A 72,089-nucleotide genomic window follows, 5' to 3' on the forward strand; every position below is an offset into this window, starting at 1 on the left:
GCTTGATTGCTCATAATTACTCCTCTCAATCAATAAGCAGTCCAATACTTGAGTTAACTTGAAAGACTAATTTAGCAATTTCTTCTTAAGACTGAATTAAATCTCTAACTCATTCTCTCAAGTGAAATGGCTTGAATTATACCCGTTACAAAAGGGTACAGAGGAAACATTAACTACATATTAAACTGGAAAATTAACTGGACAAAGCCTCACATTTAATACAATTATGAAAGACAGATAATGGAAAAAATCTTAACCTAAGATTTTTCCAGTTGTGGCAAAGGGCACAATAAATCAATTTTAAGACGTTGTAGCTTTAAATATTTTTTCATAAAAATATATATAGGAGAAATCAAACTATTTCCTAACAGAGGTGAAACAAAGCAAAACAGTTAAAGGAATGTTTCTCATAACTTGATCCACTTATCTAACAAATTCCCTCTTCATGGAGCATTAATGCCTCCTAAAACAATCACAACAACACATTGTAAGAACCTCCACCCTCTAAAATCAGACAGATAAATTTTCAAAGGTCCAACACACACTAATTCGCCAAGAAACATACACTTTAAAAGCACAGACAGGAGTTAACAGTGCTACTCAAATCAACTCTTCCTATAACCATACACGCTCCCTTCTAATTTTCAAGTGCTAAAGCTACATCTCAAGAAGGTTTTTTGTTCCTTGTAAGAGATTTCTAACCAACAAACAATAAGACTCTGCAACATTTCCAATTAGTTCAGTTTTGTTTTAATGATATGGGGCAATTCTTAGAGCAGACATTGTGTAGCTAATAACTACAAAATAAAGAGGTTTATTGGTGTGGCCTCACAATCCCAATTTGAACTGTAAATTTGAATCAAGGTAATTAACTGAAAAGCCAGAGTATCTGAAAATGCATACTAAGTTTTTACTTCAATTTTGCAAGACTTCTTGAAGAACTTGGAAAAAGTAAAGTTGGTAGAACAGTATATATCACCAAGATTACAAAAACTGGAAAGAAATAATACATTGCAACAGTGATCCTCAGTAAGTGAGGTTATTTCATCACAATAAATGTTTAAAAAAGTGTCAATGTTATTTAAAAAGTGTTGTATCTCCCCCCCGCCCAAGTATTTGAAGACAGATAAACCTTTTTCCTAGTCAAAATGGCTTTTAAAAAAAGTTTGTCAAAACAACAGCAATAATCAAAAACCATTAATTGTATTTTCTTTAATCGACAACATCTCTAGTGCTGAAGGGCCATCCATGTAAAAAGCAGATTCTTTGGGGACATTAGTCAATTAACTTAATAAAACCCAGTTTTACGAGGATTTATCCTTCCTGCTACGAGGCGAGTCTGCTCCATTTGAGGTCACTGTTCCATTTATTCCATTTTCTAGAAAAAAAAGAAGAAAACATTTTTCAAACACATTGAGATGCTTTATATTTTATTACATTTTTGTAGGTCCTATACAGTCTTTTAACTTCTTTTCTGATGTATCTTCTTTGTTAAACCTCATAATTATCATTCATAATGCAACAGTATAATGAAGCTTTTACAAAGTGCAAAATTTAAAGTTTGCTATGATAAAGTCCAGTTTCCTGACATGGCCAGACACTGAAATGTCTGCATTATATACATCTACACTGAAAATCAGACCAGCTATCATATTTAGAAGATACTCTCTTAAAAAGTAAATACTCAACCTGTAGATGAGACTGCTCTATGAAATTTTGGAGATACACAGTACTTACACAATTCCCTGGTACAGGTCTTTATTGTTTATCCCACCTATTTCATATTTTAATTCTTGCTAAAATTAGACTCCTTCACTTACCTTTACAAGCTTTTCATATATATATAGGAAACCTTTATATACACATACATTTTTAAGTATATACTTTAAGATACAGAGTTCACTTATGTTCTGATGAAGATATTTACATAGATAAAATGGACAGAAGTAAAACACTAGTTAGATTTGAGATGAGTATGTGTAGATGGAAAGAGTTCAAGCACAAGACCAGGCTCCAATCTAAGAATACAAAGCAAGAACGTATTACCAGCTGCAATTCTCTACTTCTATCCCACTTCTGGGCCAACTTAAAGGTCTCAAGAGTTTTAATCTGTACAGGTTCCACAGTAACTATTTGATAGCAAAAGTTTGCCCTAGAACAATGACCCACAATCTATGGATTTATAATGCACAAAACTTACAGTAAAATGGAGCAGCATGATACCACTGTGAATTAGAAGTATCTCCTTTATTCAGTGTCACCACAACACAAGGAAGCAGAGATGCTGTCTGACAATAACCATATTTATAAAACAGATTGAAGAGCAGAGCGTACAGCCAGCTATAATGCTTGCTGCTTAACATCTCTGCTCTGACGTACAGTATCATTCTGACTTCAAGCAATCATTGTGGTTGTTTTTTTTTTTTTTTTTACAAATAACTGGTTAAATTAAGGTTTTCTATCTGCAGATCACCAGTGTGGCTGATCCACAAAAACAACTGTTGATCTCCTTCTCTCTACCATTACACCCAAATATGCTCCCATTTATGCAAACGAGCAACTAAAAGAAAAGAAAAATCAGAAACACACATGAGGATGAGACCAGACACGGGCCCAATTAGTCACACAAGAACAGTCAAAGTCTATCCAACACATCTGGTTGTAAATGACACCACCATTTTAAGCCTACATAAGGTGGTCTTTGGATACTTTTCAAAAAGTTTGTATTATTCTTAAATCAAGAAGCTTACAAACAATGAGCGTGATCCAAGCCAGCTAACTGCAATTGTATTTTCTTAAACAGTTAAGTCAAAACAAATATAAGTCAAACAAAGAACAAGAATCAGCATGTGCCTGGGCACCCCACCTACATCACCGGTACGATTTTTCTACTGCCATTTCTTGCTTTTGGCATAATCTAAAAGTAACACATTTTATTGTACCCTCACTCCCCCAGATCCATCCAACCACAAAAAAAGAAATGAAAGAAAAGAAAAAAGACTATTTTCAACAGTTTAATTGAATATATTACTCTTTCAAATACACTATCTTGCTGCATCCTGTGCAAGTGTTCTGAGCAGATAACATTACAGGAATCTTCAAAACAGAAGAATCTGAAATTACACTAACCTTTCAATTTCACAGTTCTTTTCTTTCCATTTAAAATAAGGTGTAAAATTCTCCAGTCTAAGACAGGCATAGCTCAATTATTTTGTGAATTAAACCACAATTCCAATTAACTGACTTTTTCACCATTCGTTTACTACTTGCAAGTCTCCATTGAAGTTGGGTAAAAACCAGCAAATTCACTAAATTACATGAATGAAATAGTTAAAGTTAAAAAGCTACATTTTTGACTCAGAGATTAAAATGCCATTTAAGTTTATGCTTAAAAAAATATCTGCAAAAGATTTAAATTAATTCCACAAAAACCATAGTAAGACACAATGAACACGAAGCTCTGATTAAGTAGGACACCTACATAGGAAACTACCTTCACTCAATTTTAAAAAGTCCAACTGGATTTTCTGACAAAAACAAAAAACCCAAACACCACACAAAAGCCAAGTTGTGACAATTACAAATCATCAAAAGGGAGTACAGAAATACTCCTAACCCCATGATTTTAATAAAAAGAGAAACTTGGAAAAAAACCCAAACCCACTGAATTGATCTCTGACCACAAATCTCAGTTCTCGGTACAAATGGTCTTCACACATGTTATGTTCAATATATCAAGAAGTGGAACAGGTTGGCAATACATGACTGATAGCAAAGGATCAGGCTGAAATAAGGTTTTGAAAGGAAATAAGCAGTTTCAAAAAAGTGCAGAAGTTACTCAAGCTAGCAACTGAATTGACAGAAGTTTAACTGTTGGTACAACAGAAATACTGAAGTGTGGGGATTGATTTTTTTTATTTTAATGGAGGACATGATTTTCCTTGGAGGAAAAAACATTCAGTACATGCCCTTTCCATAAAAAGAGTGTGACATAATCAGTAAGTCAAACCTGGAGTCATTAGTTCATTTCCAAGTGCTACACGGGTTTAGAGTAGTAAGTAGTTATTATCTCCCCTTAAAAGAGGTATCAAAATTCTATTTTTAGTAACAACAGTCCAACATAAGGCTATTTACTGGATGGATCATCAAACCGTCTCCTTGCCCTAAAACCTCAGAATTTAGTGCCAATGAAAAACAACCTTGAAATTCATTGCAAGGAGAATTTAGAAGTAATTGATTATAACAGATCTAAAAATGTGTCTGTTCCCTATATACAAGGGAACAAAACATAAGCATGACACATTTTGCTCAAGCAATAAAATTAAACATAATAAAAGCCTCATGTTGCATTAACTAAAGAAATGGTACTTCCTTCATTCAGTCAATCAGAAGAGAAAAACCAAACAACTAATATATAGTAATTTTTAAACATTAACCCCCTCCCCCAACAGCATTCACCAATACTGTCTTCTGTAACTGAGTCATCTCACTTGCAAATTAAACAAAATGTTTCTTTACCAATTATATTAAAAAAAAGGCTCTCCATTACCTGGAGTAGTTTTTGAGAAGTCAAGGTAACAGAAAAGCTGAAAATACAAACCTCTTTCTTTTCTGGAGGTCTTTCCTTTAGCTGTTACAAACTTCTTTTTCACTGACTGAGGCTGAGAAGAAGAATGCTCTCTCCACCTCCGAAGCTGGAAATTAATGAACTTCCACATCATAAATGCTTGAGCCATGCAGATGGAAGCCAGCACACTGATTCTATAAACAAAACACAGGAAAAGGTTTATCAATAAGTTTATCTCGTTATTCAAATAGAAAAAGAAAGCAGAACATCACCTCAGATAGTTCTTTGTATGTCATAAACTGCCTTTTTATTCAGGTTCCTCAAACAGAGAGTGATTCCTTCTAGAGAACATGAATTTATAAAAGTTCAGTTCTGTTTGGTGGGGGTTTTTGTGTGTGTGAGACTTCCCCCCCGACCCCCACTGCCGCCTCCTAGTAACATCCATTTTCTAAGCCATGCAGAAGTTAGCTCACACAGGGCAACTGGGCTTAGCACAGCTGAACAAAACTAGATATACAGCGAGAGTGAAGTCTTTGCCTGTCCATCAAAACTGGGAAGTACTAGATTTCTTTCCTGCTTTCTCCTTTCTTGGTATTACTCTCAATGTATCACATATTAACAGCTGAAAATGGTTTAAGAGAGTCTTGCAGTTCCGAGTTACAATTCTGCAGGGTAATGCTGATATTGTCCATGTTTTAATAACTTCCTTTTCTGGATTTAATTCATAAAAAGGCCAGGTGGTTGGCTGAACATTCTGCATCACATAGCAGGAACTGGAGCCATAATAAAGGCAGAGAAAGAGGTAGGAATCTTCAACCAGGACTAAAGATGCTGTGGGCATAACGCTTTGACCTCTATAGATAACCTCACTGCAATTATATCTAGAATTCAGTTCACTTACTCTAACATTTTAAAGTAATCTCTATAATTGGATATCCCTTTTAATTCTGTTTTTTTTCTGACAAAAGCCCCCAAGTAACCAGTTACAGATTTCTCAGCCATAGACTGTAAATTCCTCAATTAATTTCACTGTGCCTTACAAGCTTGTTATAGAAGCTATTCTTACTGATCCCATTGGTTGCATGAAAACACCTAACCATTCAGAATTACTAGCATTAACACCACATCACTTATACAGTGTATTTAACACAGGTTTACAGCTCATGCTTAATAACCGTTTCAAGTTTACTATACCTAACAGCCAGGATATTAAAGTTTCCAGTACTGAAATTCAGCTGCTGATCTTCTGCTCTTGCCAGTCCAAAGCCAAAAGTGAGGACTGAGAGAATCAAGGTGAGAAGCCTTCCCAAAACAAAAAGAACTGCCCACAGTGAAAATCTACAAAGAAAAACGCCACAAACACTAAGTAAATTTTCTGTTCACAACGTAGTACTAACAATGCAAATGGTTACTCTTCATCATGTGAATTAGTATGAAATTTAAGAACTTACCTAAACTCATTATTTTGTACCTATCCTAAACTAGTCTTGTATTTCTAGGACTCAGAGAAGACAAAAAGCAAAAAAAAATATCCCCGCCTCACAATCTTATTTTACAAACCAAAAGTATGTTCTGAAAACTAATTTCAGGTCAAAGGAAAATGCTTTCCATTACTATTAGAACATAAGCATGTTATTAGTTTCTATAGAACTGGCTATATTAGCAACCTATGCTGCTCCTTTCTCTACAAAATTTTTTAAAATATTAATATATAGTGTAATATTTTATTTCATTTTACACTACTACTAACATTTACTTAAATAGGCGAATAAGGTAAAAAAAATAGTTGTTTTAGAAATATAAATACTAAAACTAGCCTGGAGAACTGTGGCTTCTAAGGAAACACTGTTTGAACTTGTAATTTTGGTTTCCGGTTAGTTAAATGCACAAGGCTTTGAGACAGAAATCACATGAATTTAAAAGATAAAGACTACTTACCCTTTCTGGTATCTTTCATCACTGAAGTAGAAAAGACGAGATATGTGGAAAAGAAATTCAACGAAGTAATGCAATACCAGAAGAACAAGTCCAAGATGGGTCAGACTATCAAAACAAATAAAACAAATATTCAGACATTTTGTTAGATGTTTAAGACAGAGAATGAAGCCAGCAAAAGTTTACCATTTACTTACTTCAGGAGATAGGCTCCAGCAATATGAAAAAGATAAAGTCCAATATAGACGATCTGGCGAAAGATATCTTCCTATTAGGAAGAAAAAAGTAATTATGCATTATACACAGTGTTATACATTATTGCAAACTATTCCGTAGTCTTGGAAATTCTTCTTGGTTTATCAGCTACCTTAACACGGCACTGAATTACTCAGCCTAGATCATCTAATCCCTCACATAACTTAGTGCTTACTTACCACTAATACTCGGTATCTTACACATATGCTGTTGTGAGAAAATGCATCAATCGTCAAAAAGATGCTTTTAAAAAGGGCCTGGTTTTGTTTGATATGACTACTGTGAATTTGTAATAGCTATTACAATACTTCTTTGGTATGTATTACTGTATCATCGGCTAACTTCCTACAGTTCCATGGTGTTTGCTGCCCATCAGATTGTCAGATTGCTACAGAAATAAAATAACAGTCTATAAACCAAAATGAAAAGGTTTCCAAGTGTTGACATCTATGTTAAAAATTCAAGATCATCCAAGATTCTGGCACACCGTTGCTGCCAAATAGGGAGAATAATGTTATTAACCAGTCATGCTAAGCCACATGGTCACCCTTCCAGCTTAGGTTTTAGCCAGCCCCATTAAATTGAACACTTCATAGAGACAAAATAATAAAGAGGAAGAGACATGAATTGAAGTATAGACACACAGCACATGGAAAGCAGAAGGTGCCATCTGTGATCAGAAGAATCACTAAAGTATGCTAGATCACAATAAAAATCTGTCTTGAAGTGGTATGCAGAGTGCATTCAGTTATGCTTAAGAAACTCCTACTTTTTGGAAAGATTCCCTAAACTTCAAGCAAGGTGATTCAGCTTTATCTTGTATACATGTAATTAAAAAAAAGGCCTAAAAAATTAATCTTGTAAGATCTATGCTATGTTATGCAATACTCCACCTCAAAGCCAACAAAAACACAGAATCAAACACTTGTTGCAACAGCAAACACCACACACATACACAAAGAGCAAGAGAACAGATAGAGAGAGACCTACTCTAAATGATCTGAAAGAAAACAAAAATGAGTTCTTTCAGACAAATTAGAGAATAGTCAGTACAAGTGCTCAGTTTCTCCAAGTACTATCACGATGAGCCTTTTGCACTTTATCTTCAGAACCGAGGTAATTAAAGTCCATACTACCTGCTTACACAAAACTGTGAGGAGACTGAAGGCCTACTGGAATAATGCAGGTGGAGGTATACACTACTACACAGAAAGCCGAGTTAAGAACTTCTTTTCTTGTTTACATTAGCAGTACAGGCAACTAGACCTGAGTAAAAGAAGCCAGTTCCTTCTCAAGAGAAGGAATAAGGCAGAGAAGGCAAGATGGCAGAGGTTAAACTGTGGTGAAAGAAATATCAAACTATGAACTTGCTAAAACAAATGAACTATCATTCTTAAAAAATGCAAAAGTCAGAGGCCAAAATTCCAAGCAGTGACTGATCCAGTGTAACACTGCTATTCAATATACAGCAATTCTGCCACTTGTGACAGCTTTCTTGAAGTTATGTTAAAAAAACCTCTACACTTGGATATGAAATGAAATTCAAGAAATATCAATATGAGAACATCAGCTGCAGCGTAGCTGCAAAACATGAGTCTTTATACTGTGTCTCATCAGCATGAAAACAAAGCATCTCAACTATTTTCCCAAGCCTCTTCTAGGCTCTTGAACAAAGACCTACAGTTACATAACACGTACGTTTCATTTTCTTGAATAAAGCAGAACTTTGGCAGCAGAGACCAGTCTACTCACAGAGTAACATCAGAATCACAGAATGGGTTGGAAGGGACCTTTTATAGATCACCTAGTCCAATCCCGCTGCCATGGGCAGGGACATCTTTCACTAGATCAGGCTACTCAAAGCCCCATCCAACCTGGCCTTGAACACTCCCAATGATGGGGCATCCATGGCTTCCCTGGGCAACCTGTTCCAGTGCCTTACCACGCTCATCATAAAGAATTTCTTCCCATCTAATCTAAATCTACCCTCTTTCAGATTAGAATCACTGCCCCTTGTCCTGCCACTACAGGCCCTGATAAAAAGCCTTTCTCCATCTTTCTTATAAGCTACCTTCAAATACTGAGAAGCGGCAATAAGGTCTTCCCAAAACCTTCTTTTCTGCAAGCTGAAAAACCCCAACTCTTTCAGCCTGTCTTCATAGGAGGGGTGTTCCAGCCCTCTGATCATTTTTGTGGCCCTCCTCTGGACCCACTCCAACAGATCCATACCTGTCTTGTGCTGGGGACCCCAGAGCTGGATTCAGTACTCCAGGTGGGGTCTCACCAGAGCAGAGTAGAGGGGCAAAATCACCTCCCTCAACCTGCTGGCCACACTTCTTTTGATGCAGCCCAGGATACGATTGGCTTTCTGAGCTGTGAGCCCACATTGCTGGCTTATGTCCAATTTTTCATCCTCCAGTACCCACAAGTACTTCTCTGCAGGGTTGCTCTCAACCCTTTCAATCCCCAGCCTGTACTGATGTTGGGGATGCCCATGACCCAGGTGCAGGACCTTGCACGTGGCCTTGTAGAACTTCATGAGGTTCACAAAGGTCCAGCCCTCAAGCCTGTCAGGATCCCTCTGGATTGCATCCCTTTCCTCAAGCAAATCAATTGCACCACTCAGCTTGGTGTCATCTGCAAACTTGCTGAGGGTGTACTCAATTCCACTGTGTATGTCATTGATGAAGCTATTAAATAGAATTGGTCCCAGTACAGACCCTTGAAGAACACCACTCGCTACTGGTTTCCACTTGGATGTTGGGGCACTGACTGTAACTCTTTGGAAGCAGCCATCCAGCCAGTTCCTTATCCATCTAACAGCCCATCCATCAAATTAATCTCTCAAAGTTACAGGTAAGAATGCTGTGGGGGACCATATCAAAAGCCTTAACAGAAGTTCAGGTAGATGACATTAGTAGCTCTTCCCTCATCCACTGATGCAGTCAATCCACTGTAGAAGGCCACTAAATTAGTCAAGCATGATTTGCCCTTGGTGAAGCCATGAAGACTTTAAAACAGAAAAGTTTAAGAAGGAAACTGCATATGCAAGATGAGCCTGAGCAAAAACATGCGAAGAGACTACTTAAATTGGTCCAGGAAGGCAAAAAGTGTGCTACAAAACTCTACAGTAAACTCAGTGTTTTGAGAACCCCAACAGAGGGTTAGGGGGAAAAGGATGCTGCTAAAAATTGAGCACTGAAAAAAAAAATCTCAATACACAACTAACCAGAACTTTTGCTGAGGACAGTAGCATTTAAATCAAATCCCAGAGTTTAATATTCCTTGGATTTATGAAATTATTCATTGCTTATATTCTACACCTGTATCATGATTCATGAAGCAATTGTGATTTCAGTGAGACTATTCAGACTACTAATTACAAGAAACAAAAAAAAGTTTGAAAAGTAAAATCTCACATTCATTTGTTCAAGGGAAACTTCTTTTAGTAGATGAGAAACACAGATATATAGCAATTTTACTGCAATTAGAAATACAGGATTTAACTGAAAAGGAAAAAAATTAATCTATCTTCTCACACGGACATTTGAGCACCCAACATTCCATCAGGAAAAGTGGGTAACACAAGTAAGAACAGGATAGGAAATCTAGCGTAACACATTACTCTGGAAGTCCAAAAGAAATTCACTATTCCACTGTTCAAGTTGCTTGCTTTAGAGTTCTTTCAATTTACATTTTGAACTTACTTTTTTAGTTTTCTGAAAGTACAATTCTGGAAAAGCATGAAACCAGTATGCCAACTGTAAGATGTAGAAAAACTTCATTTGAAACCTGTACAATACAACAAGAATTGAAGCATATTAGTTTTCATTAATGAACTTAAAACATTTCAGAAGCTTTCTAGTGAACACATTTAATCATTGCCTCTAAAGAAAGAAAAATATGGATCCTTCCTGCCAGCCAACTCAAAAGTAAGATTTTTTTAAAAACCAAAATCATTAAGATAAAGAATTATGTTTTTGCAAGCTTTAAATAACAGACTACAGAGAGAGAAGTATGTATGCTACAAATGGATAGAGAATCAAGTTCCTCCATAAATATGAGCAAAAATACAGTAATGATCAATATAGTTTTACAGACTACATATTCTACAGATTGTACGTGACACAACCCAAGTTTAAAACACTCCCTCATCTTCCCAACAATCCTCTAAGCAAGAGGCCTTACGGAATCAGAGTGTGCGGATAGTCCCTCCACAGAGAGGTTGGATCTGATATATAGTTCTCCTAAAAAAAACCAAACAAAAAACCCAATAAACTCTCAGAGATGCTACTTCCTAGTCAGACGTAATGAATGAAGATATATACATACACATATTTAAGTATATGCACATGGGTACATACAAACATCCACACACCTATACACACAAGTAAAAGCTACAGATCAATATATTTCCTTTAAAAAACCCAAACAAACTGCAAAACCAAAAGACAGCTGTATTGGCTTAGAAAAATAAAAAGCAACCAAACAAACCAAGTGCTTATTCAAAATAGAGTGTCCTTATGAGATGGAGGTTATTTCAGCACCACTACAGCCACAAGTCTTCCCGTGTAAACTGCTGATAAGCTTTGAGCTTAACTAAGAGAAGGGAAGTTTTTTCAGGAGTCATTATGTTAAGGAAAAAACCCCAAACAAACAAACAAAAAAATCATACTCTTCCCCTTTTTTGAAACTAAGCTCATACACATACAGCCACTAGCAAAGAGTATGTCACCTGAAAGCACACTTACTTGACCCTACAGCAATCTGTCCATACACCCCATTCTCTAAGCTGCCAAAACGCTATGTATGGTGCTATTAAAACATTTATTTCATGCTAATAAGCCAACACAGAAAACTACAGGAAATGAAGTACCATAATAGAGTTAAAAAGTTTTACCTTATTCGGTTGACAATAAATCAACTCAGACTGAGCAACAGTAACACTATTGGACTTTATACTCAGTTATGACTACAATCTACACAGAATCCATAAACTTGCCCCCATTTTAATATTAAAACCATCTAAAACCAGAAAAATAAGCCAAAAACTTATTTAACATCATCATAAATAAGTTTTTGAAATCTCACAACATAAACAGAAAACATACTTACAGAGACAAGAATACTTGTTCCCCAAACACAGGAGAAAAGGTAGAATGCACTAAGTTGCCCAGACTCATTGAACTTGCTATGCTTTGTTTTTGAAAAGTGCATTTTCCTGTTAATTTTCTGAAATGAAAGTCCATTGTTATTTATATGGTGTAGTACTTAACATTTACCTGTTAACTGCATTAGAAAATCTAAAAGTTTCAATGCATGTTTTAACAGTTAAAAGTAAACTTTTGCATTAAAGCTTTTAAGTTAACAGTCATAAAGTCTAGTTAAAACTTGACAATTTTCTTGATGAAAGGAATGTTTTGTACTTACATCCAGTACGTATTCCTGAATTATAGCATGTATGATTATTGCTACAAGCATGTAAAAGAAAATTGTAGCCAAATCTTTGATGCCATAGTGATAGAGAGAGACTGTTTCTGCAGATTGTTCTTCTAAAAGACAAAGAGAATTAACTGTTAGGCACCAATACAGTTTAATGGCTAATAAGTTTGTTTTTCAAAGTGAAACCTTTCAGACAGAAGTAGTTTGTAGTCAGCTGAACAAATAGAATTCAAATGAAGCTGCTATCATGAGTGAGGTCACTAGATTGTTTACAGTCATCTTCTCAATCACATCACAAATTAAATTTGATTCTGGAAAGATGTACTATAAAAATGAAAACTTAAGTGCACTTAAGAAGCTTACCCAAATGCACTAAAAAGGGAAAATAAAATTATGTTAAACTATCATGTTTAAATTATATTAAATTATGCTTTGACTAGTAAAGACTGTCACTTGCAAAACCAGAGTAAGAATTAATGTGAACTTATCTACCAGTCAGATGGTGTTTTAGCACTAATGATGAATCCAGTAGAACAGAATCATAGTCCCTAACCTAATTAATTAAAACGGAGTTTTACCTAAAATGAAGTCCTTGAAATTTTCTTATTATCTATTCAAATTGACAAATTCATTTACTGTCAGCCTAGAAAGTACAGCATACTAATAATGTCTGAATACATTGTCTCATAACTAACCTCCTGCAAGATACATACCTGTGGCAGGAATGGTAACATTATACTGAAGTGTAACGAAAATGACAGCTGCTTTTGCTGTAATCTGAAAGACAAAAAACAGAAGTGCTATAAATTCTCACCAAAATAAACTATATTAAACTGAAAACATTTGTCCATAGTTTTAGCATGCTTCCCCAGCATGTTTGTCCCCTCCCATTTAACTGATCAACTCGCCTTATCACACCACTTCATTTGACTTTTCAAAGGCAGAAAACATTGCACGACCTCTATAGGTTTGTTTACAGAATACCCAATCTCCTGAAATCTCCTTGAAAATGCTACTTACAAATAGTCTTTTCTACAATATTAAAATGAAAACACATGCTGCAATTCTTTCTCTGTTCATACTATATTATTACATAAAGAGAATGTAAAATACCACGTAATCCCTAGACCAGGATGCATGCAGCAACGGATGAGAATAAACTTCATTTAAAACTACTTTTTAATTTGACAAAATTTGAAGGTCAATATCATATTCATAAATCTGTGGGTGATTTGGAAAATGTGGACAGGAAAGGAGAAAAGGCTTAAAGAATGGAGAACCATTTCAGGCCAGCTGCATACCAACTCAATACAATTAGCATTCTTTTGACCCCGGGGATCCTTTGGCAAGAAGTGCAAAACAGAAGAAATGAAATTTAGCAGTAGTGGTACTACCGCTTTATGATGGACAGTAAGAAAATGCATAAGGGTGGGGGGGAAGTTTATTCTAAAGGCTTATTTTTTGGGGGTGGGGGGTGTGGGGGGGGTGGTGGTGGTGGTGGTGATGATGCTATAAAACCCCCAATAAATAAGCAAATAAAAGGAGCACAAGTTCTTATCTGTCAATAAGCATACATTAATTTTCAACTTTAACCCATCTCTGTTGAATACCAATGCAAATCAACGTGTCTTAACAGAGAGAGAAAAATAACCATGCTTTGCAGTATTTATGATCCAATTGTTTCCCATTACTGTAAAAAACTAGCACCCCGGTTGCATTTATAGGACTGACGAGAAAAAAAACAAAACACAAACACCTCCCCCCCCCCCCCCCCCCCCAAACTCCTGTTTGAATCTTGGAAGGATATTTTGAGTATCTGAAGATAATGATTAGGTTACTACCAGCATTTATTATCACACACAAGAAATAAGATTTATTTATTTTTTAAAACTAGCGCTTTGTAAACAAGCCCTAGATTTTCTAGGGGTCCCTGAATACACAGTGGACTATTCGCTCCATGTAACTCCAGAGAATCCAACTAGTTTGCCTGAATTAGTGAAGTTGCCTAGGGCTCCCTATTCATCAAGGGAGCCTTCAGAGGACAATTCAAAACTAATGAATTCTGAACTGCCCTTTGAAGGCTCTGTCAGCTACTCACAGTCCTAATTCAGTTGCAGAAGTCAGGCAGTATAAACACCTTACCACACCAACATTAACCACAGCAGGTGATTTCCAAGACCAATCAAAGCATTTAAAAAAGCACAACAATCTTCTCAGCCATACCACATCTGTACCAAAGGCGTTCAGACCTTCTACGCTGGGGTAGAAAACACCCTGGATTAAAAAAACTGGAAACAAAAGAGTTCAGCACATCCAATCCCTCCAAAATTTCTGACCCTACCAGTAATACTGTAAATACAGCAAGCCAGAAGTAGACATAAAAGGTAATGGTTTAAGCCCATCTATTTAACCTCAATCCCCAGAAAACCACCATATAAGGACTGTCGTGGTGATTTTTGATAGTAAACCCAAACATAACAGCTTTCTTGGTCTGCCCCGTTTTTCCCTTTTCTTCTATATATATTTTTTTTCTCCTAACTCCACTGGCCTTTAGTGCTGAGCAGTGCCAACAGCTGGATAAAGTTATTCTGAAAGCCATCCATATAATAAAAAACCCCACAACTCTGAACAAACGGCTAAAATACCGAAAGCCAGGAACGTTTAGCCAACAAAAATGGAAGCGTCTTACTTTGACGGGACACCACTAAGCACATTTTGGAAGTCACACAGGTAAACGACCTTTTCGGTTCTCTCAGAAGGTAACCGAGAAAAGCCAAAAAGGCACATTTTAGATCATCTGCCTCCAACGTGGGGGTCTAACGAGAGCGCCTGGCCTACAAGCGCGGCCGAGCAGCAGGGCTTTGCCCTCGGCCAGGCCCGAGAGGCCGAAGGGAGAAGCTCCCTCCGGCCGCTGTCAAACCCGGCCCCATCTCCGACCGGGAGAGGAGGCGGCGGCGGCGGCGGGGGGTAACCTCGGCGCCAGCCGAGACACCCGGATCGACTCCCTGTGGGCTAACGGCTCCTCACGCCGCCGTAGCGCCGGGAGGCGACGCGCGGCCTCGGGCCCCGCAGACGGCGGCGGCGGGGTCCGGGGGGTGGGAAGGGGAACCCGCCGTGCGCCCCCGCCGCCCCGAGCGGGGGCTGCAAGTACACGTCACCGCTTGTTTCCCTTCCCCGCCGCGCCGCCTGACGGGAGCCGTAGTGCCGGCGGGGCCCAGCTGGGCCGCGCACACAAAGAGCGGGGGATCGTCTGTCGCGGCTGGGCCTCGCCCGCCCCTCCCCGCCTCCCCCGGCCGCCGCGCTCCGACTGCCACGTAACCCCGCCGCCAGCAGGAACTCCCCCCCGCCGCCGCCGCGGCGGGAGGAGGCGCGCCGCCCCGCTCCCCGTCCCTTCACGGCGGCGCGGCGGGGGGGGGGGCTGCGGGGCACAGCCTCCCCTCCCGGGCGGCGAGTGGAGCCGGGAGCCGGGCCCTGGCGGCAACCGCGGGCTGCGCCTCCCCGGGCCGAGAGGGCGTTCCCCGAGGGGCCGGGCCCGGCGCCGCGAGGGTGAGCCGCGGGGAGGGCCGCCGCCTCGGCTCCTCCGGCCGTGTGGCGGGGCGGCCGGCTCCTCTCCCCGCGCACAGCGGGGGCGGGAGGGCCGGGGGCCGCGCGGCCCGGCGAGGGCGTGGGCTGGCGGGCAGGTGCGCCGGGAGCGACCCACGCTGGCCCAGGGGCAGCCGCAACCACCCGCCGACCAGCCTCCCCCGGCGCATCGGGACCCCTCCCCGCCCAGCAGCACCGAGAGCCCCCGGCGGGGGAGGGGGGAGAAGCGGGACGAAGCCCTCCCCCCCCCCCTCCCCGGGGTGGGGGCGCCGGTGCCGCCTCACCTCGAACATGAGCCCCAGCAGGAAGATCATGGCCATGCAGGACACGATGTCCGCATGGTTCTGCACGATGAACTCGTGGCTCAGCACCGGCGGATTCTTGTTGCTCTTCTTGCGGATGGCCATGGCGGGCAGGGAGTTGGGCGACGCCGCCGCCGCCTACCCCGCTGCCAGCACAGCTCCTCTCGCCGCGGCCAGGAAGAGGCGGAGGGGGAGGAGGCGGCCGCGCAGCCGAGGAATGGCAGCCGCCGCTTCGCTTCACCCCGCCCCGGCCGGAGGGAGCAGCCCCGGCCGCCGCCAGCAGCGCCCCTGCCGGCCGGCGGGCCCCCACCTCACCCGCCCGCGGGGGCGGCGAGGGGCAGCGCCCGGCAGTTCAAACCGACCAACGGCGGCGGGCCCGCCGCCTCCCCGCCCCCGGGAGGCCGCCCCGGCTGGCGGTGTGGGCCGGGGCCTGTCAGCCGCGCCGAGCCGAGCCGAGCCGCCGTGGGCGGCGCTGGCCGGGTACTCGCTGGCTGTAGCCCGGAGCCCGCGTTGGGCACCGGCTCAGCTTCCCTCTGCCGAAGCGCCGACAGAAGACGGCCGTGGGTCCCGCCGCGGTCGCGGAGGAGGCGGCCGCGCTCTGGGGCAAGCGGGGCCCGCGCCCTCCCGGGCAGCGGCCGGTCAGAGCGGGCTGGCCCCGCTGCGGTCTGTGCCCGCAGGCCCGGGCCAGGCTTCGCTCCCGCCCGGCACCCCCCGCCATCCAGGTGCAGCCTTGATGTCCTTCTGCCCCCCCCCCCCCCCCCCCCAGGTTTTGTGGTCGCCAGACCTCGGCCGACGGGACGCTGGGCACCCGCAGGACGGAGTGAGGAAGCCGCGCTCCCTGGGCTCGGTGCAGTTACGGCTGAGGCGCAGCCGCAAGGTACAGCTTGCCCTGTGCTGGCAGCAGGCCCCTGCCATCCCGTCTGCTTACATTATACTCTATAGCCAGCAATAACGTATGTAACCCAAGTAACAGCGAACAAGGAGCCCAATGACAAGGAAGCAGAAGGGAGGAAAAGCTAACCGGCAAGTATAGAAGGGAGGCTAGATGTGGATTAAAAAACCGACCCAATCACAGAAGGCTGTTACCGGGGTAAAACAGATGAAGAGGTCTGAGAAATCAACACTGATCCAGAAAACATCCAGGCCGAATCGAGCTGTCCTTCAACCCCCCCCCAGATTCATGATGGTTTTTATTTATTGAAGCTTCTGGCTGACAGATACTCCCAGTGGATATATGGAGAAGAAAGATCAAGAAAACGAGTCATTTATGGCTGAAGTTTAGCATTGTCAGAACAGCTTTTGCTGCCAGCAGCTGATGAATACAGGATAAGAGATTAAGATGCAACTATTTGGTATGGCTTTGCCTTGCCAGAATTGAGAGTGTGCACCAAATACATTGTATGAACTGTTTTTAATAGGTTGGTTTCTTCCTACTATATGGAGCAGTGACTGACTCAGGGAGCAGAACAATTAGTCTGCTAATGACCTTATGACCAGGTTTTTCATCTACAGAACACCTTCATCAGCTGTGAAATGCTCAGTTTTGTATGAATGTTGTTGTTCAACCCCAGCCAGCAACTAAGCACCACGCAGCCACTTGCTCACTTTCCTCCCTCCCAGTGGGATGGGAGAGAGAATCAGAAGAAAAAAGGTAAAACTTGTCGGTTGAGATAAAGACAGTTTAATAGAACAGAAAGGAAGAAACTAGTAATTGTAGTAATAACAATAATAAAACACCAATACTAATAAAAGGATTGCAATATACAAAACAAGTGATGCACATTGCAATTGCTCACCACTCACCGACTGATGCCCAGTTAGTTCCTGAGCAGCAATCCCCCCCCCCCAGGCTAACTCCCCCCAGTTTATATACTGGACATGATGTCCCATGGTATGGAATACCCCGTTGGCCAGTTTGGGCCAGCTGTCCTGGCTGTGTCCCCTCCCAACTCCTTGTGCCCCTCCAGCCTTCTTGCTGGCTGGGCATGAGAAGCTGAAAAATCCTTTGACTTGTTGCTCAGTTGTGTTTATACTAACTGAAAACATCAGCGTGTTGTGTTATCAACATTGTTCTCCCACTGAACCCAAAACATAGCACTATACCAGCTACTGGAAAGAAAATTAACTCTATCCCAGTTGAAACCAGGACAATATCCAGCCCTTATTCTATACCATTTATGTTGTGCTCAGGTCACATACTTTCCCATGCATCCTAATCAATCACCATCACTTTTTCCATCCTTTGATATGTATATATATATATATATATATGTATACACACACAGAGATATCATTCCCTTAGTCTATGGGCCATCTCTATATAATGTTCATCGAGTTCATTTAGTCACTGAATTTGGGCTCCATCTATAGCAGTCTTTCTGGGCAGGAGGGATGGTGCGGAGCCCACTCAGTCGGCAGAGCAGGAACGGGCTTCAGCGCGGTGTGGCGAGTGAGTGACATTGGGCACAGCAGCAGGATGGTGTGCACTGTTGGATTGTTGCATGCCAAAGTCAGTTCTGGTTCCATCGCTACTGTGCTTCGCTCAGTTTTATCAAAGTTCATTCTTGCTTGATCTAAGTGGTTCTTACTGTAATACCATTGTTAAAACATGCAACAATTACAGTAATGATAACATACAGTGGCAGGGTTATATAGCAACTAACGTAATACAATTTAATTCATTGGCTATTCTCACCTAAAATCAAATCCCCTTGAGGCACACATCGGACTTCCCCATCTTTTTGCATCAACCACCCTGTGCACCCAGGTCCTTGAGCAAAAGCAATCCCACAATTGGGTTTGCTTTTGCCTGAGGCAGGAGTAACCCAGACTGTCTTCCCTAACATATTTTTTATGTGTGCTATAGGGACTTTATCCCTTTCTACACTATGTAAAAGTTCTGACTGGGCAGGGCCATCCTGAGTGGCAGATCCTCTGGTGTTGACTAACCAGGTGGCTTTTGCTAAATGTGTATCCCAATGTTTGAAGGTGCCAGCACCCATCGCTCTCAGTGTAGTCTTTAACAGTCCACTGTATTGTTCGATTTTCCTGGAGGCTGGTGCATGATAGGAGATGTGATATACCCACTCAATGCCATGTTCTTTGGCTCAGGTGTCTCTGAGGTTGTTTCAGAAATGAGTCCTGTTGTCTGACTCAGTTCCTTCTGGGGTGCCGTGTTGCCACAAGACTCGGTTTTCAAGGCCCAGGATAGTGTTCCAGGCGCTGGCATGGGGCACAGGATATGTTTCCAGCCACCTGGTGGTCGCATCCACCATTGTAAGCACATGGTGCTTGCCTTGGCGAGTGAGTGGGACTGTGATATAGACAATCTGCCAGGCCTCCCCATATTTACATTTCAGCCATCGCCCTCCATACCACAGGGGCTTTAACTGCTTGGCTTGCTTAATTGCAGCACGTTTCACATTCATGGATAACTTGTGCAGTAGTATCCATGGTTAAGCCCACCCCTTGATCATGAGCCCATCTATATGGTGCATCTCTTCCCTGATGACCTGAGGTGTCATGGGCCCACCTAGCCATATGTAACTCACCCTTATGTTGCCAGGTGGATCCACCTGAGCCACTTCAATCTTGGCGGCCTGATCCACCTGCTGGTTGTTTTGATGTTCTTCAGTGGCACGACTCTTGGGTGCGTGAGCATCTACATGACGTACTTTTACAACCAGATTCTCTAGCCAGGACACAATATCTTGCCACAGTGCGGCAGCCCAGATGGGTTTACCTCTGCGCTGCCAGTTGCTCTGCTTCCATTGCTGTAACCACCCCCACAGGGCATTTGCCACCATCCATGAGTCAGCATAGAGCACTGGCCATTTTTCTCTTTCAGCAATGTCCAACGCTATCTGGATGGCTTTCACCTCTGCAAACTGACTTGATTCATGTTCTTCAGCAGTTTCTGCGACTTGTACAGGGCTCCATACAGCAGCCTTCCACCTCCGATGTTTCCCCACAATGCGACAGGACCCATCAGTGAACAGGGCATATTGCCTCTCATTTTCTGACAGTTTATTATACAGCAGGGCCTCTTCAGCCCGTGTCACCTCCTCCTCTGGCGACATTCCAAAATCTTTGCCTTCTGGCCAGTCTGTGATCACTTCTAACGTTCCTGGGGGACTGGGGTTTCCTATGCGAGCCCGCTGTGTGATTAGTGCGATCCACTTACTCCACGTGGCGTCAGTCGCGTGATGTGTAGAGGAGACCCTCCCTTTGAACATCCAGCCCAGCACTGGCAGTCGGGGTGCTAAGAGGAGCTGTGTCTCAGTACCAACCACTTCTGAGGCAGCTCGAACTCCTTCATATGCTGCCAAGATCTCTTTTTCAGTTTGAGTATAGTGAGCCTCGGATCCTTGATATCCCCAACTCCAAAACCCCAGGGGTCAGCCTGGGGTCTCCCCTGGTGCTTTCTGCCAGAGACTCCAGGTAGGGCCATTCTCCCTGGCTGTGTTATAGAGCACATTTTTAACATCTTGTCTTACCTGGACTGGCCCAAGGGCTACTGCATGAACAATCTCCCGTTTAATTTGTTCAAAGGCTTGTTGTTGCTCAGGGCCCAATTAAAATCATTCTTCTTCTGGGTCACTTGATAGAGAGGGCTTACAATCAGACTGTAACTGGGAATATGCATTCTCCAACCCCCCACAACACATAAGAAGGACTGTGTTTCCCTTTTGTTAGTTGGTGAGGACTTAGCTGCTATTTTGTTGATCGCATTCATTGGGATCTGACGACACCCATCTTGCCATTTTATTCCTAAAAACTCGATCTCCTGTGCAGGTCCCTTGATCTTACTTTCTTTTATGGCAAAACTGGCTTTCAGAAGGACTTGGATTACTTTCTTCCCTTTCTCAAAAACTTCTTCTGCTGTGTCGCCGCATACGATCACGTCATCAATGTATTGCAGGTGTTCTGGAGCTTCACCCTGTTCCAGTGCAGTCTGGATCAGTCCATGGCAAATGGTGGGGCTGTGTTTCCAGCCCTGGGGCAGTCAATTCCAGGTGTACCGGATGCCCCTCCAAGTAAAAGCAAATTGTGGACGGCACACTGCTGCCAGAGGGATTGAGAAAAACGCATTAGTGATGTCAATTGAGGCGTACCACTTGGCTGTCTTTGACTCTAGTTCGTATTGAAGTTCCCAGCATATCTGGCACAGCAGCACTCAGCAGCCGTGTGACTTCATTCTGGCCACCATAGTCACCTGTTAGTTTCCATTCTCCATTAGACTTTTGCACAGGCCATATGGGCTATTAAAGGGTGAATGAGTTTTGCTGATCACTCCTTGACTCTCTAGTCAATGAATCAACTTGTGGATGGGAATCAGGGAGTCTTGGTTGGTATGATATTGCTGCCGGTGCACCTCTGTGGTAGGAATTGGCATTTGTTTTTCTTCAGCCCTCAGCAACCCCACAGTCGAAGGGTCTTGAGAGAGACCAGTCAAAGTAGACAGCTGTTTAATTCCCTCTGTCTCCAAGGCAGCTATACCAAAAGCCTGCCGATACCCCTTCGGGTCCTTAAAATACCCTCTGCTGAGGCAGTCTATGCCAAGGATGCACGGAGCCTCTGGGCCAGTCACAATGGGGTGTTTCTGCCATTCATTTCCAGTTAGGCTTACTTCAGCCTCTAATACAGTTAACTGTTGGGATCCCCCCTGTCACACCAGAAATACAGATGGGTTCTGCCCCTTTATAACTTGATGGCATTAGAGTATACTATGCACTGGTGTCTACTAGAGCGTTGTACTCCTGTGGGTCTAACATGCCAGCCCATCAAATCCACACAGTCCAATAGACCCAGTTGTCCCCTTTCCTCCACCTGGCTGGAGGCAGGGCCCCTCTAATCCTGGTTAGAGTGTCCATTACTTGCTTCTTGTAAAATTGACTTAGAAGTCCCTTCAAGAGGATCAGAAGTAAGATCAGCTCTTCTACTCTGTTTGGAAACTGAAGCGGCATTTTTCCTGTAAGAATCCCCTTCTGTGGTGGTTTTTCCTTGCAACTCATGTACCCGTGCACCTAGGACTGAGGCAGGTTTTCCATCCCATTTCCTCATGTCCTCTCTGTGGTCACATAGGTAAAAGCACAGGGCACCTCGTGGTGTGTACCTTCTATATTCTCTCTCTTGGGCAGAAGAACGCTCACTCCTAATAGCTGAGATACTGGTCTGTACAGGGGGGGTGTAGGACACACCCTCTTTGAATTGCTGGAAATCCTGGGGCAGCTTCTCCACAGCCAAAATGCAGGCTTCTAGGGAGGAAGAGAGATTTTCTTTGTATTGCTGGAGTTGGTGAGCCACTTCATCCACTGTCGGTACCTCTTCGTCTTTCCAGGTCAGTATTGTCAGTGGGTTGGCATAGGATGATGGTGTGCTCCATACAAACTTTGGCCACGTGGGTCATATGCATTGGACTTCATCTGGAGCTTTGAGTAATTGTGTGTTGTCCAGGTCATAATAAATCGTCTCTAGCATGGCTAATTCCCTCGGATATTGGATACCTCTCTCCATGGTGGTCCATTGCCTGATTGACATATAGCATCTTCCTTGAAGGGGTACCTTTCCTTCACGCTTGACAGGAGTAGCCTCCAGAGGCTGACAGCTTGTGTCCCTTTTCCAATTGCCTTGTCAATGCCACCTTCCCACCTTCCCTGGAGAGAAATCCCAGCTGCTTGCTTCCCTACCTTCTAATTCCAGGCTTACCAGCCCCATTGCCCCAGCATCGGAGCAGCCAGGTGATAATGGGCTCACCTGGACACGGCTGAAATCTTTTTTGCATAACCTGCAGCTCACTCAGGGATATAGATCGGGTGATTACCTCTGGTTCTGCTTCTTCCTCCTGTTCTTGTGATGACACTGGTTCATCTTCATCCTTCACTAAGTGAACTAAATTTTTTGTATATTTCTTCTTCTTTATAGAGGCAACTGATACTGGTGCAGGTTGGTTCGCTGGTTCAGCTGCAGTCCCTGTCACGGTGGTTGGAGTGGCCGCAGTACCTGTCACCTTGTTTTTAGATCCAGAGACCTTCTCTTCCCCTTGAGGGTACTGAGTGGTGTTGAACAGGGCTTGATAGGCATGGGCCAGGCCCAAGCATGTTGCAGTAATTTGTGTCTCCCTGGAATTGTCGGGGTGACAGCATGCTTTTTCCAAATGTTCTGCCACTTTTTCAGGATTCTGCACTTGTTCAAGGGTGAAGTACCAAAACACTGGAGGTGCCCACCGCCCGAGGCATTTGCCCATACTACTCCCCACGCCCCGCCACTCATAATTATCCAGCCTTGGGGCAGATCTCTGAGTGATCTTCTTAAATAGTTGTTTAACCCTAAACAAGACCTGAACCACATTCAGGAACATGCTAGTTCCTAGCACTAGGACCATGCTGGTTCAACATCCCAAGGGTATTCAAATTTTTCAAAATTCTCAAATGCCACTCTAATTAGGGGAAGAAAGGTGTCTCGCCCATAGATTGGCTCCCCGAGGAGGAAAGGGAAATGGGGTAATTATTAATAGTTTCCCACAGATGGCTCCCAAAGTATAGAGGTGACGACAATGCTGAGTGCAAATGCCGGATTAGTCCCACGACTGATAACTTCACCACACCATAAACCAGTATTACACAATACATCAAAGTCAAAACCTTAATCCACCTCCCACAGATGATAAGCAGCAGCACAGGGACTACATACAGCAAGTGAGGTAATACATACCAGAACTCCAAAAACGAGCGCCACAACTCTAAGCTCATAAATCGACATTGTGACCAGTGACTATTAAACTAATATAATGAATGCTTGTAACAAATTAGTTTTAACACGCTCTGGTCAGATCTGTAGTTATCTCAACCCTTTGTGCCCCACATTGGGCGCCAAAATGGACTGTCATGGTTTAACCCCAGCCAGCAACTAAGCACCACGCAGCCGCTCACTCACTTTCCCCCCTCCCAGTGGGATGGGGGAGAGAATTGGAAGGAAAAAGGTAAAACTTGTTGGTTGAGATAAAGACAGTTTAATAGAACAGAAAGGAAGAAACTAGTAATTATAGTAATAACAGTAATAACACGCCAATACTAATAAAAGGATTGCAATACACAAAACAAGTGATGCACAATGCAATTGCTCACCACTCACCAACCGATGCCCAGTTAGTTCCTGAGCAGTGATTCCCCCCACCAGGCTAACTCCCCCCAGCTTATATTCCAGATATGATGTCCCATGGTATGGAATACCCCGTTGGACAGTTTGGGTGAGGTGCCCTGGCTCTGTCCTGTGCCAACTTCTTGTGCCCCTCCAGCCTTCTTGCTGGCTGGGCATGAGAAGCTGAAAAATCCTTGACTTCGTCTAAACACTACTTAGCAACAACTGAAAACATCAGCGTGTTATCAACATTCTTCTCATGCTGAACCCAAAACATAGCACTATACCAGCTGCTAGAAAGAAAACAAACTCTATCCCAGCTGAAACCAGCGCAATTAATTTATTAAATCGGGAGACAGTAATACTTGGTATCTGGAGATGATCTGGGTTACTTAAAAATACAGAAAAGGCTACAGAAATTTTTGCTTTCACACCTGGAGTTTGGTTTTTTTTTAAATATAAAAGTTTAAAGAGAACAAGCAGTCATATTTCAGTCCCAAGTTGGTTTATATCATAGAAATCTCTTCATCCCCTGGCCACACCAGTATTTTGTAACTGTAAAGTAAGCAGAACGTTATTTCAACAATAACAATTTGAAAGTATATCCCTGATGGCATACTGTATAGTCAGGGATGTCACATACTGCACCCAGAAAGTACATTGGGCTGTGACAAAAATTAGAATCCTTTCTGCAAGGTAGTCTTGCATCTATTTCCCACCTCAGCCTTTAAAAGAAATCGGGTCATCTCATCTCCACAGAACAAACAGGACTCAACTGGGACAAGACATCCTTTCCTCCAGCTATAATCAGCAAGTGCCCTGAGCATCTGGCTCAACGTCCTCTTACAGGGACAGAGCTCCTTGGTTTCCACTTGGTTTTGTGTTTGTCCTGATGATATAGTGCAAACTACTATACTGAAATGGAAAACAAGGCAACCTGTTGCCTCATGGAACAGCTTCCACACCTTCCTTTTATTGGAGTTTTCCCTTCTGCCGCATCATGTTTCTTGGGGCTCTTCAGGCAAAGCAGGGTAAAACACCCGAGACTGCAGCCCTCAGTCTGCTGTTTGCCAATGGGTTGCTGGCCCATGTTTGCCAGGTTTCTTTCCAGATGTCCACATTTTGAAATATTAGGCTTCAAAATGATTGTGTCATTTAGGAAGGAAGTTGCCAACAGTCTGAAATGGGGGAAGCTTCCAGCATCTTCTCACAGAAGCCATGCTGGTGGCCCTCCTGCTACCAAAACCTTGCCACGCAAACCCAATACACCATTTCACATGGCAAGACTGTGGAGGATTTGGTAGGAAGTGTGTTATTGCACCTGCAGCAACAGATGCAAACAGAACAATGCCCTTCCTATTTGGGAGCCTTTCCTGAATTCACTCGTCACCAAACAGGGTTAAAGATATAACCAAGAACAACATTTTAAATGCAGTGTAAGTAGGGAAGTTAGCAAGAAACAGAATAGAACCCCCCCCAAAGGTTATAATTACCATCAAACTTCTTTCCTAGGTCTTAAACCTAATAAATGATGCTGCCTCTTAGGACAGGATCTTCAAATTAGCTGGCAATAAGGCTGGCAACACAATTTGTCCTCAGCTGTTTAAGAAGTTAATGCATAAAATGACATTTGCCATTCTAGCTTGATGAGACAGAAATTGCCCCTTCTCTTGTTTTTATTCTTAACTTTTAATGCATTCTGCACAGATGAATGTATTCAATACAAAGGACGTAAATAGGCTAATCCTCCTTTTTATACATACATGGCATAGAGCTTACATTACCACTCTTTTTAAATAAACACTTCTTCTGACTTATAATCTCATGATCAACAAGGAGTCTTTAGACTTTTGCAACATGTCAGAGCAGATGTAAGTATCCTTTATTGTGTATACATTTTAGTAACAGTACAACCTCTGCTTTTAATATTCCAGAGACACCATACACAATCATTAATCACAAGTCTGGTTAAACTGCAATCTCCCTCATTTTTTTTTAGAATGTCAGGCATCTGCTGCAGCACAGCACGGTGCACAGAATTCTCTGATTTGTATCTTCATGCTTTCTTTGCTGCCTGCAAGTTCCAATGATACCTGAACTGAATTCTAAAGCCATTTCCATGTATTTAAAAATGAAGTGTAGTGAAACAGAAGAAAATGGTTCAGTGACATTTTGCCTGACAGCAGATTTCTTATTTGGCTCAGAAAGGTAATGAGATATCACCTCTTCATATGAGTTTCCTGCTGGCTTATGTTCTCAGACCTCATGACAGAAAACTGTGCCATTTCACTGATCTTTCTATTTTCCTGAAGCAAAATGACATCATTCAGAGCATGTGAATTAAGCTTTTTTAAAAAGAAAACACTGATAATTATCTCTTCATTCCTAACAATGGAAAAGGTAAATATAAATTAATGAAATAGCTACAATAAAACAATAATTATTAATGGCAAAAAGTCCACGTGAAAGCTTCTGAGTAATTATGGAAAGACCTCAAAATGGCACTGCACAGAAAGTTAGAAGTGAGCAAGAGTCATGACGTGGCCAAAAATCAGATAAATGAAGTTCACAAAAAGCATCATTTTATAGAGCAGAAAGTTATTATTTCCACTCTTCAGGTGTCTGGTTACTACTTCAGAATGTGATTTCAGTTTTGGATTGTTGTTCCTTGAAGTACTTTTGTACTGGATTTGGCTCAGCTGATTAGAAGAAATGCCATCAACTTCATAAAATAATGATAATTATTAAGACATGCCTTAAATACTCAAACATATGCATGTTTCACAAATGAAGGCACAGGATTGAATGGTGAAAGGTTTTCAAGGATTTTCAGGGACATATATTTGTCTTTGGTAGTTTTGGTGTATTTTTTTTTTTAAAGGTTGAGCCAGGATTAAGAAGTATATATATATCATAAAACCCTGAATGCAAGTAATGCAAATATTTATACACTATTCTGGAAGTTTAAGCTACACAGAGAACTGAACTTGCAGTTCAATCTTCAAATGTTGTATTTTAATACACTATACAGTATCTTACCACCAAATACAACCTTTAGTTAAAATATTTGTAGTTTAAATGATTTAATAGCAAAACTTGAAGCTTGTTAGTTATAAAGTGATAGACAAACTTAACTTCATGTGGTGTGTAATACGTATCTCAATTTATACAGCTTTTTAATCACATTCTTGCAGAATCCTGTAAGATAAAGAATGCAAGTGTCTGCTCCGACTCTGTGCATTGACACTGATTAGTTAGAATTAATGAATCCTTTGGAAGAATTCCACAGAAATGGTGTTTCCACTACCACTTCCAGAGAAGTCTGGAATTACTTTCAGTGTTTGCTAAATCCTATTGCAGTGAGCAACCACCAAAGATGTGCACAGGCAGCTAAAATAGAAAAGGAATATAAACCCCAGTATTTACATTTGTTAACAAAAATAACTTGGTTTTTAGAATGTACAGCTAACTTACTAGAAAATAACTTTTTAGAAAGCACAAGCAAATGAAAACAGGTTTAGAATAACATCTTTTCAATTTTTTTTACTAGAGATTTTTTTATATGTCTGATTCATTAAGTTTATAATATTGCTTTATAATACTGTAATATTAAGTTTATAAGACCTTGCTATTTGTTTTCTGCCACCGATGATAAAGCTGGGTCTTTTATAGCAGAGGTAACATTCAGTTCTTCACACTCATTCCATTTTATTAACTCAGTACCTATCAGGTCATTTTTAAAATTCCCATAAAGAAGAACATGAAAAACATTAGTTAACCAACTGTGACATTGCTTTAAAATTGTGTTACCACTTTAAAAAAAGGAAGAATTAGGTTTTATTTTACATATTGTCTGAGATCATAATTTTATTTTTTATGCTGTAATGTGCAGATTAAAAATATTCTTGAGCAATGTTGCATAACTTATAAATTGTTTCTCCATCTGAAGTTGGAAGATGCCTCATGTACTGTTAAGAAAAAAAAAAAAGACCAAATTAGTCACAAGCTAACACTTAGATGCTATATATAAACACTAGACTATCTCAAACTTAACCTGTACATGCATATGTATGTCTATACATGTAATTTTTTTATTAAAACTATTGGAACACTTTCCTTCAGGCCAGTGTTGAGTTTTAATGGAAGGTGATAAACATTAACTGTTTCACAATGTAACCTAGCAATATAAAGAATGATTACTAAAAAAGGGTTTAATAATCCTATAGTTAAAGCTCGGAATATTAAAATTTCTAGATATTAAGAAATTTGCGTTAGAGTACTTGTCGCATTTTCTGAAATGTATGAACTTCAGAGAAAAAAAATCTGTGCTGCTGAATTAAGAACAGTCAAATTGTTATTATCTCTTCATCAGCTGTGTTTTAAAAATGTGAAACAATGACGAAGATATTTATATCCAAACAAGGGAGAAAGCTTATATGTGCATACTGTGCCATGCTCCTGTACACAAGACATTATTTTTCTGTTGCAAGTGAGAAAAATCAAAGCTGTAAAGGCAGTATCACACCTAATTGAAGTTATGAAACTTATGTACCACCATAAACTGCAATCCCTAGAATGAAGTGGTGAATTAATGACTGCAGCAGACAGCATATGGCCACAATTTGCATTGAGTAACTCTCTTGTAAGGTTGTAATATGCCTGTCACATTCATTATCGATACTGACAACACGTTTCTTTGGAAAAATACTTTGTGAAAATTAAACAGGGAGTGTTATGACTGCAACTCAAGTCTTCCATAATGAGAACAAAACTTGAAATACTGCAACTCAGACTATGTGGAAAGGACATCAATCATATCAAAACCAAATGAACAAGTACCATGAGTACTCCAGCACTTGTATGCTACATGCTCAGAACTAACAGAATCAATTTTATTTAACAGATGTCCTTAATTTGAACTGAAAAACGGACAAAGGTCACACGATGTTAAGTGTTTATCATAGATCTGGATCTAAGCTTGCACTTAAAAATTTAGCAACTGTTTCCACACTGCAGAGATCAGCACAGAAAAACCCCAAGTGTTGTGATGAGGTTGCTTTCTTCTCCGTGAGCACAAATTGAAGATTAAAAACCAAACCAAACCAAAAAACTTTAAGGGGCACTTCTTGTGCTTTGTGGACATGTAAGATGCACACAGAGAGTCTTTTGTAGGTAAGACTGCAAGTCTACCTTTTGAAGAGAAAGTTAATTTATCCACTACTTCATCTAAACAGAAAATGTTGTTGCTTGAGTTACTTTGGCATTCAAGGGAAGGGACAAATAGTCAACAGCATCTGTAGACCCCAGAGGAATCTTGTGGAGCCAAACTGGAGAAATGTGTAGATCAATAATATATGTTAATAACCAAGAACTGAGATCACATTTAAAAGCTGGTGCAGTAAGCATCACACTGGTAAGCTTCCATGGCATTCTGCAAAATATATGCTTAAAGACATCATTTTCTGAACTTCAGTAATGACTGTATTCATGTGACTCTTGTCTATTTTCTTTGAATAAAAAGCAGGTCATTATTATTACAAAAATTAAGTCTTAATTGTTCAAACAATTAGCACCTAGCAGCTGATTTACCATTAAATAAACAAAGGTCTAAGTTGGAAAACATACACTTATTTCATGTTGTTATTCAGGTGGGTAAATGCTGAAAACTTGAAACAGTTGTAAATATTTGTGTAATTTTTACTTGTAAGTAGACAGTCCTGGGTGCAGTTACATAATGTACAGAAAGTATTTTCTTTAGCTGCTGGCTGAATAACATTTCCACATGCAGTTACAGAAATAGAATACCTCACCTTGATCACTAAAAGTAAAGGCACAACGTAAAAACAGTAAACTAAATACAGTTGCTCTACGTAAGTATTGTACTAATCAGATATTGTAAAAACGTACACTGAGTGATTTTAACCATCTCTAGAACACATACATACAACAATGTGCATTTACGAAAGGCAGAAATGTAAAGTGTAATCCCATAAAATGCTATGTACATGCATATTTAGGTATGAATTTCAGAAAATACACAAAGGTATAAACACTAGCATGAGGAATGTATTCCATGGTATGTTTTAAATAAAAATTTAAAGGTATATGCATTGCAGTAATGTGTGGTTTAAGCATGTCACAAATACTTATAAAATATTTTCTAGAAGTTTGGAAATACTGTATAACCATAGGCTTTTTGTATATAATTCTGCTTCAAATTGTCCAAAGGACAGCTACTGCAACTAACTGCAGGTTTTGGGGGTTTTTTGTTTGGTTGGTTGGTTGGGGGTTTTTTTCCCAGGAAATAATGCATTAAAATATAATGAGAAACAGTACATAGAAAATCAAAATGAAAATGACCCTCCTTCTACCCCTCTATCCACAACTTACACACTTTGCCTTCTTTTTCCAACTTCTTCAAGTGGACTAGGAGGTTATTTTCTGCTGCTCGAAGTAAATTTTCAGGGATATCCTAAAGGAAACACAAATACGCATTTTGTATTTGTTTAAATATCTCCCAATTATTTTCAATATACAGAACTCATGGTTATTAACATAGATTTTCCTCTTCTGAATGGCTCTGTTGAACATTGTTAGTTATATAATAACAACAAACTGAAATGAGTAAATTAATTTTACACCAGTTAAACTAGTAGCCTAATAACACGTTTTTGTTTACGTTGCTTATTTTTTGCATTATCCATTTGTATTACACAAACTTTGGCCAACACCAAGACGACTGTGCTTTTCTAAGCTTGGTCTGCACTGGGTTGTCAGTGTAGCTGAGCATTTTTAAAGACAAATTTGAAGATGCATTTCTCCACAGATACCTATCACTTCTATTCCATGACAATATTTGCATAGGTTTAAATATCTTTTAACAATCAGTATCTGTAAATGAGTAAACAATTTAAAAATACAGCAGCTTCAGGAGGACGAAATGTCTCTTAAAATTTTCCAATGCTCATTAGGTAAAAACCAATAGCATTTCTCAAAATCCCCCTCTCCAGGTCTATCATCCTAAAAGTAAAGCCTTCCTTTTGAAAATGAAAAAGTTCTTCTCCCAATAACAAGTCTGGCAGAAAAATTCACTAGAAAACTAGCTCAATAAATTGTGAATCTTTAAAAAGCTTTGAAAGATTACTTTTTTTTTTTTCATAATATGAAAGCTTTAATAGTACTAAAAAATTCTTATCATATAGTGACAGGACAAGTGCTTTGTGATTTACACAAACATGTGAATGGCTGTATACTTAGAAACTGTAATTGTTCAGGCAGGAAAACTGCAGGAGCTAAACAGCCACAGGTAATGGTACATCAGCATTGCAAAATGTTCAATGTGACGTAGCCATTCTTTTGGAAACTGGAGATCAGCACAACCGTGAAAAATGAGTTGTGAAGCTGTTACAGACCTGTTCAAAAACCACAGCCACTGGCAACTTTGACATCTTCCTCTGAAGCAAATGCTGCATCTCTTTTATCTCTACTTGCTAGGAGGGGTAACCCTCATACCACATGTACAAATTACCAAGGTTACATGAAGAACGATGAAGTAGCGAAAAAGTACACTTACGCCTGTCCAATAACACACGCAAGCTACCCAACTTCTGAGCACAGTATCCACTTCTGTGGAACTGCAGTTCACCTGCACCCTCCTGCAGACTTATAAATCAGGAACTAGAAGTTTTAACCCATCTTTCAGGAGATTCCAAACACACTTTGACAAATCAACAATTAACAGTCATCTCATACTTTTCACTTGGAACCAAGCACTACAACTTTATTTTTGCTTAGCCCTATGAAACTGTGCTTAGGACCATCTAGATAGTGAAATAAAGTTTGTAAGAATCACCTGGGCCCCACTCCAATGAAGTGCTTAAACAATACAATTTAAATGCACAGTCATATATGAATTCTGAACAAGCAGATTTTTTTTTTTCTCTTTTAAAAAGCCACCATGGTCTTCACTCAAATTCTTAAAACTGTTACATACAATTTTATGAACATAACCTCAATTTTCTTTAGTTTGATCTAAAAACTTTTAATCAACAATTACCTTGTATACTAGCTTTACAAGCTCCGAGGATGTATATGATTTTCCAGCATTCATCTGGAAAACATTTAGAATTTGCTGTTCACGTGCAATTCGGTGAGAAATGTAGCCTTGGATTCTAGTATTTGCATCACGTACTACTGGGCCATGACCTAAATCAAAACACATGTATCAGAGCACTGTTACTTAAATTTGAAATTAAGTTTGCTGTTGAATAATTGAATCATTCTTATATAAACTCTGGTAGACTTAAAAGTCATAAGAAAGGAGTAGCACCTGTATGTACCACCCTGTCAGAGTATCCTTGATGTTAAATTGTAGGATGCTCTTTGCATGTTTTTTGGTTGGTTGCAGGTTTTTTTGGTTTGGGTTGGGGTTCTTCTTGCGCACGGAAAGGCCAAAATTAAGTTTGCATGTCTGCATCACAGTCTGCAATTAAAAAGCATTAAGATGGAAAGGAAGAATTAAGATCTGAGACGTCTGAATGGGGAAAGGGAATACTTCAGATGGAATAAGGAAAGCAAGGGAAGACTACTTTAGGCCATTAAAAAATGGAAAAGAGTTCACTGCTGAACGGATTTTAGAGATGAGATTCAGATTATTACCTCTATCTGCCTGTCTCACTCTCCCCAAAGGATATTGACACCCATGATTTAAACCGATACTGGTCTTTGAACAGTAGTAGCTGAGGCAAAGGACACATGTACTACTGTCCTGTTGTGGGGCTATCTAGCAAACACGGGTGAGGGAAGTAGTATCTTCAGTTGTGACAGACATACTGTACTATATTCCCTTAAGAACATGCTTTCATAAATATGATCAAAAAATTAGCAGAAGACAAATCAGCAAGCCAACTGGAATGTGTCAGGGCAGGAATAAGCAATGCACAAGGAAGGTTATATGTAGATCATTTTATGTCTGGCTGGTTAATAAACAAAACGTTTTTTTTCTGGACTTAGTGTGGCAGATCAGAAATGTTCAACTTACTGAAAGGTCTTTGAATCAAATCAGAAAAAGGCTTAATTGGTAAAGCACTAATTGTAGAAAAATCAAATGCTGCCTCATGATACACTAAAATGACAGAAGAAATGAAAATATTTTTCAGACATGAGAGTTACATGCATAGAAATTAAACTTAATATTTTACCTACAGAGAAATTTACTTGCATGAATATTTGTCACATGCTTTTCATAGCAAGGTTTCCTGTCTCTTTGCCTGTATACCTCACCTGAAATAGCTGCAGCAACTTCCAGCTCTGCCAGTCTAAACTCCAAGTAATTTATAAAATGAGTAGAACAGAAACTACTTTAAAAAAGCCTAGCTTTCTTTTAGAAGTTATGGAGTATAATCCAAATCAGACAGTTTCTTTTGAGGTTCTCTGACTATTTAAAAAAAAAAAAATCATCATATTCTTGACTTGTGCTTTTGGGTTAACTGACTAAATGGGTTTTTAGTTTTAAGGCTTTTTAAATTAGAGCTTATTTTGCCTGAGGACAGGCAACTTATAGAAAAAGAGCAACTGATTTTTCATGATTTGAATATCTGTGCAATAAAAAAGTGTCAAAAGAATCTATCCTTCAGCAAGTCAAAATATTTATGCATATCTCAACTTACACACTCACTTCAGCAGATTTGAAATTACTAAATATAGATTGAAGCTTGCCTTGTGTAAAGACAGTATTATAAATAAAAGATATGTAACATGTAAATATGAAACCATACTGTCATATACACATATATTTAATGATTTCAAATATATTTAATCTGACGCTATTGGTCCTTACAAAATAAATTACAAATATAACAGTATCTCTAGTAAATATGTTTCCACTTGTAAAAACAAAAGTTTAAAATTAGAAAAAACACATTAAGATACACAGAGCAGAGACTGTAATGTTAACCACCCATTCTCTTGCATTATCTAATGACAAAAGTCACACTAAAGTATTCAAAATTAAGGCCCACACATGGAATCACAAGGCAGTCTTAAAACCTGTCTGTGCTCTTCCAAGTGATTTAATTGATTTAGACTACAAGACCAATGTCAGTACCTGGAGTGGAACCCACATTTTGCAAAGTTAAAGGCATTTCATATCTATTACATCATCTGATCCATAGCCATTGTGTAGGCATATACATACATTAAAATGATGTCAGAAACCTTGGGACTAAATCCAGATGCGGACCTTTCCCATCCATAATTTTTCAGGGACAGCAACACACTTAACTTCACCAATAAATAAATTAGTATCTGCATAAATGTAAAGTGTTTCTGAGCACGTGAAATAGATCTTTCAAACCATGACCCTCTTTCCAGTAATTTAGACTTTGTATCAGACAGCTTCATATTATTGCAGACCTCTGTACAGCCCAGATGATCAGAAACAGTTTTGATTCTCGTAACACCCTGTGAAGTAATATAGATTTTCCTACTTTACAGTAAATTAAAGCACAAAGGATAAAATTGAAGAAAATAATTGGCTCATGAAATCTTGCAGACAGTACCATTTTTTTCTGTATTATCAAGGATCATTGTTTATTATTACAGGATGGGGAGCCCTCTGCTGACGAAAATGCCCTTTTCTGGTCCCAAGGATTCTCATCAACTATCGGCTGCAAATAGATTGTCATGAGTATTGTGCCTGAAATAATTTCCACATTAAATTAAAAAAGAAATGTGGAAGGGGAAGAATTAGCAAAATTCAGCTACTCACACCTAGCCAGCAGTCAGCTTGTTACAAAAATTCTTGCTCCCTATCTAATTTTGAGGCTGCAATGTGAGTGCTAAAGCATGGATGGGGAACAGAGAAACAGTTCAAGAATTATGAAGACCTAAAACTGCAATAAAGTCAAAGTACTGAGCTTATATAATTTATTGGTAAAGCAAACTACCTTCTGCTATAGTTACCATTTTACTGTAGTACACACCAATAGTATAAATGATTGTTCTGATTGGGCAATAGTTGTCTTTGACACAGTTGCACATACATTTTGTGATGCATGGGTAAAAAAAGAAAGTTGGTTCCAAACCATCTCAATACATAGCTACTCATCTGGCTTCCTAATTGCAAGTACAGCATGAACATACTTAGAATGGAGTAGCAAACAGTTACAGATAAATGGCACAAATATTCAACCTTGGTGAATATGTAATCTAGATAAATAATGATTAAGGAGAGAGTGAAATACAACAGATAAAATTAATAAACCTGATAGAATTTGGAATATATGGGGTTTTGGAAGGCAGAAATTCAATCAGAGGAACACACTGTGTTTTGTAGTTATGTAAGCAAGAAAGTAGAACAGTTGATTGATCAATAGACTGAGATTCTGGAAGCTAAAATATTCTTAGTTTTACCAGTAGTTAAGTCAATAACTATGAGCAAGTCACTATTTCTGTCTATATCAGCCTCCACATCCATGGAATATCTATAATGATATTTGCTTACACAGCATTTTAATGCTTACATCTTAAAGCACTTAAAGAACACCTACTTCAAAAGAAGCATATTTTAAGAATGAACACAAAAGAGATTTGGTAATGCAGGCTAAACATAGATGGTTAATGGAGGAAGACAACTGAGAATGCAGACACTGTTGCTCAGATTGACAAGTTGAAGAAGATGAAACAGAAAAAGTCAGAAAAAATCCTGAGATGTAGCTCTGAAAAAGCAAATGAGCTTAAACCTTAGTTACATAACTAATTCTTAAAATCCAGTTGTATCAAATAGACACACGGTTTATATGAAAAGTAAATGCATTCCCAAGGTTTGGGAGAGGTAGAGGAAAAAAATTAAAGCAAAGTCATAGACTGAATGACTCGGCAACTTTCAGAACATGATGTTGGCCCCTTGGCTTTTGTTCAAATTTAAGCTAAGTCATTAACTAAGACAACCATTTGACAGTTCTGCAGCTTCCCAAGATGAATTTGTGATTAATCTGTGCTGCAAAGGACAGATACCTCTCTCAAAAAACATCACTAGGTTACTCACACTGGCAGTGTATGTGGGGCTGCAAAGGACCAAAAGAACAACTATTATTTTTTCTTCCAGGGTAACATTAAGGTGCATGGATAGAGTAATACAAGAAAACCAAATTTGCTTATGATTCCAACAGTGAAAGATTCTGGCTTCTGTAGGCTTTGGGCACAGAAGCATAAGATTCACCCTCAGATGGAGAAATCTCAAGAAGGAAAGGTATCACTGAAAAATTTTCAAGTCTTGCAAACCACCATGCTATAAAGTCATCTTAGCTTAGCAGTGGACATATATTAAGTAACAAACTTGAACTGTTACATTAGTAATGGTGTTTGATTGTATTAAGAGTTCTCAAATTCTTAGAGATATTTTAAAATTATATAGTAAAACAGAACAGTTAAAAATAGAACCACTTACCTGGATATATTAAATCTAGTTTCATTTGTAACAACCTTTTCAGAGTTTTCATATAATCATACAGGTCTTCAATTACTGTTGTTCCTTCCCCTAAAATACAGTCACCAGAAAACACAGCATTTTCTTCTTCTAGATGTAAAGCCATATGATCATCAGTGTGTCCAGGTGTATATAAAACTCTGTTTAAAGAATAACAACAAAAAAGCGGAAGTTTTTCATACAGCATATAAGCTTCATTTTCAGAAGCTAGGAACAAAGATCGATAAAAATCACTTAGAAAGTAGCTCACAAGAACCAGAAAAAAATAGACAAAAAAGGCTGAAACCTTGATGTAAACAGGGTATCACTTTGTCTAATACCAGTTGATTTTCTTATACCATGTAGAGAACACAGATCATCATCTCTAACATGCTTTTACTTAGATGACACATCATAATAGAAGTGCATTAAGGGAGCTGGCTAGTCAGGTAGAACTTGTGTTATAGAGGGCTTTACTCTGAAGCTTTAAAAAAGAAAAATTGACATGTTATTTCCAGAGTGAAATGCGTGAAGTTCTTGACATACACCTTGCATTAGCAAAAAAGGGTAAGGATGATGTTGCCAATTCTTTTGGAAATTATAAGCTTCTGGACCCAACCCAGATAAAGTTCTGTCTCCTGAAATTTATTTTTCCCTGAAAGCCCCATGACACAGTGGAGTGGAGCTGTCAAATACAACAGGGATTCATGGTCTTTTAGCTCTTCTATATGCAGGACATTAAACATCTGAATGGTAAGGATTTAGCACCCCACAGCTTGAATGAGTATTGCATTAGAATCCAGCAAAGGGTGAATGGACAGTTGATATGTCTATAGTAACCTGAGATGCTAAGGAGCTGCACTGCAGTGTCATTTCACTACAGTTTTTGAAAGGCAGAAGGTCTCATGCTGAGGCTGATTCAAACAAAGTAACAAAACTCAGACCAGCATCACTGCTGAAATTCATCAGAATCTTCTTATTAATGGCAGATGCATCAAAGCAGTGATCATGAACTGGCAGAGCTGGTGCCAATCACCGTGTACAGGCCAATGTACCACACCCAGCCATGTCACTGCAGGGCTGGGAGGCCAGAAGCACAGCACCATCTGATGCAATGACTTCCCCCTCTTACTGAATACTGAGTTCAGCAGAAAGCAGGTCAGCCATCGTCCTGTGGAGGCAACACAAAAAACAAGTTGATGGGTTGCATCTTGCCTTTGTAGGAAGTGGTATCCTCCAGTTCTTGATGAAACTTCACCAGAAAGCTTAACCACTAACATGGAAAAACAAAGGAAAAAGAACCCACTACCTGGCACACCTTGAAAACGTGAAGGTTGCTAACTAAAATTTAACATGCAGATACTGCTATTTTGGAACCAGTGGTGGATCTAAGAGTATCCTTTAAGTGCTTACTGAATTAACCAGGTGAGAATACCTGCTTTTAACCAAGCATAAAGTTTGGCTGCATTACCCCAAACTTCAAGATGTGCCACCCCTATCTTACTTGGATTCAAATTTAACAAGTTGTTTTCCATCTCTAAATTGCTTTTGTCCAAACATGGGCTACTTAGGGTAGTGACAGGTCTTTAATATTCAATATAATAGTCTCCCTGTTTTCGGTTTTTTTTTGTTTGGTTGTTTTTTTTTTTTTTTTTTTTTTTTTTTTTCACTAACAAAATAAAATGCTTTTGGTCAAATACATTCTTTGTTTTTACATTTTTTCTTCCAATCAGCCATCTGGCACATTCTACAAGTGGGATATAATTCACATTGAAGCTGAGGAGAACAAGCAGAATTTGTCCTTAGAAGAGTAATGCTTTGTTAACGAATGAACTCTGGAAACAGAATGGTCAGATCTTTTTAGTGTGTGCGTGTTTGTTTGAGGCAGGGTGGCTTTCTGCTTCAGACTCATTCAAGCTAGCAAGATAGGCAATATGCCCTCTGGGAAGAAAACCCCCAAATTGGCATCCTACAAGAACCTGACAGGTTAAAGATTTAAAATTTAACATTTTAAGTATTAAATGTTTTAGTGTCTCCTTGGGAAATATTTTTAAAGTAAAAAGAAAGGCATGCTAAATAATCCATCCAGACTACCATAAACTTCCCCCAAAGTGTCACTTTTAATAGTAATTACTTAGATAAGAGTAATGAGAAAGAATGTCAAATCCTATTTGGTTTCCCAGAGGAAATATTTTCCCAGGGAAATATTCTTAATTTCTCTGCTGAGGCCGAAAACCAAAGGCTAATTCCTGATAATCCTCATTCATAAAACAATTTCTTCATATAAACGTAACCTGCTGGATCATGATAGCAAGTCTTACATGCGTAAGTGTTGAAAAGATTAGATGTATGGATTGCCAATCATTAGAAGTTAGGGTACATATATGTGCCAGAATTCTGAAGAAAAAAAGTGATTCAGCAAACTTGCAGAAATTGGTCTTTACCTGAGTGTGGCTCCTTCTGTCTGTATCACATCTCCCTCTTTAAGATAAAAATATTCATGTCCTCCTTCTATTGTTTCTTCACAATGAGGGACACGAGGAAGCTTACAGATGCGATATTCAGAGTCTATTTAAAGAAAGCAAGAAAATGATGTTTTGAATTTGTCACTAACAAAGCTAATTCCACAGAAAGGCTACTTTTTGAACAAGTACTATTAATTATTACACAGTATGAATACAAAACTAGGCACAAGAAATTCTGTACAGTAACTTTATGTTTATAAAGCAACTTTATTCCAGAGCCACAAACACTGAATAGTGAAAGCCACTGAACCTGAATACCGTACTCTGTACCAGCAGTAGTTTTGAAGACAAAAAAAGTACAAGTGAATTAATAACATCAGCAATTATTACATTTTACAAATGTTCCTTCTTGACTCATCAAGAGCCAAAACCCCCAAGTTTCTACAACACCACTAAGATTTTTGCGCTCAAGTTCTGCATGATGATTCACAGAAGCACCATTCGACATTTGCCTAACACTGGATGGAAGCTTTTTACCTGCAACTTCCCTCAGCACCTATCATTCTAAACCGTGCATGAACTGTGAATGCCTGGGCTGAACAGCTATGGATAGCAACCCAGAAAGATATTTATATCCCTTGCTAGTCTTTACAGCCATGCTCATGGGTTGACAAGACCAAAACCCTCACAGACACCAATGTTGTTTTCAGTAGTGCCCAGGCTTCTTTGCATATAAGCACCTGGCAACTTTACAAAATTTGATAAAGCCTGTGACAAAGTTTGTAATGAAGTCCAACAACACTCAGAACATTACCCATACTGCTTATTCTCTTCCCAGATACTAAAGCAGAAATGTCCCTTACTGTTTATCAACATGAAATACACATTTTTAGATCAGAATTTACCTGCAGACTGCCCTACCCTCTTTCCCCTCATGATATGAGGCCTATGAATTTGTCACCAATTACTAATGGTCTGTGTAAGGAATCTCAAAGTTATGCATCTTTCTTTTTCAGAGATTAAATTATTTATTGTTTTTACACAAGTGAAAATAATGGTCAATTTGTCATTACTGTCAATGTAGAAAGGAATAAGTTTCAAGTTTTTCTCAAATCTCTTAATATCATGTAAACTGCTGATGGTAATCCAGGTTCTTATTAATCACACATAAGAAAAAATGACTATGAAGATATGCACAGGTATTGAAGAAAAACTATAGTCTACAACTACAATATCAAGATTATTCGTTGCTCTCATTCTATGCACTGTAACAGTATCATGAAATTACATGTAGTTTATATGGAGGTTCCAAAAGAATAATCCAGCTGATTTGCACAGAAGCACTCTGTAAAAGTTTTTTCTTGCCACATATGTAACATTTTCAACAATATCTGAAATCTCTGGCCTACCATTAGGGATGTTTTTGCAGATATCAGGTATTCCACCACTATGATCATAATGCCAGTGAGTCACTAAAATGTCTTGAATTGAGATGCTGAACTCTGACAGTGCCTGCTTTAAACAGCCAATATATTCAGGAGTAGCTGGCTCCCCAGTGTCAATAAGGACTCTTCTACACATGGACGAAACAAACAAACAAACAAACAACAGTAAGAGAATTTAGAGTGCTCATGTGACAGTTAAAGAGCGCTAAAGAAAGAGCCCAACATTGCACAGGAATGTGGCAATAATGGACGCCATCTCTTTCCCTCCGTGATACTCCACCGCCGAGGCACAACAATTTACAAAGAAGGATAAATAATAAATTTAGCGCACACATTTTCAACTCCCGGACACGTCGCAGGCACCAGCGTTTAGCCCGGCCGGGGAGCCGCGAGGCCTGAGGCGAGGCCCCCACCCGCTTCCCTCACGGAATGCCGCGCCCCAGCCGATCAGTCGCCCGGCCGAGGCACACGCCCCTCCTGACCAAGCCGCCTCCGAGCGCCGGTCCCGAAAACCTAATGCTGTATTTTATTTTATTCCGCCCCCCCCCCCCCCCTTTTTTTTATGCAACTAAGGGACTTCGGAACAGCCCGGTGTCCGCCCCTCGAGCCGGAGGCAGCGCCCAGGCCCCTTCCCCCGCCCCGAGCAGGGTCGTTACCTGGGCCCGGTGCCCACCAGGTAGGTGTTGGTGCCCTGCAGCGTCATGGGCCCCGGGTTGCAGCCCAGTACCCGCACCACCCGCGACGAGAGCCGCTCGATGCGCGGCAGTAGCGACGCCATCGCTGCAGCGGGACCCCGCAAACTCCCGGCTCCGCTCCTCTCGCACCACCGCCGCCACCGACGGGCGACGGCGGAAGCCACTACTCCCCCTGCTCCGCCTCCCGGCGCCGGCCGCGGGGCTTTCCGCCCGGTTGTGAGGCGAACCGGCTGCGGGGCGGGCCGGCTGCCGCCCTCAGTGAGGCGGCTCCTCCCGGCCCACGGCCACGGTTTTCGCTTAAAGGAACACGGCGGGTTTTCGCTTAAAACTCGGCCTCTACGAACAAACGCTGCGGTAATTCAGTGGAATAAAGGCGGTGTTGTCCTTCGACGGATCGGTGCCTCGCTGCTGCCCAGTGAGAGGCAGGTCCTGCTCTGCTGGCTTCTTCCTAAAGCCGGGAGGAATTTGTTGTAGCTACAGCTGCATCTTCTGCCTATTCTGAGAACATGCCCACTTACAGCGTATGTAAGAGCCATATATGCTTCTGTATGGCATATAGGAGCTATCTAGGATTTGGCATTTTTAAGAAAATTGGGGAGCTACTGGAGAGTGTCCAGTGAAGGGCCACTAAAATGAAGGGACTGAAGCATCTCTTCTGTGAGCAGAGGCGGAGTGAGCTGGGCCTGCTCGGCCTGCAGAGGAGAAGGCTCAGGGGGTCTTATCAATGTATTTAAATACCTGAAGGGTGGGTGCAAAGAGGACAGAGCCAGGCTGTTTCCAGTGGTGCCCAGTGCCAGGACCAGAGGCAATGGGCACAAACTGAAACACAGGAGGTTCCCTCTGAATGTCAGAAAACACTTTTTCACTGTGAGGGTGACCGAGCACTGGCCCAGGTTGCCCAGGGAGGCTGTGAGTCTCCATCCTTGGAGATACTCAAAAGCCATCTGGACACGGTCCCAGGCAGCCTGCTCTAGGTGGCCCTGCTTGAGCAGGGGGGTTGGACCAGATGACCTCCGGAGGTCCCTTCCTACCTCAACCACTCTGTGATTGTGTGAAATTTTGCCACTGTCATCCGAGTAGTAATACCATGTTTGCCAACAGCATTCATTCTAGAGCCTGCAAGGTGCTGAAACTCACCTGTTTGGCTTTGCAGTGTCCCCTCTGAAATGCTTGGTTAATTGCCTTTCAACTGGCATTGTTAGAGAAATTAGAGCAGACTTGTTCTTTCGTTAAAGTACCTGTAAGGGAAGAATAAAGATAACTTAACCTGAAATTAAAGGAAGTAATATTACTGTGGACAACTTTACCAATATTAGAATGTCAAATATTATCTGATTGTTTTATACCTATATAAAATCCTATATATTACCTGTAACAATAAATGTAAATTTATAGGTTGATCATAGCAATACAAAGCACAAAAAAGTGTTTGGTGGTAGCATATTTTTTGCATAAATGTTTTTTCATTATGTGAAAATAGGGTTGCAATCCTTATATGTGATCTGAGGCCTTTTCTACGATTTGCATCGGCAAACAGAACAGTTTCCCACTGTCTTCTGAAGGGGGAGAAATCCCCAAACATGATCTTGATATGCAAACTTCCAAAAGACTTGTTATATACAAACAACTTGGAGTTGTTTGTGGAACTGAAAAACAAAACTTCGTGGCTTCAACAGAACTTTGTAACTTCACGAAACTTCAAAGTTTAAATTTTTTGGTTTGCTGAAACACTAATGTGGCCAAGTAATACATGCAATACATGCCAGGAGATAAGCTATTAAAGGCTTTGACATACTAACAAAGGTCTGCATCTTGCCATGCATGACAAACTGGTGTTCCCCACTCTAACACTACGTCTCTTTCCTCCTTTCCCCATTGCTGGTTCTCAGTTTGCCACAGATCCACCTGATGCGTTTGGCTTCCTGGGCAGCGTGAGGCAGAGGACCGCACGAGGCAGGGAGGCAGCTCTGAGGTAGGCCCTGCTACCTGCCTATCCAAGCCGCACTTGCTAGTGTTGGCACACAACTCCAGATTTGCAGCTGGCCTCCAAGGTCAGAGAACAAATGGTGCCTTTCAGCTGCCTGGTCAGACAGCAGTGCTGCATCTTCACTGTGCAGGGACCAACAGCATGCTTGCCTCCAGGCTGCTTCATCAGTGCTCATTTAGGTACGGTTAGTACACTTAAAGTGCTAGCTAACACTTCAGCTACACAAACACACAAACAGTATACGTTACCTTGTAGTCACCCATTCAGCCAAACAGTTTGCTTTGTGGTGCACAAGAGGCTTGCTGGCAGTACATTGGTGCAGGCCTATATTATGCAGCAATTAAAAAAATCTACTCCTGGGCATGGAATTCAATTGCAGCTGTTAATTGCCAGGCATCACAAAAGCCACAGACAGAAACTGCCACAGTACAGATACTGGCCATCCCTATATTTAGGCCTTCAAGCCGATTTCTTTGATTTATCTCCCAAGTCAAAACTTTACTCATTTGAGATAGAAACCCTTTACATTTATTTTTTATTTTCAAGCTTATCAAAGCATGAACTACAGACAACAGAAAGGATGTTTCAGGTCAAATGAAAGAAGCCTTTTTGTGTGCAGGTGTGCTGCTGAAGTAAGCAAGACACCCCTATACACAATATTCCAGTCTCTTCCTATGTCATTTTCCTGTATACTGTTTTATAAGAAACTGTGACTAGACCTGAACTTACCTAATCATGAGGTACCCTATTATGCTGATTTTATAGCACACCTGCATTCATATTTGGTGGTATGTTCAACCCATTTTCAGTCCTTCGATAAAGTTTAGTTGCTGTGTCGTTAAAAGAAGGTACTAACTAAGCAAAGGCAAGTTGTGTATTATTTCAGTGGTTTCCTATTTCTAAGAAAATTCTGAAAAGTTAGAGAAGATTTCTGAAATGATTTACCTGAAACTTTACATGTCATTGATAACTCAGAAGTAGCAAGGTGCCAGTTATTTTTAACATCACAAGACTTTTTTTTTTCTAAATTAAGAATTGTTTGGGGAACTGTAGACTTGTTCCCCGGGGAATACTTATTACTACTGTTACTGTCCTGTAGTAAAAGAATACATTTTCTGTTAGGCAGGAGTTGCGAATCTGTTTCGTCTGTAGGTGGCAGAAGTGGGTGACTTTGGAGAACGAAGTGCAGGTTCTTATATCTTCATTTCCTGCACAAGCCCATCGGTTTTAAAAGTCTAGTGTTTCTCTTATAATAGAGGTTAATAGGCACGTAGTGAACGTCTTGCTATTACACTATCTAATGTGGTACAAGCAAATATGAGTGTATAGCCTCGAGTTCTTTTGGTTCACTGACTGTTTTATGTTATTAAGACAAAATTTTGAGGGGAAAAATATTCTGAAGCAGGGAATGTTAGACTACCAGTAAAAAAAAAAAAAAAAAAAAGAAAAGCTGTGTTTCAATAAACCTAAAGTGAGATTGCTTGTGATATACAATGTGATCTTTGATGGAGGATTAATTTTCTACAACTATGAGATACATATAATGCAGTTTGGTATTTCTGAAAATCCCACAAGGTCACTGTTTTCATTTTTAGTACTCAGGAAACCTTTGAGCACTGGCACTTGGCTTTCTTCCCCATTTTCAGCATAAATGTTGAGTGTAAATGCCTCTCCACTGTGACAGTATAATAGCCTAACAGATCTAAGCACAAGCATGTAATTCTGTGATAATTCGACAGAATCAACTGCACAGTACACAGAAAATCTCTTGAGATATTTATCTTCATAGACATTGGTACATGAAAGTCTTGTTGAAAGGATTTTTGGTTGGTAGGCTTTTGTGTTATTTTAATACAATTCTAGCTGCTATTTATAAAACATATTTTAAGTAAGATATGCATATATGTCTTGGTACTTGCAGAATTTATCTTTCAGCTTCATTATGTTTTTATGCTTGTTACCTGGTACAGAGATAAGTAAAGAGACCTTAAACCATAAAGAAGTGAAGCAGATATTGCTGAGGGAACATAGGCCACAAGATTCCTACATTAAGAGGCAGCATTGTGTAGAAAATGTAGAAAGCCAGATCAGCTGATTCGTAGAAGGTGATTAGGGGAGATGATGAAAGGACTGGAGCATCTCTTCTATGAGGAAAGGCTGAGAGAGCTGAGACTGTTCGGCCTGCAGAAGAGAAGGCTCAGGGGGTCTTATCAATGTATTTAAATACCTGAAGGGAGGATGCAAAGAGGACAAAACCAGGCTGTTTCCAGTGGTGCCCAGTGCCAGGACCAGAGGCAATGGGCGCAAACTGAAACACAGGAGGTTCCCTCTGAATGTCAGAAAACACTTTTTCACTGTGAGGGTGACCGAGCACTGGCCCAGGTTGCCCAGGGAGGCTGTGGAGTCTCCGTCCTTGGAGATACTCAAAGTCATCTGGACACGGTCCCAGGCAGCCTGCTCTAGGTGGCCCTGCTTGAGCAGGGGGTTTGGACCAGATGACCTCCAGAGGTTCCTTCCAACCTCAGCTGTTCTGTGACTGTGAGATTCTCCTAAAAATCTGTATGTTAATGCTGCTCAGAGCATAAATACTCTATGCGAGTTCAACGTTTGGGTTCACTGGATGGGTGACCAGGGGTTCTGGTGTAGCAGGGTGCCAAGTAGCAGTGGTGGTAGAAAACTGCTGACAGCTTGGACAAGTATATTGGAGAAGTTCATGAAGAAGCAGGGGAATCTGTTACACTGAGGTCAAGTCATTGGCCAATACACTCTTGCAAGCCATGGATTTTCTTTTGTAACTTCCATTAATACCAATGGCAAAAGCATCCATTGACTGCAAAGCTTAAGTATCAAAAGTAAAGACACACAACGAATCTTCAGAAATCCCAAAGTTTTTCAGGTTGGCATCTCATCCTGTTTATTTCTGTGCTAGTCCTAGTGAGGACCTTAGTTTCTGATGTCTGGAATGAGTCATCTCTTCCAAAGATAAAATATCCAATGTCCTGTTAACACTAATCAACACAGAGAAAAAAGGTTCTTCCTACCCCATTTGGAAGCAAATAACAAGATGTGTACTGAATACCATAGGAATTTTGTCACATTTTAGAGATGTGCTTTCTTTGATGGCAAGTCTAACTAGAAAACAAATAAATCATCCAGCCAGTAATTTAGCTCATGAGCTGCTTGTTTACACTCCAGGAATCAGATACACAAACCTTGTCTCTCTCTCTGTGCTGTAGAGTTTTTGTCATTTTTAAATAATAATAAAGGTCACAGCAATGAGTTTGTGACTTGGCTGATTTAAAATGCCTTCCTTTAAAGCTGTAGGAGCTTAGTCACTATATGGGCAAATATCTTGCAAAGCCTATTACAAACTTAAAAAAGCTGAGGTGGAGCTATAAGAATTTAAAACTATATATGAAATTCAATATATAATGTATTTATTGTTCTGCTGCTAAATTATGTATATTTTTATAATTCAGGAAGAACATATCTTGGATGACCAAAATTTTTCATACATAAAGAAATTATATTAATCATTGACTAAGATCAATAGAGATTTTTTAGGATTTAAAAGACATGTGTGTTGTACTGGAGGGAAGTTGCTTTTCAGATCTGGCCCAGATCCATGGAAAGGGGCAGTCTTGTTAAAAGCTTCTAAATGTGGATAATCTAGTCCACAGTCAGTTTGCCAGTCTTGTCTTGTCTGCAGCTACTCTTTCAGTCTCATCCATCAAGGTCCCAGTGAAGTGAAGGCTGTGAAGAACCAGTGGTCCAGTCCATTCCAGTGGATTTTATGCAAGTGGAACAATCAAGTCAGGGGAATACAAGATAGGATGGGCATGATGAATCACTTTTGTTTTTCTCAGCAAAGATTATGGAGGTTTATGCTGCTATCAGATGTTTAATTTGCTGCAAAAGCACACAGTAGCTTAGTCCAATGTTGAAAGAAATATTGTCCACAAAAGCTATATTCTAACAGAGTGCTTGTATTCATCTGATCATTTATAGGACAGAACAGGTGTCATTGTAATTCCTGAGCTGCTGCTTCTCTGAAGTCACCAGGATTTTATTGTGGAGCAATACACAACTACATTTTTAAGTAGTGCATTCATGATGCTCACAGCCATTATGAAGAGCTTGTTGGCATGCACGCAGTAGGCTTGCTATCTTTGAATCATCACTGAGATGATTCTGCACAGGTAGAAAGCCCTCTGCTGCATTTATTCAGAAGGCTGTTATAGATAATGCTTTGCCCCACTGATGTCCTCAGGTGTTTTCCCAATGTGTTGTCTTGCAAGAATGAACCATGTGCAATTGAACCAGGAATTCTGCAGTACTGCTTTGGATTCAGACACTGGTTTTTTAGCTTTGGAAAATTAACTTGATCCTTTGAGTCTGTTCTTCAAGTAATGACATGAAAATAGTGGTATTTCAAGCACTGCAAGAACTAGTTAGGATTAGGATGTTTCTAACCTGTAAGGGGGAAGCAGGAAGGAGCACAAGAAAAGGCAAGCACTGATACTATGTTTGCTATGAGGACGCTGATAGGCTTGTATCTCCTGTCCTAAGTGCTAGAAAAGCTATAGACTGCTCTGGCTGAGGGTATGCATCATCCTGCGCAGCACAGTTGTAGAGGCAGAATCACAACACCTGCTCCTTGTACCCTGCAGCTCTTTTAAACATGCAGAAAAATTGTATGTTGAGTGCCAATGGCTCAGCTGGAGCAGACTCTTGCAAACGCCCATAGTTTTACCAAAGGAAAACAATTTTAATCACTTGTCTCTGGACACATACAGTCTCTTCATGTATCATTGCACAGAAAAGCTTTTGGCATATATTTTAAAGTGCATTGTGCTACAGTTTTCAACTATAGACAAAAAGATTGTTCTTTTTTCATAAAACTTTGAGATATATAAATGTGTATGCAAATAAATAAATGAATATGTATGTATAAATACAAACATATACATATAAACAGACACATATACACATATATGTTTCCATAAATATCTATTAGCTTTTGCTTAAGAGGTCTAACAAACTAAAGTCTAAGTTTGAACATGCATACACAGATATATAAATGTACAGAGGGAAAGTGGTACTTTTTTTTTCTTTACGTTTATGGGGTAAAGTGTGAAATTAATTTATTGAAAGGAATTTTATAATATATTAAACTTAGTATTAAATATAGACAGGGACTTCTAAACTGAATTTTTAGAACAGAATTTTTATATTATATTCATAAGAATGGCAGTTCTTGACTGGTAGCAAATCATTAACTGTGTCACATGGTTTCCGTATGATTTTAGTTTCAGTTTGTGTTGTATCTGTAAGACCTTTAACTCTTCTTGGATTGCAAGTCTTGTAAAAGTATGGATGGGAAATCTGCAAATATGCAAATCTACAATTTTTTTAAAGTGAAAAATCTCTGTCCATGGCCAGTATTAAGGTAAGCCTGCATTTTGTAGTAGCATTTTAAATGTATTGTGAGAACTGAAGGCCTTGCTAACTGCTTTTTATTGTTTCTGCTTTATCACAAAATGATTCTGTAAAAGTATGTTAATTTTTAGAGCAGGCTTATATTTATGTTGGCTGACAGACACTTTACTCTTCTTGCTCCTGTCACATTAGATCTCATATGTTTAATAAGACCAGGGACAATATAATTCTGAGTGATACAAGACACTCCTGTGGCACATAATTGTACCCCACCTAGTACATGAGACCGTGGTGCTATTTGGAGTGCTATCATGCATAAAATATAGGGGATATTAAGGGCTGAGATCTTCAATGGAGTTTCCGTGTGCATTTGAGAGCAGGCATTAGTGCTTGGGCTTGGAATTAAGACATCAGACATTTGGGAATACAGATTGGTGAGTCTCTGATAGATTATTTTTTTTTTAGGTTACCATGAGCAAAATGTAAACCCTGTGTTTTACCAGCCATTCAAAGGCTCTTACAAGACTAGATTCCTTATTCAAGATAATTATGAGACTGTGAGCAAGCTGACATGCTTGATAAAGTGTGGCTCTTCATTTATCTCAGCTTACCTGATGGCTTCATATACCACCAAGACGTCCAGACAGGTCTGCAGACTGCTGGCATGGCAGCAGTTTGGACAGTATGCGTGTCTGAAGTAGAAATCACCTGGCTCACAACTACTCTTCATGCTGGTTTTTCAGAGGAGTCTGGACATAGCCTGTAAATCTTCCTTTTTATTAGGAATAATATGATAATGAGATAATTCCTCTTTGTGAAGTGCTCAGATACAAAAGGATAGGGAGGTTGTAAAGAGGGAGGAATCCAGTTACCCTGTTTATTCATTTCAGGTACAAAATTAGAGGCTACTCCTTGACACTCAATGTCTAGTGCAGTATTCATTAAATGTGAACCTTGGTATACTAGCTACTTCAGCCATAAATGGCCTATCCAAACTGTTTGGATCCAGTTATTGACTTACCTTTCACTTTTGTGTTTCTTGCAACAGTCAAATAGTGAACTTGTTCTGGTTTTTGTTTTGTTTTTTTCCCCCCCCTCATCTGTTCTAAAAACCACACATAATGTTCTTGTCACAAAAAAGAATACAGCTTGATGAAGGTGGTACATATCAAGTTGCAGAATGACATGATATTCTTACATAGAGTAAATACAGTTTCCTTTGGAATTTTTTTGAATGAATCCTAGTAATAAACTCTTAAGTTTGTTCATACACAAGTTTTCATATATGAAACGTGTAAACACAAAGCTCAGTTTATGCTGGACTTTGTACCAAAGTCCATTTCCCTGAATATGACTATGAATTGGATATAAATTGCATTGATTGGAAAGAGATTAGTGGTATTTTATTGGAGAGGAGAGGAAAGAACATGAAAGGATTCCAGCTATGCCAGCTGTAAAATCCCCTGATCTTTCTGACCTCTTCTGGGCCAGGTCATGAAACCTAAGTAGGAGATAGAACAAGAGGCTAGAAATAGCTAAGGCCTAGATCCAAAAAAATAATGTTTAGACACCCAGAACCTTTGTAGGCTCTTATGTTCTCACTTGTCTTCATTAGGAAATTAAGAGCTTAAGTTGTCTTTTTTTTGATTAGTACCTGGGTCACAGCATAGACTAGCCCAGTCAACACCAGCAAAGAATAGTCATTACCTTTCAAAAGCTTTGCTCATGGGATATTAACCAATTGTCTCATTTCGTTCCCCTGTGTCAGTGTGCCAAAATTCACAAAAATCCAAAGGAGACCTGCCTCCGCATGCCCTTCCCCTGCCCCGAGTTCCCTGGCGCAGCTGTTCCCCGTGTATTGTCTGTTGCTGTTTGGCAGTGGCACCAGTCCAAACCTGGTTTTTGGCATGTCCTGCATCCCATCCTCTGGGATTGCCGCCAGCAGCTTTTTCCCAAGATATGCAAATGAAATAAGGGACTTTGTAATTTTAATATTTATGGCTCTGCAGAGGTGGAAATGAATGAGAAAAGAATGTACTACCTTACAGCTCTTCTGTTTCACCTGACAAATACCATAGATCTACAGAGGAAAGATGTGTAAGGACTACTCAAAGAGGTCACAAGAATCCTTGCAATGTAAATGTAGTTCAGGCTGTGAATTAATTCTGTTTGTAGTAGACAATGTGGTTAGGTCATCTACGTGTAGCTACTATTCATACAGCTTACGAGACATTTCCCAAAGAGGTGTAGACTGGTTCAGGTCTGGCTGCTTACGAGTGTCTTTAACAGGAGAGCTGCAATCCTACTCAGCCCTTTCTTGCTGCATATGGAAAAACAAGCAGAAATGATAAAACCACTAGACATATGCACACAAATGCAGTAACACAGTTGGAAATGACATAATGATATGTACTCTGATACAGCGGTGTGCTTCAAGGCAGGAGTTTTCTCAGTGTTTTGTGTTGTGCATAGTAAGGGTGAAGAGCTCAGAAGTTAAGAAAGTTCTGGGAAGGAATCAATCTTTTTTTTCCCATAAACTGGTATTAAAAACTAGTAGGGGTAAGCTTGTTTCTTGCAACTAGTAAGAATTATCTCAACAGGTGCTTGGTAAGTGGAGAGTCATTGTTGGGAGAGAGGGTGACCTCAGCAGGTTCAGAGGTTCAGCTTCTCTTGGGCTGATTGTTCACAGATATCTCAGTACATTCTACATTTTGTACTTGCTTGTTTAAATGGTCATGTGAATTGCTGTATATACATTAAAAGAAAATATTGTTACTGGTGTTCTTCCTTTTTTCTCTTCTTTTTAGGAACCATTAATGAAGAATGACTCCATCAATTAAAAAGACAATTTACATTTATCTTTTCCAGAATAGACATGTATCAGTGTAGTTAATTTAATATTTCAATCAAGAATCCAGAAAAATGCAAGTCTCTTTGCCATAATAAAAATGCATAACCCAACTTTCCTTTGTATAAAGCACTATGAGCAGGTGGTATCATCAGGAAAAAGACTCCATTGTAGGAAAGCATTTAGATTAATTCTGACTTTCCTTTACATGAAGTGAGGAGAGAATGACAACAGTGACAGTCTAATGCATGATGAAATTTACTAAGCAGAATTTTATTTTTTTAGTTGGTGGAATTATAATTTATGTAGTTGATATTGGAGTGGACTTCTGGGTAGCTAGTAAATATTTCTGTCAAGGACAATATTTTTGGGGTATATTGCTACTGTGTTTTAGAGGTCTTTCATCATTAATAACTCAGGTATTCAGTTATGAGTGGTTTAAAAATGACTGGGAAGGTACCGATACTGGGAAGCCGAAATGGATTTTTCTAGTTCATCTCTTTCAGTGTGGAATTTTTATAAGGTAAGCATATTTTAACAATTATTTTAAAAAGAGAAATAATGTTGCTTTAAGACAATTCGTTAAGAAATGCTTAATATGGCTTCAGATACAAAACCAATTCTGGCCTTAGCAATTGCTCCATGTAAGCAAACAGATTTTTGTCTGCTTATTCCAGGGGTAAATTATGTCAGGTTGTGATGGAAATGTAGATCTTCTTTCATTTTACCTGTAAGTAATAATTTTTATCATTCACAGCCTATTTGATTAATCAGCCTTTTTATAGTGCATATTTAATAAAAATGCTTGCTTTACAGAGTAATACTGTTGTAACTGATAAATATAAGTTTTTAAAATGATGTTAAGAAGGGAATTCACACTAAGCAGGTGAGACAGCTAAAGTAAGAGGTAATTTTTGAACCTCAGAGTCTAACCATATGTAGAAAACCCACCAAGATTCAGAAGAGACATGAATAGTTGAATAGTTAGTAAGTATACTTGCAGCAGTACTTCCTGCAGGGACTGAGTTAATGGTGACAGGAACCTTTGCTTGCTGAAAGACACATGTCCAGGAATAGTTTAAGATACCATATGCTTAACATTCTGTGGTGGCTTTGCGATAAAATTATCATTATTATAGACATCATTTATGCCAAGATTTTACCTCCATTTTAAAACTGAGGTGAAAGGTATTTCTGAAAAGTCCTGAACTTTAATTATTTTGGGTATGCAACATATGAGAAACATGAGTGAATATAGACTTATCAGAGACACTTAATAAAATACTTATTTAAAATCCTCCTTTAACTTCCCATACTAATTTATGGACAGCAATGAAAAATATACTTATGCCAATGTAAAAATTCCCCTCACATGCATGTTTTATTCACTTGATATTATCATGGATTAAGGAAAATGATAGAGCTTTCACATGTCATGATTAAATTTGCCTCTCAATATTCTTTTTCCTTTTGTCCGTCAGCTTTACTTTCCTTCTCCTCCTTCTCATACAATCCTGAGGGTTAAGAATTCACAAAGGATTATTTACTGACAGGTTCAACTTTTCTGGTGTCAGGTATTAGAAAAACTTTGAAACTACATTTTGAAGGAAAAGAAAATCCTTCTTCAATTTTTCTGGACAGTTTCTTATTCAGTAACCAGATGCATGGACATGAGTTGTTTCACGTGAGATATACCAAGACCTGGCCATAGGGATTCTGCCAGGTTCTGCCTTTTAGAGGGGATGTCTCAGGGCCCAGTGTGGCACTCTCCTTTCTATCTGTCTCCAAGGCTTTTAATCTGCAGGTGTGTCTGGGAGTGCCATTCTTGTGCTCGTGACTTACAAACCTGCCCCTCTGAGTTTGTTTCTTCCAAAGGAAATTAAAGCCATGGCCTCTCTTTCTGATAACTAATGATAAATGTTAAGCCAGTAACCATGGTGTAGAATGGCAGAAGCTGCTCTTTCGATGTCTGGCAGAAAACCACCCTTCTTCCCCTTTCTATTCCATGACCTCATTCTCTGTAATTTGTTCAGGACTGTAATTCTGGTTTCACCTTTGGCTTGGTTTTACCCTCCCAGGTTGCCCCTAAATTTTCCTGCTGATTACTGCCTATCTCTAAGACCTCACCTTTCAACACAGACTTTCAGAATTCAGATCTGAGCTCCAATTGTCTACAACTCTAGATACTGTAATCTTGACTCAGTGCTTGTATCTATTAAAAATGCTGCTTTTACAGGCAAATCTTCATGGATTACCTTAACTCTAAAGTAATCCATTAAACTCTTGGATTTACCTGAACTCATACCCTTTTCAGTGAATACATCTTACCATGAGTTTCTATAATTTTCGAAGCTTCCTTCCTAGAATTAGCCCCATCTTCTCTGACTGGCTTATTATCTAGTAAACATAGTTTTGCCCTTTGCACTGACAGTGTTGTCAACTTGGTCACCTGTTCTCTATTGCACAAATGATACTTTCTTCTATGCTGCCACTTATGCTTGGAAAAAGTTTCCAAGTTGGTATGTATAAATTACAAAGTTCTTTCAGCCACTCCTCAAAATTCAGCAGTGTGATAATGCATACTGTAAAGTATAAACTGATAACAGCAAACTGACATCTGTGCTTGTACCTTTGTGATTAACTATTATATACTTCCTATTATATGTGTTTTCTTAGGTGTATCCATGTACAACTCCCTCCTGTCCTCCTTCTTAGTCATCTGATTTATCCAGTTAATTTAGACAATGAGTCTCTCAGGCTTATTTCTATAGTCGATGGACAAAAATAGATTTTGTCAGGAGTCGGGTCATACTTGTTAAGGTGAGCTTCTCCAGAAGGTCATTTGGGGCAGGAACCTATATTCTCCAGTCACTAAAGAGGAAAATAGGGGCCTAGCCAGTAAATATGACTTGAAATATGCCTGAAATTATAAGATATGAATACACCTTACCGAACTTTCTTTCTTCATTTCTTCCTTTCCTGCTTCCCTTCTTCCCTCTCTCATATGTCTTTTACACCTCTTGCTCCATCTTAGAAACAGCGAACTTCATTATGTTATGTTTGTACAGTGCACAGCACAATGGGAATCAGTCTGGTCATGTTATCACACCACCAATGCTAAGTAATAAATACGGAACTAGTATGTGTGTATGCACATAGATATACACTTATGTACATATATATAAAAAATAGAGAAAAAATGAAATTAAAATTATTTCATATCTAATAAGGCTTTATTTTATTGGAAAGAATTTAGACCTGTAATTATATTTCATATGAAATGTTATTCTCTGCAAGGAGGAAAATTAAGTTGGTAAAGTATGTATTAGCTATGCTGACTAAAACAATTTTCAGCCTGACCCATTTAAATGAGTCACACAGATGTTGGTAGAATTGAGAACAGACTGCCGCACAACAGTCAACATTAAGACAATAACACAGTCAGTGACTGTGGAAAAACGGGACATTTCCCTGGGGCACCATATGAATTCCGGAGTCCACTGACATGTAGCAGTTTGCAGTATCAGTCAAGGACACCTGAGAAAGACTAGATTTTAGCAATTAATAACCTTCACTGTCAGAATAGAAGGCCATACAGGCAGCAGCCATTGTGATACTGGCAGCTGCTGTTGTGTCTCTTGATGCTTAAAGGTAGGCTCAAGATGCACTGCATCTTTGAACAGAAGCAGATGAAAAGGATTTTTTTGCAAAGATGAATTATAAATCCATGAGACATCAGAGTAAATGTGAGTGCTTTGCTAAACCTGGGATTATTTCATTACACATTTTTAAAAGGTGATGAGAAAAATTCCGTCAAGATAGGTGATGTTCAGTTTATACTGGTAAGAATTTAGCACCTGTTAAGTCACACCCAAACCAAGAATGGGTCAAAGGTGAGGACTGAAGCTGGTAACATGCCTCCAGCAATTTATGTGTATAACATGCAGTTCCACAGGACAAAATAAATAGAAGGTATTTAAGATACAAAGGTACAGAGAGTCAATTAAAAGTGGAAAGTTTGTAATGCCACTTTAAGTGAGTTAGACGTTATATAATAATATGTGCTTGATCACCTTTTCTTAATATAAATTTACTGTCCTAAGTATTGACTTCGTTGTATCAGTTTCATGGATTTAATCCAAGCCTTTTGATACTTAGAAGATTAAGCTTAACATGCAGCAGAGAATAATTTTCCTTTGATTAAGGATTTATACGATGCTGCAAACTGTGACTGCATGACTAGAATTTAGAAGGGACAGTCACTGCTGCCAGGTCTCTCTCAGACCCTCCCTGCATGAATTTCTAAATGGCACCCACATCTTTATCAGTGTAGTTTGATGAGATGGGATGTGAAGTGTAGTACTGGGATTGTGGTGGAAAGTCCTCAGTGGAAATCGGAGGGGAAGCAGGTAACATGGAAGCAGGGGCAAGGCAGTTTGCCTGTGACATGTGAAGGCTGTGAAGCAACAAAAACAAGTAGCTGTCACCTCTGTGAATTTCCAGTCACGCTTGGAGAGCCAAAGCCTTCCTAATTTTACAGGACACCAGTAGCAAACTTTATCCCTTCTGCAAGGATGGTGAAAACATAGGAGCGTCTCAAGAACAGAGGGGCAGTGGGGCTGTGTTTCAATGAGTGTTTGTAACATGTAGAAGTCCTATCATCTGCATTCTCTGCAAAGCAACACTACAAAGGCAAAAACCTTTTGTTTTCCTATCAAAGTGAATATGATATTTAGGAACACTGATAACTCTTTACTGCTCACATATGACAATTCCAGTTGTAAAGAAATTATGGTTTTTTACACTGTTGGCTTCCAAGTAGCTTATATACCTTGGATTAATGAAAAAAAGATCCTCTTTAATGAGCTTAGAGGGAGAAGAAGTAAATGGCAACCCTGCATTTGTCTGTATCAATGACACACTGCCCATACCCATGTCACCTTCAGTTTAAGATGTACGTCTACTTAAAATACTTAACCAATCCAATACTCTTAATTAATGCATTTTTAGTCTACTTGAAGTAGATTTTTAAGAGCCTTTTTTTCAGTGTATGAAGATTAAAACATGGAGCTGCTACGGCAATAGATTTTCATATAGGAATATAATTATGATTGATAGGTTCATACAAGGCACAGTGTTTAGGTGAGCCGTGGGCATGATAAAGGAGAAAATTTGAGTCTGATCTATCCCTTAGAACAGACTGAACTTTGCCCTTGGCTGTGAACGCAGTTAGGCCTAAAAGTTGGCTATGGGCCCTTCCTAAAATGTCCAAATATTGCATGCCAAATGGGCAGATGGGAACAGGAGTGTAAGCTCAAAATACTCTTAAAGCATAAAAGATTTGTCACAGTGAACTACAGTAAATGACATAGGTGTGTGGAGCTCGGGGAATATCATCTCACTTTATACATAGTCAAAGAGCAATGGAAGTATTTGGACTTTTCTAGAAAAAAAGCAATGTATTTTATACAGTATTCAAAGTCAGAAGTGGACTAACTGAAATTGCTACAACTAGTGAAAAATACTATAGCATGCCATCTTATAAAAATATAAACCTAGTATACCATACTCAGAAGGAATATGCTTCGGAAAACTGACAAGTGATTTCAGGTACCATCGAGCTGAAATATTCCTTTTACAACATGTCTGGTTCTTGCCTCATGTATCATCTGCCTTGTCAGCTGTGAGCTCTGCAGCTTGAAAGTTGCGCAGCTGGTTTCCACTTCTTGCTGCTTGGACAAACACAGGCTCTAGTGAATGAGTCCATGGACAACTAACAGATTGGTCTATCCAATTGTTTTTTCTTGAAAACACTGCAAACTCTCCAGATGTTTACATCTTGGATGCAAGAACCAAATATTTTGGAATACTAATTGTTTTATAAACTCAAAAAGCTACAGATGCCTTGCCAAACAGTTCAGTTCTTTGCTTATGAGTGATTATTCAGAGAACAGTAAGACAAATACACAAAAACATAAAAGTAGAGAACAGTTTCCTTTGGGAGAAAATAATGGATCTAGAGCCAGCTCACGGAATCAATGTATGGCCTGAATGGCAGGGCTGCAGTCTCTGCAAGGAGAAAAGCAAAGGATCTTCCTCTAAGGCTCTTCAGCAGGAACATAGCTGCTCCACACCTACTACTGATGCTTCCAGGTTGCAATTCTCACTTGTATGGTCTGCATTCTTTAACATGCCAGGGAGTAAAGCCATGATTCCTCTAGCATGCACTTAACCAGGGCCTGCAAATCCCATCTGTCTTGTAGCTATGGAAGAGCCCCTGACGCTGTCTACCCTGCAGTCAAAGGATTTGGTCTTTAGAGGTGGTGAAGGTGTTAAACTTTTAACACCTGGAGGAGTCAGGAATTCTTCCTAGCTCCCTTTGTAAGCAGAGGGGGACTGTGCTCCAATGTTATATTGGGATGAGATGATCCTGTGAGACCTGGGTGTCTAATGATCTGCTGCCCCCCATTTTCTACATAAAGGAAATGCAACTGCATGGGTTTCACAGGGTCCGTAGTGCGTATGATCCTGTGGACGATCAGGGAATTGGGAACCTGCGGCACTTTAGCATGAATCTTGAAATGATCTCAGATGCAGACTTAGGGAATGGAAGTAGGAGGCAAGCTAAGGCATAGGACCTTGCCTTTCTCAGCCTGCACGTTAGCAGGCTTGTACAACTGTGTAAGATCACCAAGTGACGGTCTGTGGTGTTCTGCTTGATTTCTCAGGAAAATAGATCTGAATGAATGGTGTAATCTTCATAATCCAGATGACTAAATTTTTCTGTTGAGGGGGAAGGCCTTTAGCAATGTTTATAATGCTAGAAAAATTGGCTGAATAACAGTGAGTTTTCTTGCTTTTGCTGTCCTTGCCTGCCAGTTATAGTAAAAATGGGTTCACTGGAGAAGATATTGGAAGCTCAAGACATCTGGGAACTGAACAGGCACAAACAGGCTTGAAAGTGATGTCTGAAGGCTGTTATGCTCAAAATCCTGTTTATGAGCAAACACACAGGATTTATATACCTACAAAGCCAAGAACTTAGTACAAGTGAAATTGTAACAGTTGATTCCAAGAATCATTATTAGTCTAGATTTATGTATTACAGGAAAAGAAAGAATACTTCTATGCATAAAAAGTTTCAGGAATAATAATACCATTACAATTGTTAGACATGTTATTTCTTACTTGCTATCCCTTTTCCTTGTGTTCTGCTCACCTCTCCTCTGCTCCTCTGGGTCTTAAGGTCAACAGTTCCATTCTGGTGCATGGGGGGGTTATGGCTGTTGCCAGTGTCTGTGCTGTGGAAGGTGGCAAAGCCGAGCTACAGGAGCGCACGGATCACACACACCTGAATGAGACGTAAGCAGCATGTGGCAATAATGGGATAAGACTGTGACCCTATGATAGCAGAGCAATGCATATAAATTATAGAGGTTGTTAGTATGTTTTGGAGGGCTTTAAGGACTTTGTTCGGCTGCTTAAAAGTAGTCCATCATGATAAAGCAGAACTCATACCTTGCTTAATGCTTTTGCTTTGTTGGTCTATTCTGTGATTGGAGGAATAAGAAGATTTGGAAAGCCCCAGAGCCAGTTTCAGGCAGGAAAAGGAGACATAGTAACAACTAGCCTGAAAAACAGGAAAGAGAAAGAACCTGCCTAGAGGTGAGAAAAAGGACCCCATGAGAGAGAAGACAACCCCAGACCTGAATATTACTATTGGATCAGACTATGGTATGAGGGGCAGGAATTTCAATTGTAACGGTGTACTTGCCCAGGGATTGTAGTGTTTGGGGTCCCTCTCTGGAGGCACCTGTAAGTCTGTGCACCGCAGACAGAATAAATTACGCTTTTTATTTTGAAGGCCTTGATTAGAAAATCTGCTTCGGGGAACCTAGGGTCAAGCCTGAGAGAAGAAGGAGCGCCCGAGGGTGAGTGTGTGCGTGTGAGGAATCGCAGGGGCACCTGTCGGCTCACCGGAGTTGCCCGCTGTGAAGGGACTCTGCTCCAAGCAGTTCCAAGTCTCGGGTGGTGTGTGTGTGTACACGACTCCTTGATTGCTGTGTGAATGCTCGGGCAGCAGCTTCTCCCTTAACAGCTAGAGTCTTGCTAGGAGGAACATGACTGATGTTCACATCAATGATTGCTTCTTCACCCTTAGGATCCACTTTGGGTCTTTTTTGTATGTTTGCTAACACATTTTGCTTTTTCTTAATTTCTCTGCAGCCTCATGTTACATCCAAACTTAGTATCTGTGCTGCCTTTTACACATGTTAGATCCTATTTCTTTTTTCTCTGTTACCCTTAAAACTGGTTCCACCCAGCTCCAGGTCCTCATTTCTATAACTGACCATTGGCAATTTGGTTATAGCTGTGGAGTCTCCAGTGTCCAGCCATCACTTAACATCCTATGCATCCTCTTCCACACTGCCTTTGGTGTCTCCACATCTCAGGACCTCTGCTATCATACCAGGACTATATTTCCCTATTCTAGGTCATCATGCCTGTCAGAAGTACCTCATTCCATATAGAATATCTGCTTGTTACTGTTACCTATATAAAACTGTGGCTGTACCACATAAAAATAAACAAAAGTAAACCAAATTACCCACCTCATCACTTGGAAGAAATCACCAATTTTTCTGCAGAAAATCCAAGCTAAACCAAGCAAAGTCACAGGCAGGTCATGAAAAATGAGAGCAAGCATGACAAGCATCTGTCCTGAGGCCTTGCAAAGCTTATGCCATGTTACTAGCAATGACAGTGCTTATTACGATGCTGCACAGTAAGAAAGCTTAGTCTACAATCTGCATGGCCAGTGCTACTGATCGCTTGAAATCAAGCAAACGGTAGAAGGGAGCAAGCATTGCTTTGCTTCAAGATAGGATTTACATGCATACTTATGAGGATACTTCTCACTGCCTTCGTTTGTTAACTAGTTCCAAGAGACTGCTGCTGAACAGTTCAACTGGAAAGAGGTCTTTAACTGTGAAAACTCCTTCTTCTGGAATTGCCCCATTTCATCTATTACAGCATTACCTACCTTGCTTGGCTTCCAAAGAACTACTGCAATGAGCCAGATCATTCACCAGGGCTGTGTGTGTTTGTGTGAGTTCATTAGGGACAGTGGAAAAAACTGTAATTTCCAGCAGCTGGAGCTTTGGCCCTACATCAGTCAGGTTGTAGCTATCACCCTGATTTCCTAAACACAGCCATAAAGATTACCAGGTACAATAGCTGGTTCCTCCCTTCATTATCAAAATAGTTTGTTTGATAAAAACTTAAGCATTCTCTCCCCTCTGAGGTGCTATGTTCACATCCAGGCCTGAAGCAAAAGTCTTGAAAATGGGAATAAGAGCTAGGTTTTATTTATCTCTAAGCAAAGCATTAGAGATATCCTGAACAGAAAAGGTTCTTTACCACACAGAATGTACATCAGTCATGACTAACTAATTCCATGTAGCTTTGAATTCACTGTTCTTTAGAGAAAGCTTTCATTTAGGCTTAATTGAAAATAAACCAGAACTGTTCTGAAGTCATTCAGGTGCACTCATTTGTGAAGGCAAATGGCTTCTTCATGTAAAACCACTCAGATTATTAATAGAATCTATCAACCCAGGCATCCATGTGTCTTGAAAATAATTTTCTGAAATGAAAGTCTTCCTGAGTATTTAAAAAAAAAAATCACTACAGTGTTATTTTCAAGTCTGTTGTATGTTTGCAATTCATCAGATATCCTTGGGGCTTATGGATCTATATTATATGTACATAGATGTGGATATTCACAGCTGGATAATCACTAATACCCCTAAAAGCATACAAAGAAAGTGAATGAGTATCTCAGAGACTGAGGAGAGATGCTAAGGGAATTTTCAGAAATGTGGTACTTTAAAGAAATAAGAACCTAACAAAATCAAGCTTGTAATCTTTATTCGGGCAAGGCTCATTCTGTTCTAGTAGTTTTTATATTGCATTGGTATCGCTGGACTTAAATGATTATCTGATATCACTGATACCAGACAGATACTGGACAAAATTATACCTTAGTAGGAGGTGCTGGATTACATTCAAAGATAAAATGTGAATGGAGAATGAAATGGGAAAAATCATTGTTAGGGTATATCATTTTATTGAGTTGCACTTCCAAAAAACACTGTCTAATCAAGTCTTCTTTTTTTTATAGGTATTGGTTTGCTTTGAAGTATGGCTGCAAAGCTGCATTTAAACAAAAAAGCAGCAGAGATGCATCAGAAACAGACCCTCCCAACTTCATTCAAAAACAAGCTGTTGATGTAGTGACTGATATTAACATGCTCAGGGTATTCAAGACTTTTCTTGAGACCACACCACAGCTTTTTGTCCAGATTTACATCCTCATGGAACATGAGAAAAATAATTTCTGTCAATGTGAGTCTGTCTTTCTCCTTAATTTGCAAGTTGAGTATCTTAGCTAAAACGATAACTTATGTGATTGGATAACATTTTAAACATACCTTAGAAAACATACAGTCCACTGTATTATTACTCTGCATTTAGTTAGAATTTCTGTCTAATAGATAGTCTGTTCTGCTAAATCTATGAGAAGGAAGATTTCACTATAACAGATCATAATATCTAATAGAAACATAATGATACATCACTTGAAAATGAGGTATTGAGTACAATTAGTATATGATTTGCAGAGCAGTTTGTTTTCTGTGCTTTTGCTTACAGTTTCTTTTAAGACTGCTAACTGGGCATCTTGAAATCACTAATGTATTTAGAGCAGCCCTGTGAACTGTCACTACCATCACCCGCATTACAGATGAGGGACAGAGTCAGAAAAAAACTGAGGATGTGTCAGCATTGCAGAATGCAGTATGATGAAGAGATACTGGTTCAACTTTCAGAAGCAAGACAGCAGCTCTACCATTTCAAGCTCTAAAACTAGCAGGTTTATTGGCAAGACATTGACTTACTTAAGGCTGGATTTTATCTAAACAAGACCTGCACTGCTGTCTAGTGTTCCTTCATAATCCACGGAGTTAATAGGTACTCAGACAAAATGGTCAGATGAATCTCATCTTAAATATCACCATGTGAAGGGTCAAGTCTTAGTTATAGATTTTGACGTTATAGACACCCCAGAGTCAATATCAGTTGCTGAAGCTTAAGGTTTTATGGGCTATTTGCAATACTTGGGGAATTTCTAAGTCATCTGTGTATGAAGATGGCAAATATGACACACAACTTAGGCAAGACCATTAATGGCCAGAGGCCGGGCAGGATAACATAGGCATACCAAACAGTATTAGTTGCCTAGATTTAGGTAACTAAACTGAGCCTTAAAATTAAGGTGACTTGTTCAGGAGCACAGAGTAAATATAAAATTGGTATAAATAAAGTGTTAAGAAAGCACAAACTTGTCCAAAAGTTCATTCAGAAATTATAATGTAAAATAAGTATCTTCTTCAGTCTGACATTTTTCTTTGTGTTTTGTTTTTTTTTTTTTTTTAGATGCTGCCATTATTTTGTCTTTTTGTGGTATCTCCTTTTCAATGGTTGATTATCAGATATCATTACGAAAATCTCTGCCTGATAAAGATGAATTTCGTGTGCTTCCCAAGTTAGTGTATCTCCTCTATAAACTGCTTACCATCACTTCTTGGATACTCAGTATTTCACTGATCACTCTACTAAGTGTTAGAAGTTCTGTAATTCTGCTGATATTTCTTTGGATCTGTGGCTTCACCTGGACTTTGAAACAACATACGACATTTTGCAAATCTAGGAAGATGGAATATCTGTACAGAACTGTTGTTGGAATCATTCTAATTTTTACCTTTTTTAACATAAAGGGGAAAAAAACAAAAGTTTGCATTTCTATTTATTATGCTACTCACACTGTTGTAACTCTAGGTATTTTGTTTGTATACATGTTCTGGAAACCTTCCATTATCAAGGAAATACATTTTACAATTGTAAGCATCCTAACTATTCTTAGTCTGGTGTTAGGTATTATTTTTCTTGTTGTTTATTATAGGCATTTTCATCCCACTGCTTATTGCAGATCACAGGCATGTTCAGATGAAGTTGATGGAGAGGCAGGACAAAAAGATAGAGTGAAAATTGGTAGATTTCAAAACTTCATAATGCAATGAACAGTACAGATTTTTTTGTGTGGACTTCAAAGCAAATACTTGCTGGATAGTCTGTTCCTCTGTCATTGTTTCTCGTGTATCATCACTGAGTAGTACATAATGGACCAGAGTTACTGGCTCTGAATAACTATTGTTTTCTGTGATGCTGTACAAAGCCTTTATAACCTAAATATTTCTCTATGTGCTGGTAAAAGTTACTTTTGAAGAAGAAGAAATTTAATCGATCCATCCAACACAATCCACTGTCAGCTTTTAGCAATGTAAATAAAACATAGGAAAAGCTAAAAGTTAATCAAATGAAAGCTAGTATTAAACCATAGTCTATTCATTTATGTTGACTCTGTTAAAAACAAGACTTGTTTTTCTTTTCTTGCTGGAAGGAAAGAGGAGTGCATTTGAAATAATTGAGGGCAGTAATCAGTTATCAGCTTCTCCCCATTAGTGTAAGAGCTGCAGTTCTTCAGATGAGCACAGTTACAAACCATACTGCCTTCTCCCTAAATATCCCCTGAAGAAAAATAGCTTTGATTTATGGCTCAATCACTGTCTTGCCACAAGGAAATTTGGGGAGATATATTCAGGCATTTTCTCTTCTAGGTGTTTTAATGACTCCTTTATTGTTTTTGTTCTGCTAAACTTTCACACAACCTTCTGTATTTAGGGGTGATGCCAGCTTGTTGTTTGGGATTATAATAGCAGCTTGAGTGATTTATGGATGGCAACAGGAGTCTTGCATATAAAGGAAGAACTATCTTCCTTGAAGCTTTCCTTTCATTTGGATGTAATAACTTAAATGCTGGTTTCCACTGAAATAGGAGGCTATGCAAGGTATGCAGTAGTGCAGCTTCTTTTGTCTTTCTGGTGAAAAGAGAAGCAACTGTTCTGATGCATTGCACTCACAGGGGCTGGGAAACCATGGAATAACCAGCTTGTCCCTCAAGATTTTTTTGGCAGAAGGCAGAGTGAAATTAGACAACATTTCAGTCCTGCGTTCAAATGCTAAATCAACAACAAAGGAAATAAGGTTGATAGGCACAGCTTCTTCAGAAATAAAATCTAAAGGGAAGTCTTTCAGAGCTGCTGTGTTTTAAATCTTAATTATGAAAAGTGGACTCTTTTTCTCCCCTCCTTCCCCCTTCCAATAATTCACATTTGCAGTTAGAGTAGCCACAGGCAAAGGGAGGAAACCGAGTTTGAGAAAAGAGACTGGAGATAAAACTGATAAACTTTGCCAGGAACCAAATCTTTTTGCATTATTGATCAACAGCAAACTTCCCTGAAACTTTGGGAGAAGGGCTGATGCTTTGGTTGATAATTAGGATGCTGAAATAGTTAGCTGTGTCTTGTGCCTTTTGTGTCAAGTCCTTGGACTGCAGACTGCCTTTTTCTTGTTACCCTTCCAGCCTTAGCAGAGCTCAGGAAAGTTTCTAAATGTGTTTCTTTCCTGTTCCATTTCAATAGTTCTTTTTACTAGGCCAACCACTTACATCTCCTTAATCCTATTCAAGGAAATTAATTTCTAGGTGCATAGGTTGGACTGAATGGTCTGCCTTTCTGAGGATACACATGAAAAAGCAGTGTAGTAAGAAGAGTTTACTTCTACAATCCCTCATTTCCACTTAGGGCTGACTAGAATGTGGGTCCAGAAGTTAAGACATAAAAAAGCACAATCCATGAGACTTAAGCACTAGTTTTCCTAAAATGAATAAATAAAACAGTACTTTCACTTCCCTCTACTCTGGAAAAGAGATTTCCAGATCTATTTGCCCTGGAATGGCTGCTTAGGCAAGAGAAAAAGCCCAAGGCTCCATCCTGCATCATGCACCATGATTGCCCTAAGTTGTGTCTCCTTTATCTACAGAGTATTTATTACTCGTGATGGTACCCTCGGCAGCAGAATGCATGCCTGGTTTTAGGTTCAATGTACTCTTATTTTGCTATGAAAAAATAGGACCCTAAATAGTGAAGACTATCCCTATATTGCTTCCTAGACTTTTACTGTTTGTTCATCTGAAATCCTGAGAAGGGACTAGGGTAAGGTAGGGTGGAAAAGGGAGAATATTATCTCATCTTGCAGAAAATTACAAAATTTTGTCTAACCATTATTTGGAAGATGACCTCAAACTTTGTATATTACCTAACAAGCAGATCTCTGGGGAAATACGAACTTCTGAGAAGTCCTAGTGCGAGAGCTTCAGCCCTGGGGACTCCAGGTTGTCTGCTTGCTGCCAGATGCCAGAAATCTGGAGCCTGAGTGGCTTTGGAGGAAGGTTAGTTTCTGGTGAAACAAAAACATTTGTCTTGGTGGTTTGTTTTTTTTTTCCTTTCAGTGAACTGGCAAATTTCAAATAAAAGTATTTCATTGCCTTCTCTCTGGCCAACTCCTAACACTGATTTTCTTTCATGGGAGAGAAAGAAAATGTTGTGCTGCCTTCTGTTGTTCTCCTTATGTCTCCTCGTTCCCTCTTCTGTGCTACTGAGAAGAATGTTACACTGAAGTTGAGTTAGTAAGAAAGGCATCTAGGTGGCTATTTATATCACACTAATTCAAATATACACCAAACCCAACTACTTAAGTTTCAATCCCTATTTTATGCTTGTAAGTCGTAGTGGATATAAATTTAGCCATATCCTAAAACTGGGAAATGATCCTTTTGGGAAATCATGCAGATTCTTTTCATAAAGCTTAAACAGTTCTTCGGTGTCCTGCCACAGATACCATAAATGTCTCCATTTTGCTGTCATCAGTCAGAGGGCCTCAAAAAATGGGGATTCCTGTTAGCTTGTCCTCTGTAGACTTTTATTTATTTACTTTCACCTTTAACCTCCTGCCTTTCTTCTTGACCTTAAGTTGAAGATTTTCACTTGATGCCATTCATTTTCATACTTAGAAAATGGCTTCTCATTCATTTGGTCATTCTAACTCTGAATCACTGTAGCAGGGAGGACAAGGAAGCACACGAATTGACTCTAGACACATTTCATATCACCAGTGACCACTTCAGACAAAACAAACAAAGCCCCACTTCACCTAGGTGTAGAGTTCAAACAATAGACTTCATACATACCCTTTGTGTTCCCCAACTACCTTTAAAATTCAGCTGCCACTCAGTTCATGCATTGTGCCTGACCTTGTCATTTTAATCTAACTGCAAATTGAAAACAAATGGGTTTTTTTTCTTTTTCATTCAGTATGTCCATTACATCTTACAAGAAGTATTTTAATAAGTTAAATAAAAATAATAAACAATTTCTTCCTGTTTTGACTACTGTCAGACCTGGGTAAAAGGGACAACATTCAACAGAATTGTTTTAATTATCCTACTAATATTCAACGTGCTATTTGATGGTATGGGTGAGCTCACCTGATGTACCACAGATAGCACTGATTTATGAAGCCATAATTGAGTTTCCAATAAACATTTGTCAAAATAATGTATTCATTCAAACCAAAGCCTTCTTTATTTATTCATATAAAAGAGCACTTAACTTTCAACAAAGAATTGCCTGCCATCAAAAACACTCCATAAATGGGGGAAATTTATGAAGACACAGTACCAGAGGGTGATCGGTGGAAGACTAAAGTTCACTTTAACCCTTCAGAGTGCTGAGTTCCACCTCTTGCTTGTTACTGGTACTATACGTATTTCTTTCTAAAAGCCCCAAGCCCAAACATTAACCTTTGTATATTTAGACATTAAAGTTCCAGCTCTTTTTTTCTACCAGAAAGTCTTACATCTCAAAGATGGTTTCAAAACTAGCATCTCTCATTTTTATTATGCAGTGTATGCACACAGCTCAAGAGTATCTGTTTTTAGGCTTACCTGCATTCTGCCCAGTTTTCACCATGTGTATATTCTTCCAAAAAAGATAAGCTTTGAGAGGTTAAGTAACTTATCTTGTCTGTACCTGAGGCAATACATGTACTTGTCATTCATTCCATCTGAAGAATTTTCCTGTTCTACCTCTTTGTGCCCACTTTAGTTTCATTTTACAGATTTGTAATAGAATAGCACGGTAGATGGGCTGTACAATCAGTATTTGAATGGAGTGCAGATAACCCCTTGGAATCCACCTCCATAAAAAAATTTTCTTCTTTTACCTACAATTACCTAACATATAACAAATAGAAGTCACACTGAAGATTCCCACTATGCAAGTCTTACTAGTAAAATGTAGGCCTTGGTGAGATAGGAAGTGATGCTTCAAGTTTACCTTAGCCTGCTAACACCTGTTGAAACTATAAACTGCATTGGCCTTCCTATGATTGTGTGTGGGTTTCCATATATGTTCCTATTTTTAGCATACTGGTTTTATTTTGAACAGTGAACACAGCTGTAAATAACAGAGCAGAATGAGAAAGCATAGGAAGTTTTCAAGTGCACATTCATACCTCAGAAACTCTAGTGTGATTTTGCTAATCTCAATACAAAATCATCATCATCATTACCATTATTGTTACTATTACTGGCACTTTGTCCAGGTGTCTAGGATGACAATACTTAGAAGAATACGTATCTGTTGCAACTGGAATGCAACAGAAGGTTGGTAGTCAAGTTCTGTCATGGTTTGTCTGCTCAGCACTTATAAGTGATCTTAAGTCTCTCTGATTAAACACAGGTATTTTTTAATGGCAGCTTACAAACCTCTTGGAAAAGAGATGGTTACCCATTTTGTTCTCTGTGGAGTAGGTCAACATCTGCAAATCAAGGGCTAAATGTCCCTGGGCAGTTCCTGGCTGCTGTGAGAAAGTAAACAAAGCTACATGTTTGAAAGTCACTTGCAAGGAGAGGAAGCCATAGCGAACAGAGACAGTGGGAGCTGGTGGTTTTCAGCCCTTTTCAAAGTAGCATACTCCACACATTTGGTCAAACTTGAAGTGTGTTACACTGTAGTAGAGCAGAAAGGGACCTCAAATGTAATTTTGTAGCTTGTCCTGCAGCAGGACCACTGTGCTTGTGCCATTCCTGGCAGAAGTTTTCTAACTGGTTCTAGAAAACACAATGTCCCAACTAATCTCCCCCAGATCTATATACAGTCTTGTCAGTCAGAAACCTCCTGTGTCCAGCCTCATTACTGCAGTCTGAGCCCCTTGTTGTCTTCCCTGCCTTGCAGAGCAGGTGGTTTCCTTCTTCTGTGAAGCACTATTTTACATATTTAAATATAATTACTATGTTCTCAGACTTCTCTGCGTGCCAAACACATGAAACCACTTAATCATGTATGTCTTGTCTTCTAGACTGATGATCCTTCCTGCTGCTTTCTCTTCCAGTTGACCATGTCCTCTTTGAAGTATAGGACCGATATCTTTATGCAGTACTCTAGCTACTGCTGAGTGTATCAGATGGATTACTTCTTGTGTCCACAGGCTATAATCCTATTTTTATATCATAGTTACAGTTTTTGTCTTTTTTATATGACATCGTGACTTTCAGTGACTTATGTTCAATGCACTGTGCATTGCCTTATCTGTTCTTTCCCCTTTGGGTGTTTGGTTTTAACTGGAAGATGAAGTTCAGCTCCCGCCTTCTTTAGGGCCTGGCTTCCTTCAGAGATTTGTTTCCATGAATATTCAGCCCATGGTCTAGAAAACAGCTTCTCCTCTTCAATGGCAAATGTTTAGTGATTGGAGTTTAGCTGGGTGTTCACATAAAAGTCTGAGAGACTTGAGGAAAAGTCCATAGGCTTTTTATAATTCTGCTATGCCTATATTTGTGGTTTTCCAAAACTATGTTCTACATGAAAATGTACATCTTCAGTGGACATTGCATTATTCAGCTGAGAAAAGAAATGCATTTTCCTGGCTGACGTTACACTGTGTGGGGATGTGCCACTGCCGTGACCGAGACTGCATGCTGTTGATGGTTTTGTAAACTATCAGGTCTTCGTAATACTGTTTGAACTGGATGAAAAGGCAGGGTGAGAAGAAAGTGTTTTTGTAATCTGAGCTCTGGAAAATGGTGTCATACAATAGGTACAACAATGCGAAAGATTACATACTACAGGTCTCTTCCAAGCCGTTTTGGGCTGTGTTTTCCTGGGCTATAGTCATTCCTAAACTTAGATTTAAAAGGATAAGCCTTAGTCACCTGTCAGTTGCTTTTGTCAGCACTCCAAAGCAGCAAAACAGTACCTCATATAGCTCTGTGCTGCTTTGCCATAGTCACTAATGTGTGGCAGCATTATCAGAGTGGTGTTGGTACCCTTACTTGTAGGTTGGTATTTATCTCAGTTTTCTGCCATACACAATTAATTCCAATTGGATGGTAAGTTGTATAGGGTCCTCTACAATCAACAGAAGGGAAAAAAAAAAAAAGAAAAAAAATCACATCCAGAGGACTGTCATCCTGTCTACCCTGCCACCTATTTAGGATGTGATGAATCTTCCTTTAGAGGTACCCTTTTCCATTGACTACAGAAGGAACATCGACAGGATGCAGTTTAGGTAGGTAAAATTAGGTGATATAACTGACCCTTTGGATATTAATTCTGTCACATGTAGCAGAACCCCAGTAAGTTATCAGCAAGAATCTTTCTTCAGATTGTCTATATAGGGATATTAGTCGGCTATTTCAACCATTGAAAAAGCTAAAAACTGAATGGTGGGAATGAATCTTCTTTCTCCTATACACATGGACTTCTCTGGGATGCTGAGATCCTTTGAATCTCATTTGCTTCTTCTGCATAATGGCTTACATTTAGAATTTCAGACTGCCTTATTAAAGCCTTTGGACCATTTCTGAACAGCATGTTGAAATAAGTAACCTTCCTCTGAAACTTAGTATTAGCGCCTTCATTGTAGTAAGCAACCACTTTAAGTATTTTAAAGTTAAATGCATATCAACTTGTATTAGGTTTTGCTTAGGTGCAACTTGCTGATATGACCCTGTAATATTTTCTCACTTGAGAAGAAAAGTGGAAGGAACTCACCCTGGTGAATTCTCCCCGGGTTCTCTACCATGGGATCGACTACATGATCTTAACCGACTGTGACCTTATAGTCTGCAAAGCTGAATGGCACAGTTATATAAACACAAGGGAAAACAGGCTAGGCCATATAGCATGGAAGAAGTCCCTTCTAAACAGCTTCTTAAATTACAGTATCAGAATTGGCATAGGCTAATGAGCTTGTGCTTTGGCAAACAGTTATCATAATCAACAGCTTTTTAAAAAGCATAATATAAGCAAAGTTATTTTTCAAGCTGCATGTCCATTTCTACTGTGTTCCGTTAAACATCTGGGGAATTTTATAAAAAGAAATAAGCATGGCAGTTTCAAACAAGAATGACTGTTGTGTGAAAAATGAATATAAAATCATAATTAGTGATTTAATGTCTATAATTATAATCAGACTTGAACAGCTATTGTAAATATCAGTAATGAATTTATGCCTTTCTTTGAAAAAAATAAATTAAAACCCCCAAAGTCTTCTCTCACTTATGTTCTCCCAGCCAAAGAAATAATATTTACATGTATGTATTTAGAAATATAATTAAAGCAGCTGGGTGTGGCCTTCTTTAGTCAGAAAGAAAAATAAAATGCAAAAGCCCAAGGGTTTTTTTGCTAATGAGGGATTATGCATGGGAGAATGGAAACAAATAACTTGCAGGCCTTGTCATGGGCAGTGATTGTTTTCACCCCACCAAAGTGGGCTGGACCTCTGAGGTTCAGCAGTTACCAAACTCCACATGTAAAGTGGGTGGCTCCTTGTTCACCAGTTAATGACTACTTACGCTTGGGTGTTTTCAGAAAGGATGGAGTGAGTTTTCAGCTCAACCACTTAGGAAGAAAGCAACAGAATCCTACTAAAACACTAAGTCTTCCACTTCCAGCTTCCATTTATCAATAAAATGTGCAAAAGGGTGACTGTCAAAGCAATGATTTATTTACTGCTTACAAAAGTCCCAGCAATACTGTGTCAGTTGTATCTTGTGTGTGTTAGATAGCCATAAATCATGTAGAATTCTTGGTTTGGCGTAAGACCTTCAGCTGAGTTTTTGTTTTTAAAAAAGGGTTTTCTCAGCAGTATATTAGAAAGAATCTGTGGTTCCTGATACGGTTTACTGTAGCTAATCTCAGGAAGTTGATGGGTGTTGCCTAGGGGAATAAACCCATTCAATATGGTACCATGCTAAAAAAAAAAAAAGCCTCCTTCATAAATTTTAGATGCCTGGATTCTCCTACTGCCTACTGAGCTCTAGAAGCAGGTTCTCAGTAAGTGCAAGGAACTTTTTTCTAGTGTCTTTTCCACCCATTCTTCCTATCTAAGGCAGTCTGTTGATGCCCCATTTCAACCATTTTACTGCTTCTGTGCACTCATCCTCATTTTCCCAGGTCTTGTCCTGCTCCTTCATGCTTTTATGTGCTTTCTCAACCCTCCAA

The 72,089-nt window shown here is 39.7% G+C and overlaps 3 protein-coding genes across 5 annotated transcripts; 1 reads left to right on the forward strand and 2 right to left on the reverse strand.

The window, feature by feature from the left end:
* Positions 1-727: 727 nt before the first annotated feature.
* TRAM1 (translocation associated membrane protein 1) lies at positions 728-16,340 on the reverse strand. Its single transcript, XM_049822085.1, has 11 exons — positions 16,066-16,340; positions 12,913-12,976; positions 12,188-12,309; positions 11,873-11,989; positions 10,946-11,004; positions 10,465-10,549; positions 6,700-6,770; positions 6,506-6,610; positions 5,762-5,905; positions 4,601-4,761; positions 728-1,378 (listed from the first exon to the last, which is right to left on the reverse strand). The coding sequence occupies exons 1-11, from the start codon at positions 16,186-16,188 to the stop codon at positions 1,305-1,307; spliced, it is 1,125 nt and encodes a 374-aa protein (XP_049678042.1). The 5' UTR covers positions 16,189-16,340; the 3' UTR covers positions 728-1,304.
* An 11,717-nt stretch (positions 16,341-28,057) lies between these two features.
* On the reverse strand, positions 28,058-41,532 carry LACTB2 (lactamase beta 2). The gene is made up of 7 exons (XM_049824297.1): positions 41,255-41,532; positions 40,563-40,726; positions 39,133-39,256; positions 36,671-36,849; positions 32,279-32,427; positions 30,613-30,694; positions 28,058-28,190 (listed from the first exon to the last, which is right to left on the reverse strand). Exons 1-7 carry the CDS (start codon positions 41,374-41,376, stop codon positions 28,147-28,149), a joined length of 864 nt encoding a protein of 287 aa, XP_049680254.1. The 5' UTR covers positions 41,377-41,532; the 3' UTR covers positions 28,058-28,146.
* A 7,083-nt stretch (positions 41,533-48,615) lies between these two features.
* On the forward strand, positions 48,616-63,729 carry XKR9 (XK related 9). Of its 3 annotated transcripts, none has more exons than XM_049828734.1 (4): positions 48,616-48,729; positions 51,527-52,090; positions 61,751-61,974; positions 63,064-63,729. In XM_049828734.1, exons 2-4 carry the CDS (start codon positions 51,816-51,818, stop codon positions 63,705-63,707), a joined length of 1,143 nt encoding a protein of 380 aa, XP_049684691.1. In that variant the 5' UTR covers positions 48,616-48,729; positions 51,527-51,815; the 3' UTR covers positions 63,708-63,729. The 3 variants fall into 3 exon arrangements, with proteins under 3 accessions (XP_049684691.1, XP_049684710.1, XP_049684700.1); XM_049828753.1 differs by lacking the exon at positions 48,616-48,729 and adding an exon at positions 58,814-58,929 and having other exon boundaries at positions 51,978-52,090; XM_049828743.1 differs by lacking the exons at positions 48,616-48,729; positions 51,527-52,090 and adding an exon at positions 58,738-58,929.
* The last annotated feature ends 8,360 nt before the right edge of the window (positions 63,730-72,089 follow it).

Source organism: Accipiter gentilis, chromosome 2 (assembly GCF_929443795.1).
Source record: "Accipiter gentilis chromosome 2, bAccGen1.1, whole genome shotgun sequence".
Classification (NCBI taxonomy): domain Eukaryota; kingdom Metazoa; phylum Chordata; class Aves; order Accipitriformes; family Accipitridae; genus Astur; species Astur gentilis.

Coding starts and splice junctions, on each gene's coding strand:
- LACTB2 (XM_049824297.1), bottom strand. CDS start 41,376: ATGGCGTCGCTACTGCCGCGCATCGAGCGGCTCTCGTCGCGGGTGGTG. Junction 40,727..41,254: donor CTGGTGGGCACCGGGCCCAG/GTAACGACCCTG, acceptor GTCCATGTGTAG/AAGAGTCCTTATTGACACTG. Junction 32,428..36,670: donor ACTAGATTTAATATATCCAG/GTAAGTGGTTCT, acceptor GTTTTGATTTAG/GTCATGGCCCAGTAGTACGT.
- XKR9 (XM_049828734.1), top strand. CDS start 51,816: ATGATGAAATTTACTAAGCAGAATTTTATTTTTTTAGTTGGTGGAATT. Junction 52,091..61,750: donor CAGTGTGGAATTTTTATAAG/GTAAGCATATTT, acceptor TTTTTTTTATAG/GTATTGGTTTGCTTTGAAGT. Junction 61,975..63,063: donor GAAAAATAATTTCTGTCAAT/GTGAGTCTGTCT, acceptor TTTTTTTTTTAG/ATGCTGCCATTATTTTGTCT.
- TRAM1 (XM_049822085.1), bottom strand. CDS start 16,188: ATGGCCATCCGCAAGAAGAGCAACAAGAATCCGCCGGTGCTGAGCCAC. Junction 12,310..12,912: donor TGTTACCATTCCTGCCACAG/GTATGTATCTTG, acceptor TTTGTCTTTTAG/AAGAACAATCTGCAGAAACA. Junction 6,771..10,464: donor ACTTTCAGAAAACTAAAAAA/GTAAGTTCAAAA, acceptor TCTTCCTAATAG/GAAGATATCTTTCGCCAGAT.